Below are 53,598 nucleotides of genomic sequence, written 5' to 3'. Positions count from 1 at the left end.
TCAGGATAAGAACAGAAATTGGGCTCCAGCGGCTCTTAGAAATTGGGCTCTTAGCTAAAGTGGTGCTTTAGGTTAAGAACAGTTTCAGGTTAAGTACGGACCTCTGGAACAAATTAAGTACTTAACCTGAGGTACCACTGTATCTTGATATTCAAACTCTACTGCAAGGGACCTTGGAGTTTTGGTGTCATGTTTTGGTGTTTTGAAATAAACAGGTGTCTACAGCCGAAAGATAAATAGATGATATAACAACCAGTTTTATTGTTCTAGCATTCTCTGGACAATGCACAAGAATGATGCAGGGGAAACATTATTTTCTTCCTAAAATGGCATCATAGAGTTGGCATTTCTTTAGCTGAACCTCCTTGAAGCCAGCAGCACTGAAGAGCGCATTGTACTCTGAAGGGGTTCGCTCTTTTCCTTCGGTATGAAGCAACATCATCATGGATTGGAGGTGTGCTTCCAATGGCCCACTTCTGTCCTCGTTGAGAACTATTTCCACCACTAACACTCCACCACCTGTTTCAAAGTATATTTCATTAAGTTAGGGAAACGAAAGATAGACCATTACTTCATTTGAGACAGCATGTTCAAAGAGCTCGGCTTCATCTTTCCAAGCATCCTGGGATCAGAAGCTCAAGTCAAACGAAAAGCAGTTTAACCTTGAGTGGCCCTACTGTATAAAAATGGAAGATCTATGTGGCAACCAAAGCAGGCTGTGAATTATAATTCATAGAATATCCTTTTCCCCACCACTTTCGCTCCAGTAGCCTGCCTGAAATGTGCTCAGCATAGGTGCAGCATTTTCTATAGTCACTGAATTTTGATAATGCAAGTTGCTACAACTATTCACCTTGAGTTCCTAGCTTAGGAACACACGTGGGCAGGGGTGGCACAAATGAAACAGGAACCTTGTTACCGTGAGAAAAACCGACAACAACAGAACCTTAACAGCACAAACTTAATTCCCTGATACAGAAGTGACATTCTAGTCAGATTGTGATGGAGGTGCTCTTTTATAAGAGAAAGAATGCACTTATGCAGCAAATGCTAAGATTTGTAGTATGAGCTACAGAGGGAGACATGATGCCTCCCTATCATATATACACTCTCTCCAGAGTGGCTGGGGAAACCTAGCCAGATGGGCGGGGTATAAATAATAAAATCATCATCAACAACAACTACAAGTCCCAGATCTTACTGGTATTTTCTTATCCTGGGCAGGAGGAGCCAATGGACTATAGTGGCAGACTGGTAGCAGGATGGAGCGTCAAGCACCAGAAAATAATCAGAAGCATTGAGATCTCACTGTAGGTGCCAATGTGTCAACAGATGAGTTAATGATTGAGGCCTCTAGTCTCTGGACTGCTCAGAATAACTAGGACTTGAACGGGGCTATCTGTTCCAAGGCCCAAGCCATGACTGTGCACATACATGTTTCCCAACTTTGGGCCAAACTCTCTATATATTTTTGAAAACATTTCAGTCCCACTTTTTCTGTTCATCCAGGACACTCAAAGCACCTACAAATGAAACCTCAATCTTGACCCAATTCAAGACTTGTTTTAAAACCTTTCTGTAGGCAATGCATACAGTGAGCTCTGGCTCACTTACAGACCCTCCAAGTGTCCCTATTTTCCAGGGATGCCTCTGATTTAGAGAAGCTGTCCTGGTTTCTGATTTGATCCCAGAATGTCCCACTTTTCCTTAGGACGTCCCTATTTTCATTGGAGAAATGTTGGCAGGTATGGAGTTATCCAACCCCATAGCCATCGGAAGGCAATCCTGTATAGAGAAGGGGTTTTTATGTTTAATGTTTTATTATGTTATTATATATAGGGATGCAGGTGGTGCTGTGGGTTAAAGCCTCAGCGCCTAGGGCTTGCCGATCGAAAGGTCGGCGGTTCGAATCCCTGCGGCGGGGTGCGTTCCCGCTGCTCGGTCCCAGCGCCTGCCAACCTAGCAGTTCGAAAGCACCTCCGGGTGCAAGTAGATAAATAGGGACCGCTTACCAGCGGGAAGGTAAACGGCGTTTCCGTGTGCGGCTCTGGCTCTGGCTCTGGCTCTGGCCAGAGCAGCGATGTCACGCTGGCCACGTGACCCGGAAGTGTCTCCGGACAGCGCTGGCCCCTGGCCTCTTAAGTGAGATGGGCGCACAACCCCAGAGTCTGTCAAGACTGGCCCGTACGGGCAGGGGTACCTTTACCTTTACCTTTATGTTATTATATATATTCAAAGCTGCTCAGAGTGGCTTGGGCAACCCAGTAAGATGTGTGGGGTATAAATAGTAAAATTATCGTTATGGAATGGGACGTCCCAATTTTCATCAGAGAAATGTTGGAGGGTATGCACTTATTGCCCACCACAGCTCCAGTTTTGGCCAGTCCTGCCTTATAAGCACACGTACCAGGCTTGCAGGCCTTGTGGAGTCTGGTTAGCAGCTGCACACACTTCTCGTCGTCCCAGTCATGCAGGATCCTAGCCAAAATATAGAGGTCAGCTTCCGGAATTGGGTCTTTAAAAAAATCCCCTGTAATAAAATGGGTAGATGGTAAATTAAAGCAATGGGTTCAATTAAATAGTTGAGCTCTACCCTTCAAAAATACCCTGATTATAAAGCTGGTGCCAGCAGAATATGTCATTCTTGATTTCTAAGGCTTTTTACACACCATAACTTCAAGGCACGTTCAAAGGACATTCTTCCCCTCAAAGAGTTCTGGACGCCACAGTTTGCTAAGAGTGCTGGGAACTGTAGTTATGTAAGGTCAGCAGCCTGAACAAACCAAGAACTCTTTGACTGTTAGAGTGGTAAAGAGAGATTTAAATGTAAGGCATGGATATGACTATTATCTAACACAAAGGAATAAGCAGAATTATGAAGCAGAATTCACCGCTCAAAGCACAACCACACTTGGATTTTGTTCTGAATCCATTTTACTCTCTAGTAGGTGAATAATAAGGTATGGGATGTTTTATGTCTACCCATACCTCCTTTCCTTTCCAAGATGATCTAATGATCTGAGGCACCAACTTCTGAGGGAACAGGAGTGCCAGATTGGCCCTGTGACTGTGGGTGCCATGCAGTGTGCATGGCCCTGGCACTAAAATTTGTGGGTGCCCAGCCCCTTCATGGGTAATTTTGTGGGTGCTTGGGCACCCAAGGTCCCAGGGAGTTGGCACCTATGCGAGCGAGAATGGAGGGGCAATGTCCCAATGTTGCACGTGTGATGTCAAGACATTGGGAGGAGCCGGAAGGAGCCAAACATGGTGGCAGTGCAGCTTCAATGTCTGGGGGGGGGGGTCCTCCTCCTCTTCCTACCACCACGACTGGTTCTCTGCCCCCTCCTCTCCGCAACAGGCAGAGGAGGAGAAGGAATTAGTCACTGAAGTTGTGCAGTGCTTAGCCTCCTCCGCCTCCACCTCCTCCTCTATCTGAGCCAGTGTAGTGTAGTGGTTAAGAGTGGTAGACTCGTAATCTGGGGAACCAGGTTTGCGTCTCCGCTCTTCCACATGCAGCTGCTGGGTGACCTTGGGCTAGTCACACTTCTCTGAAGTCTCTCAGCCCCACGCACCCCACAGAGTGTTTGTTGTGGGGGAGGAAGGGAAAGGAGAATGTTAGCCGCTTTGAGACTCCTTCGGGTAGTGATAAAGCGGGATATCAAATCCAAACTCTTCTTCTTCTTTCCTTCCTCCTCCTCCTCCTCCTCCTCCTCCTTTGAACATGGGAGAATCCCGGCCCCCTCCCCAAAAATATGGGGAGGGGAGGGCTCAGCCCCTAGGACATGGTATTCCTGGTAATAACACATCAGAACAAACCACAGTTACCCTCATGGAAAGTAATCCGGTGTTCTTCTGGGGATACGAAATGCTTCTTTGCCATTTCCACTACGTTGGGTAAGTCGAAAATGGTCACCGTAGAGTTTGGATACAAGGCAATGCATTCTTTAGCCAAGCCGCAGCCACTTCCTTCAAGGGAGAACAAGGAAAAACAAAAATGAAAACCTCTGTGCATCTCAAAGCTTCTTTCAAACACTCCTGTGCAAAATATCAGGACATCACCTCAGGTGAATGCCTCTCCAACAGTTTCATGGGCAGGGACACACGTCACCACCTGAGTAGCTTCAGGGATTTGACAGGATTGAACTTGTGCCGCAGATTATTCAGGATATAAGGAGATCAAAATATGTGAACACAATACATTGGAGGAATACTTTATTATTTATTTATGGCATCCATATCCTCCCCCCACCGTAACATAATATCTTGGAGTAGCATAGAACAGAACATTTCAAAATTAAACTACAAGATTAGGATATTGCATTGGAAAGCAACACAATTCATTGCGTACAAGGAGGGCGGGGGGACAGACTGCAGGTAGAATAAGGATAGGCAGAAATGATTAGCAAGGATAACCCTTGATGTCAAGTTTGTGGAGGAGACAGAGCCAGTGTTTCCCAAACTCTGGTCACCAGCTGTTTTTGGACTACAATTCCCATCATCCCTGACCACTGGTCTTTCTAGCTAGGGATGATGGGAGTTGTAATCCAAAAACAGCTGGGGACCCAAGTTTGCGAAATACTAGGTTAGAATGAACAGATTCAAAACAAATAGTCAAGGAGAAGAATGCTGCAGGACAAGAGGATGAACTTGACCAAAAAAATTACTCAACATGTCCTGACATATGAAAACTAATAGAGGAAAACAGCTGGGAGGCAAATAGAGTAATACCACTGAAGGATGTTTTCAACAGGAGAACAGAAACAATATGTTCCTTCTTGTTATCACCCATCTTTGGAATTTTTGTGGTCTTGTTTTGAATCTTTTTGCTGTTAATGGCTAAACTGTACCAGAATAGGGCACACACGAGACACCCACATGACGTTGACAGGCAGAAAAAGAAAGACAGATGAGGCCTTTTCAGCTTGCTCCTGTCTGGAACTCACCTCCCAAATCGCAAATGAGTGGGAAGTGAGAAAGATCAAAGGCAGCCATCACATCTCTGCCCCACAAATGCCAATTGGAATTCATACTGTGAGAGAACCTCTTCAACTCGCCCTCTGACCTGTAGATTCAAAATGACTTTGGCAGGTAAGCGGAAACAATACCCACGTGCAGCCTGATTTGTAATTTAGGGCTTGACTCTCAATCACACAATCATGCTCTGGGCAAACACCACAAAGCCCCAATTGCTCTGTCATCTGCTGTGCTGGAAGGAATGATTTCAGGAAATTCTTTGCCTGAAGCGATATATGACTTATTGCCACCTCTAGACTGTCATTGTTTTACAGGAGGGACTGAAGAGCATACTGGGAAATTCAGTTTTAAGGAATTAAAACGAAATAAGACGCTCCAGTGCAACAGACCCACTTTAAAAAAACAACTGATTTTTTTTTTTGCAGTTTGGAAAAAGATGGGGAAATAAACTGAAATGTGTGGAAGGAATAACCTGATTATCTGGAAGGATGTATGAACAGCCTGCAAGAAAATCAGGAAGGATGCAGGAAGAATGTTCATTCTCAAATACTGTATTTTTCGCTCTATAAGACGCACCTAGTTTTTGGAGGAGGAAAACAAGAAAAAAAATATTCTGAATCTCAGAAGTCAAAACAGCGAGAGGGATTGCTGTGCAGCGAAAGCAGCGATCCCTCTCGCTGTTCTGGCTTCTGTTATAGCTGCGCAGTCTGCATTCACTCCATAAGATGCACACACATTTCCCCTTACTTTTTAGGAGGGAAAAAGTGAGTCTTATAGAGCAAAAAATACGGTAATCTCCCCACAACCAGACAAACAGGTATGCTCCTAACAACCGAAGTGCTCAATAAATAGGTCATCTGCAAGACCCACGGTATCTGGTCCCATGGTGTCTAGGTGACTGAAGTGCTCTAACCAGTTGTGATTGAAATCCAACCAGAATTGGCCCAGGATGTGCAAATCCCAGGCAAAGGCCACTGAAAACATTGTTCCCAGCATTGCTGGAGAAATACTAAAAATGCTACAAAGGGGGGCAATGGGGGACGTCCGGTACCCTTTCAAATGTCTGGATTGTATGCACATTCCCAGAGATGTTTCCTACAACTGCACAATTGTTCAGTCTGACAAGAATGACCATTCCCCACATCAAATGGCCACCTTTTGCGTGGTCATGCGCAGCCCCCCAGATCCCAGTGCGACTCCTAGTAGTTCAGGCTGGCTTCATCCTCCCCAGGCTGGATACCTGGAGGTCTCCGCCTACCTCAGCCAATCGTCCAATCCTGCCTGGGGAGGCGTTGCCAGGTGATCAGCCAGGTAAGGGGAGGGACCATCCTGCCCACACAACAGAAGGTGAACCCTACCTGTGAAGCGTCAGTTGGCTTCAGAGCTTCTCCCACCCTGCCCTCCCTCAGTTAAGTCTTCTTTTGCAGGTTAACCTCTTCTCCACAGGTACGCAGGCGCTGCTACGTCAGGGCCAGAAAGGAATTTTCCTGCACTGGCAGGTTTTGCCTTTCCCGTAGCAAAATGTCACAGCTTTGGCAGTTTCAGGCCTTGGGCAGAATCCTTTAGTCTATCTTCCTAAATGGGGGGGGGGGCATGAACCGATGACCCACGCCCCCCTTGTGGCAGTGATCCCAGGGTTCCCCATTGAAGGGGAGGCATTGGCCATATGCCGAGAGGTTGTCATTGCTCTCCCCTCCGGCAGCGAAACAGGGGGAGGGCTCTCTGCTTGAACTTATGTTCTCCAGAGCCAGCCCAATCCCCACACACTCTGGATAACCCTGATGTCTCCCAGATCCTTGGCTGGGGACGGGGAAGGATAAACGCCCAATGCCTGAGCCAAGGTCTCCCTACATCTGAAATTTAATAAAGTTGTGGCCAGTTTTAATCCCATAGCACGTTGTCTTGAGTCATTATTCCACTTGGGGGCTGTCTGGGGTTGGGGAGACTCCGCCTGTCCACACAAACACCCATTCCCTCAAAGGTAAGAACTCCCGCCTCTAAAAACAACGACCTGCTTTTACCTAAAAAGGACATCAAAAAAATTGCTAGATGAATCGCCATATATTTTCCCAACTGGGCTTTTTCCTTGCCTGAAACAGAAAATTTGTTTCAATTGGGTGAAAATTAGGTAGCATAATGACCAAAGTAAATTCCAGATGTTCCCCACCACCACTTGAAAACAGAATACATTGCACAAACAATTACATGTATTGTTTTAAACCAGTGTTTCTCAGACTTGGGTTGCCAGTTGTTTTGGGACTATAGTTCCCATCATCCCGGACCACTGGTCTTGCTAGCAAGGAAAGATGGGAGTTGGAGTCCAGAAACAGCCAGAGACCAGAGTCTGAGTAACACTTTTAAACTGTAGCTGTAAAATCACAGGGTTCTTTCCCAAACCAGCTTTTATCTGAATTGAGAAAAAGAACAACTTAGATGCATTTTAAGCTAAAAATGTCTACACAGTCTTAGCTTTATCACTTTCAACAGTTGACATCTTGACTTTCCTCATGGCAGTCATCTTCCAAAGGCAGTTCAGCATTTCATTGCAAAGAGCCATTTTCTACATGAGTACACAGAGCTAGATACACACCCCCCCTTACCTCACTGCATCTGTCAAGTAGTTCAAATTCCGAAATGTGATTTCAGAGAAGAACATCATATGATGATACTGAGACTTAGGGCTTGATTCAGCAAGGTAGAGATTGGAAAAATCTGTGCTTCCATAAAGAGCTGATAGAAGGGAACAAAGAAATCAATGTTTTCACACCTTTGTAGAAGGCAAGCTTTTCTCCTTAACTGCAACTGTGTGAACAAAATGTCTGAAGCAACAACTCACAAATTAATTATCTAAAGCCCTGAAAGTAGTAAGATGAAGCCAAGTGAACATCCCTTTCCTACACAAACTAGTAATTCTTCAGAAAAGAGCAAAGCATCAAGTTCATTAGCTATAATTGTGATGGCATTTATTTCCATTTCATTTCCTAATGGGTGAGCTCAAAAGCTTATTATTTAAGAAAATACAACTTAGATTTTAGCCGGAGAGTGCTTTGTGTTTCAAGGTGCTTCCAGGCAGAGCTTTAACAAACATCCTCCTGCTCCTGCATCCTCCACTGTCTTCTGCTACTCTAGGAGAGTCCCAGGTGGGGGTGCTCAACATTCTTGCCTCTGATAACAACAGTGATTAAGTAATCAAGCATCCTCAGCAATGGTGCTGCCTGCCAAGTGCTGAAGCATTAGAGCTACCTCTGCATTTTGTGCTCTAACTTTCTTCAGAAATGCCCAGTTTTCCTTTTTTAAAAAGTCTGGGGGCCCCTGCTGGCATGTGCACCCCTTTCACAAGCCCTCCTGGGAAAGACCCCATCTGAAACCCTGAAGAGCCATTGTCAGTCAGAGTGGAGACAATACTGAGCTAGATAGACCAATGTTAGTATCCTGCGTCTCTAGTTTCTTAGGTGTCTCCCTTATTTAGATGGCAATGTTCATGACTTCATTTGCTTCCAGTTATGGTAGACCTGCTCCATTTGGGCATCTGTCCTGAAGTTGCGTCCTGGTGGCACCATTGTACACTTTAGCAGATAAGATGGCTGAAAACAGTCATCTTCAGCTACAAGTGAGTCAGAATTTCGAAACAACTTGAGTTGCTTCCTCCTTCCAGTGTGGTTACCTTGGCTGTCCGTCCTCTCCACTCGCAGGAGCTTTAAGCCCACACAGGTATCCAACAGCCTCTCCATTCCAGTGAAGCTGGTGCCCAGACGTTCAGCAATAGTTGTTGATGGCATGAGTTTGCCTGATTCCAAAAGCAGGTCAAATACTCCCAACTCAGCAGCAGTAAACATAATCTGGAAATAAATGGGGGTGGGGATTACAAAAGTGAATCCAGGTCATTCACAGGAAGGATAGAGACCCTGTGGCCATCTACATAGTGGTGGTTAACCCATGGACCTCTGGAAGCTGTTGGGTTCCCCATCAGCCACAGTCTATATGTAGTCCAATATCTAGAGGGTCGTGGGCTTCCCATCCCTGATATACAACTATGAAGAAAGGATGTTGAAAGAAGATGTTTTTGAGACACAAAGGCTGTGTACACATTACCATTTATGCTGGCTCCAGCACGCTTCCACCTCTGGTGTTTAAAGTCAAGTACCCGTGACATGAGCCACAATCCATTTGTATCCTGTAGCTTTTTGAGAAACACTGTTGTCTGATGCATTTCCTTTCAAACCAGCTTGCGTCCGGTTTAAAACCGAAATACACAGTTAAGCGGTGGTGTGTACGTTTCAGTCTGCACTGCACATGCACAGTTGGGCAACCTCATTTGGAGCACACAGAGTCAAAATATAGAGCTTACTGGTTTCTACTGCATTGCATTACATCTGTTGTTAGCTACCTTGAATGTACAAGGAAAAGTGGAACCAAAGAACTTTTAAAAAAGGAATGTAGTAATTGCAGATCACCTGAATGAAGCTCACAGGCTGCTTGTGGTCTGCAGATCACAGTTTGGGAACCTCTGTCAATAGGGGATTGCTGTGTTAGTTTATGACTGAACACAAAAGCCTGAGACCTGACTATTGACATTGTGCAATTAAAATGTACCTGTCTGTTCTGAACATGTTTGCTTCCCCTTTTGGAATCTGGCCTGGTTTCGACACTGAAAATGTAAAGCCATTCTGTACAAAGTTCTCTAGGGCAAAAGCAACGAGAAAACAGACGAGTTGCTTGTATTTTTTATTCAGAGTGGCGCAAGGTGTTTGGGTGAAGCCAGGCATTTGTGACAGTCATCGGCTGCAATGTGTTTTGTCTAGCCTCTCCAAGTCTCATGCGTTCCAACAGAATAAATGGAGAATCTGGTATTTATTCCCTATTTCTATTTCCCGTGTACAAATCATGCAATAAGAGCAGGAAAACAGATCTTGATTGCTTCAGTGCTTCATATATTGGAAGCAGATTGTTAGCATTGCATCATTTAAACTGTGATTAAATGGCATTGCAGAAATTAAAATATTGAAATGTGGAATGTGGAATGGAGTTGACCAGGCAGTTGCCCCTTCCCTAAATCAAATAATAAAAAACCTTAACTAACTGAGGTTCTGCCCCCCCAACATAAAGCATGCCCCCCCAACGTAACTTTGCCCATGGAAAAACAGTCTTTTCAAACATGCCCTCAGTTAGTATGACCTAGTTGGAATGCACATTTAATAAAACATTTATAAAAATGTATTAAATTTTGTTATAATGAACGTGTTGTACCCACATTAACATTTTCTCAGGGTGCTTCCAGGTGATGTGTTAATTGAACATTCATTCCTATTGTTTTCAGAGAGATCAGATAGCACTATGTCAAAGAAAATGTTATCTAACCCTTTCCTATCACATATTCCTATGACTTTACTTATTGCAAAAAAACCATCCTTTGGGGGGAGCAGGATTGTTGCGCAAAACCTCCCAATGAATCAGCTGTAATTGTGTAACCTGCATTTGCTGGTATTTTACGTGAATCCCACCCCAAATTAGTAAGAGTCTGGAAGTGCCTTCACGTTATGTTACCACAAAGAGAAACATCAAAACTAGGCCAAGTTCCAAAGGGGAAGCAAACATGTTCAGAAAAGACAGGAATTTTAATTGCACTACCATTTATATGTAGAAAATCCTTGAGAGTTTCATTATTCATAGACATTACCCACAAATCATACCTTTGAGACTAGGCATCCGTACTTGTATTGAAGCAGGGGCTTAATACATTCAATATCTTCTGTAGAGTCCATCGGTCTTCAGTACTCTTGTCAGACACACGGAAGTCTTCCTCTGCTGTTTAGACCACTCTTCCTCAGTGCCACACCAATGCTTGCAATATTGCTGTGCTGTATTCACAAAACATATGAAGAGATCCTTAGCTGGAATCAAAACAGACTCTGCGGATACTTGATAAGTTTCCTTGGATGAATTAATTGCAACAACTGGATCATAAATACCAAAAGTTATTTTCTGTGGAACTGAACTTGTTTCTTTATTTAGGTATTTTTATACCACCCTTGATTCATGATCCCAGGGTGGTTTACAAAAAAAGAATAGCACAACAGAAATGTAAAACACAAACAGTACGTTTTGCTACACCCAGATATTGACAACATATGCCCTTGCTGAAATATATGCTTGCACCAGCCTCCAGGTAGTATAAAAACATTATGCTTTCCACAGAGCGATGCCTCTGTGAAGCTTAAGATATTGGCATGATAAAAAAAAAATCCTGTTGTTGTTATTAGATACATAACACTTCCACAGAGCAGCAAACATTTATAAGTACATGGATGTTTTCCAGGGGCAGGGAGAAGGGGGAACACAATAAAAATCACCACTCTTAACAGTATCAAAACTAATATATTTAAAAAGTAGTACAGTGGTACCTCGGGTTACATACGCTTCAGGTTACATACGCTTCATGTTACAGACTCCGCTAACCCAGAAATATTACCTCAGGTTAAGAACTTTGCTTCAGGATGAGAACAGAAATTGTGTGGTGGCGGCGCAACGGCAGCAGGAGGCCCCCTTAGCTAAAGTGGTGCTTCAGGTTAAGAACAGTTTCAGGTTAAGAACAGACCTCTGGAACAAATTAAGTACTTAACCCGAGGTACCACTGTATATTTTGGTGCATCCATATTGTAACATATGCAAGCTAAATGAAACAGCTCAACTAATAACCTCCCATAAACTTTGGTCTACAACAGGTAAGTCAGCCTTCACCTACTTAGAGACTGCAACTCCCATTAGCTCCAGTCACCATTGCTGCATTTTAGTGTATTTTTCATCTTTTTTGGAAGCCGCCCAGAGTGGCTTGGGAAACCCAGCCAGATGGGCGGGGTACAAATAATAAATTATTATTATTATTATTATGGGGCTGATGGGAGCTAGAGTCCAAAATACCCGGAGTGCACCAAGTTAGCAAAGGCTTCCTGTCAATTGCATGCAATATGCTAGCAAGGGACTACTTTTCCTGTGCCCTTTAATTTCTTCCCACTGCACTTTTCCTACTACCACTTTGCTGCTTTGCTATCACTATCCCATTTTACCTGTCAAAACAAAAAAAATTCCTTCCAGTAGCACCTTAAAGACCAACTAAGTTAGTTCTTGGTATGAGCTTTCGTGTGCATGCACACTTCTTCAGATACACAGTATCTGAAGAAGTGTGTATCTGAAGAAGTGTGCATGCACACGAAAGCTCATACCAAGAACTAACTTAGTTGGTCTTTAAGGTGCTACTGGAAGGAATTTTTTTTGTTTTGACTATGGCAGACCAACACGGCTACCTATCTGAAACTGGAACCATTTTACCTGTGGTGGGGCTCCAAGGAAGAAGTGGCAAAGCCTACATACATCACGGAGAGCAAGGCTTATAGCCTCTACACAGAGCAAAGTTCAACTAAATATCTAAACTCTTCATCTTCACGTGAGACAAAGTGGCCTTCCTTTCTGCTTTCCTTTTGATAATTTGACAGCAAGGGATTTTCCTTTGTTTTAAATCCTTTTTGCAAGCTGATTTATTGCTTGCTCTTAAACCCCCTCCACCCCCAAACAATCCATTGTTTTGCAATAAGCAAAAGACCCTCTCATTATGATGGCTCTCTCTGTGTGTACAGTACTCCATTGTGGGAGCTGGCCCTACCATTTGCAAGCCCATTTTGACAACATTGAAAGGAGAAGCAGTTAGCAAATTTAATTATTATTCACAGTGGTTTTAACTGCTAAGGAGAGGGAGTCTTCGGCTTCTGATGACAAAATAATTTGGGTAGCATGCACCTTAACCGGGGTGAAAGGAGACACACCATTTGCTGCTTCAGGCATTGAAATGTCTTGTCTGGTCCTGCACATTATCCTTGCCATGGAGACTTCAGAAACACCCCCTGGTGAAAAAATCCTATGTGAGCTAGGCTTAATATGGAAAGTGGATTGCCATTAGTGATACAGTTGGAAGAGGAATGAAGCCTGTCCTGTTACCTAGACATTCATGGGCATAGCCAGGATTTTTGTTGGTGGGGCAGGACTTTTGTTGGGGGGCAGGGCAGAACCAAAGTGAGTAGTCAGTTAGTTAAGTATTTCTATTGTTTTACTTGACTGGGGGGGGGAGCTGCCCGCCCCTTGGCTACGCCCATGTAGACACTGTAATTATAGATCGCATTTATGCAAAAGTAAGAGAAAATCCAGAACTTTTATTTTATCTTTTATTAGGTATGTATGTATGGCACAGTAGTGGGTTGCCATGGCACTTCAGCAATCAGCACATAGCCATATGTTGTATTCTTCAATCCCTGTTCAGAAAATTCTTCTCCAGAACGCCAACATATATACTCGGAACGCAATTGAACTGTATGCCTCCCAAGGTGGAAAGCAAATTACAATGGCAATTGGTGATCCTGCCTGAAAGCAGTAACCCAGCCCCCTGCAGAGCCTAGTAAAGCTAAAGGTAGCCCTGACCGTTAGGTCCAGTCGCGGACGACTCTTGGGTTGCGGCGCTCATCTCGCTCTATAGGCTGAGGGAGCTGGCGTTTGTCTACAGACAGCTTCCGGGTCATGTGGCCAGCATGACTAAGCCACTTCTGGCGAACCAGAGCAGCACACAGAAACACAGTTTACCTTCCCGCCGGAGCGGTACCTATTTATCTACTTGCACTTTGACAAGCTTTCGAATGGCTAGGTTGGCAGGAGCTGGGACCGAGCAACGGGAGCTCACCCCATCACGGGGATTCGAACTGCTGACCTTCTGATTAGCAAGCCCTGGGCTCTGTGGTTTAACCCACAACGCCACCCGCGTCCCTAGTATGATTCCTTAATTCCCATAGTGTATTTCCATAACTGAAGTAACAAAATGCACCTTCTTCTCAAGTTAAGTGTGCTGAGGGGCATGTAACCTGGCCCTATGCACATAACCACCCAATCCTATACATATACGTTTAGAAGTAAGCCCCAAGGAATTCAACCCAGCTCACTCCCAGGTAAGTGCTAATACTGGATTGCAGGCTAGATGCATTAGCATACCCAGTGCTTTTTTCTGGGGGTACACATACCCCTAAACATTTTGTGAATCTTTGTACTTCTGTCCATTTACTGTATTTATTTTTCCCGATTTGAACTATAAAATGGTGGTTTTCTTGAGTCAAAATGAGAGTACCCATAAACATTTCTTTTAGAAAAAAAGCAGTATACCATGGGATCAGGCTGTTACTTATACCCAGTGGGATTTAGTTCTGAGAAACGCTGTGGGTTAAACCACAGAGCCTAGGACTTGCCGATCAGAAGGTCGGCGGTTCAAATCTCCGCGACGGGGTGAGCTCCCGTTGGTCAGTCCCTGCTCCTGCCAACCTAGCAGTTCGAAAGCACATCAAAGTGCAAGTAGATAAATAGGTACCGCTATGGCGCGAAGGTAAATGGTGTTTCCATGCACTGCTCTGGTTCTCCAGAAGCAGCTTAGTCATGCTGGCCACATGATCCGGAAGCGAGATGAGCGTCACAACCCCAGAGTCAGTCACGACTGGACCTAATGGTCAGGGGTACCTTTACCTTTACTTTTACATATGCATCGGATCAACCAACAAGTTTATTCAAGTTGGCACCTCTGCCTCTATTAGATTTTAACTCTTGTTGGCTCCACAATTCCGGGGATAAGAAGATACTCATTATAGAATAACCCCGTCCAACTCACAATAATATTTTCTCCAGGGACAGGGCCCACAACCCAACCTTATACAAGCCCACTCAGAAGTCAGTCCCATTGAGCTCTGTGCAATTTACTACCCCCCAAACGGCGGCTGCTTTATTTATGAGCCACACAGCGGGTGGGAGCGAACGCAGCTTCTGCTTCGGGTGAATGCTGTGGCAACAAACGTGAGAAGCGGCGGCCGCGCCGCCCCGCCCCGCCCCCCCCCCAGCGCGGTTTGCTCGAGCGGCCCAATCAGCCGGCGCAGCGATTGATGGAAGGTTGCAACGCGCGGCTGCCGTCCAATCAGCGAGCGGCGCGGCTTTCCAAAGGCGGGCGCGAACGGGCGCTACGTCTAGAGCCCGGCTTCTAAAATAAACAGCGGAGGAACCAGCGGCGCGCGCGGAGCGGCTCGGGACGCCTGTGCGCAGCGGGATGGCCGAACATTTCCCCGGCGGCTGTAGTAACATATACCAGCCCATTACTCAGTGGTAGGTGGCCTCCGCACCACCACGACCTCATTTCCTGGAGGTGGAGGCGTCTCTTTATCAGCAGTCCTGCTGCTTTTTAGCCCCGCGAGCTGCGAGTGCTGCCTGCTTCTCACTGCAGCAGCAGCAGCAGCTGAAGGGAAAGCCGAGCTGCTTGGCTCTGGGGTGGGCGGACAGAAAGCGAGCGACCTGTCAGGAGGAGGAAATTGGGGAATAAGTTTGTTCCTCACCCATTGCCGGATTTACGTATAAGCTAAGCAAGCTACAGCTTAGGGCCCCACTTTCTTGGGGGCTCCAAAAAAAATTAAAGGGGAAAAAAACACAACTTCATGTACATTTTCAAAATATAAGTTAAATAAAATAAAACCAACATACAGCAACAGTGTTTTGTGTTGTATAGGCTCCTATGATGTAAGTAATGCCCCCCCCCCTGCTTTGCCTAAAATATCTCTGCTTTGCGCATTTCTGTATATAGGGGGCCTACATTCTGCATGGACTGGTTGCATGCATAAATTACCATTTAGCATATATTCAACACAAAAAACAACGATGTTGAGAGAGGACAGCTGGACATGTAAAGGGCCATATTACCTTCAGTAGCTTAGGGCCTCATCAAACCTAAATCTGGCCCTGCCCCACCCCACCCAAAAAATAAGTTTCAAGAGACTCTGCGCAGTGCAGTATTACAGCTGCCTCTAGACCATGGTATTGTGCAGCTCAGAATCTGCATGCTTTGATGAGGGGTAACATCTCTCTAAAGTCCTGGGCAAAAGTCTCTCTCCCAGCCCAACCTTGAGATGCTGTGCTCTGCCAATGAGCTTGTGGCCCTTCCCTCACAATACATTTGCAAACACGGATTTTGTCACAGTGTTTCCTGAAGGGGCATTTCGCTGCATTTAAAACAAAAAACAAAAACACCTAACACAATTTGCCATGTGGTTCAGTGTTTCCACCAGCTCCGGAAGTTGGAAATAATTGTGCTGTTTGTTTTGGTTGTTGAATAGATAGCCCTCAAATGGCATCCTTCAAACCTGTTTTTAATGACACCCATGCTATTGTGTAATACCTTTGATTGGGCATAAGCGGATGTCTGAGGAAACCAGCTTGTTAAACCAAAGTAGGTTTTGGTCTGGTCAGTGTCTGAATGGGAGATGCCACAAGTTCCATGATGGGGAAAAGGTGGGCTATATATATATATAATCGTTTATTTATTAAATAGGGTTTTTCTGTTTTTGGTATCAGGTATGGTTAGTCTGAATTGTGTGCAGATTACTGGGTAAGAAGCATAAGAAGAGAGAGCCATTCTGGATTAGCCCCGAATATAGCATTTTGCTCCCCCAATAGCTGGCCTGATGATCTAGCATGCATAAATATACTGTATTTTTCGCCCCATAGGACGCACCGCCCCATAGGACGCACCTAGTTTTTTTTTGGGGGGGGAAATAAAGAAAAAAAATTAATTTCCCCCCCCAGGTACGGGGCTGGCGTGAGCTTCCCCCGACCCCAGCCCCCAGAACAGCCTGCTATCCACAAGCCTAGGGAGCCGCACTGGTCTCCCCAGGCTTGCGGAGAGCTGTGCGAAGCCCAGGTGCGCTCTTCAGCGCACCCCAGGCTTCGGAATGCAGGCAGCTCCGCGCAACCTTTGGGAGCCTGGCGCGAAGCCGTGCCAGGCTCCAGAGGGTTGCACGGAGCTGCTCCGAGCCCCGGAGTGCAGGCAGCTCCGCGCAACCCTCGGGAGCCCGGCGCGGCTTCTCGCCGGGCTCCCAAGGGTTGCGCAGAGCTTCCTGAAGCCTGGAGAGCGAGAGGGGTCGGTGCGCACCGACCCCTCTCACTCTCCAGGCTTCAGCGAAAGCCTGTATTCGCCCCATAGGACACACACACATTTCCCCTTCATTTTTGGAAGGGAAAAAGTGCTTCCTATAGGGCGAAAAATACGGTATGTATTTACTACATTTTAATGCCACGTAACAACTGAAGTTCTGTAGGCAAAATGAAGGTTAAATGATTAAAACAGATTGAAATAAAATGAAATAATAAAATATAAAAGCGTTAAAATAGCTGCAGAATGCAACCAAAGTGAAACTCACAACCTTGAGATATGGAGACACTGTATTCAAACAATTAACAATTTTATGGAATTCAATTTTGTTTCACAAAACGCTTTGTAAACCCAGGAATTCCAAGTTATAATTTTATTTTACCTGCTGCAAACCTTCTGTCCTTCAAAGTAAACATAGCAACCCGCATCTTCTGAACATAAATAGGCATAACATTTGTTTCCTCTTGGTTCTTTTCCCCCCTCCAAGGATAGCAGACAATTTCTTTGTATGCGAAGGATGCAGTGTGCCACGTTGTCTGCTGTACGAAATGTATGTGGAGAACTGCAGACAGGAGGCCCAGACTCAAGTAAATCCAGCTACATTTGGAAAGGTATACACAGTGTGCTGCTGCTACCTTAAAATGCTATCGGTTTCGGATGGAACTGTACCAGTTTCTGCTCCATTAGAAGCTTTGGGCTCTGGGAGCTGATTTTAGTAGAACTGCTATTCATTTGTTATAGAGATGCAGTGGTGTTATATTTGTACATACTTATCAAACAAATCTTCCCTTCTGTTCAGTAATCACTTGGTATTGTATATCGTGTTGAGACATGTGCAGGACACTCCTATTCATAATTGCTCAGTACAGCTCATTTCAATGGGAATTAACTCCCTATTAAATCTGCATACAATGGCTGCCTTAGATTCAAATTAGACCCAGTGGGCGATTCAATATGGTGGTTTTAATATGTGTTCCACTCACAACTGCTGTGAGACGTACACAATGTATACTTGAGTAAACATTCGTATTTCTGGATATAAACTGTCAAGTGAAAAATGGCATGAGGCTGCTGTCCTAAACACACATTCCTGGGAGGTCTTAATGTGGCTTCCTTCTGAGTAGATGATGTGTACTGAGGAATGCACTATAAAACATGTAAAATATTCCAGATAGATTGACAGAATGTGGGAAATTACTAGCTGTTCAGTTCAGTAAATACCAGGTGAGTACATCACCTGGTGATGACTAGAAAATGGGTTGAAAATGTTCTGAGATGATACAGGAAGCACACAAATATTTTACCAGTGTGACTAACTTTTCTGTGCATTTCTTTTAAGCTTGTTCGGTTAGTGTTCCCAGACTTAGGAACCAGAAGACTGGGCACAAGGGGAAGTGCAAGGTACATTATCATTTCATTTGTATTAATTGGAGATTTAGAAGCTATCAGAAAAGTCTATAGTCAGCTGCTTATTTGTGCATTTAAGAGTTCACGGGTACTGTAATATGGAAGGTGAACTTTCATGCAGAACCATGGTAGCAGCATCTGTAAACAGTGAAATATATTCACAGTAAGGTAAAGGTAAAGGGACCCCTGACCATTAGGTCCAGTCGTGGCCGACTCTGGGGTTGCGGCGCTCATCTCGCTTTATTGGCCGAGGGAGCCGGCATACAGCTTCCGGGTCATGTGGCCAGCATGACTAAGCCGCTTCTGGCGAACTAGAGCAGCGCACGGAAATACCGTTTACCTTCCTGCCAGAGCGGTACCTATTTATCTACTTGCACTTTGACGTGCTTTCAAACTGCTAGGTTGGCAGGAGCAGGGACTGAGCAATGGGAGCTCACCCCGTCACGGAGATTTGAACCGCTGACCTTCTGATCGGCAAGTCCTAGGCTCTGTGGTTTAACCCACAGCGCCACCTGTGTCCCTTTATTCACAGAGAAATCTTCAACTCCCTCGCTCTTCTGTATCTCTTTCCTTTAAATGTTCTGTGGGTGTTAAATCATTTCCCCCGTCAATCCCCGAGTCTCTCTCTGCCTAGTTTATTGTACTCTTTTCTCCAATTTCTTCGCATCTAAGATCCCTGTCTCTGTTCCTCACTTCCCCAGCTGTTTTCACAGTCCTTGACCTCCTGGCTTCTTTTCCTTTCTGAAAACAGCACACCTGTTCTCTTCCCCTGCAGGCAGTGTGTGTGCATTCACACTAAATTCAATTTTTACTTTCCTTATAGGAGCTGCAGTTTGTTAATATTCTGCCGGTGGCAGTTGACTGCTGAATGGTGCTAATGTTCATAAATATTCTAAGATGGAACAGAAGGATCAGTCAATGCTTGTGGTTTTTAAACCACCCACCCTCATGTGACATTAGTCTATAGGCAGAATTAAATTTATCACTAATTGGCAGAGCTTCACATTGGAAAACATGGTGATCTTTAGAGCAGTTTTCATATGATTATCGGAGAGAAACTATTTGTTTTAAGTCAAATTGCAGCATATAAAAATCTGGCCTGTAGCTTAGTGCTTCTCAAGCATTTTGAAGTGGGACCCACCTTTAATTTTATTTTTCCTCCCTCTTCAAAACACATTGAAGAATATCTCATCAGGAGTCAACACTGCACAAGTTTATATTTTATATCCATTTTTAATGACGACATAGGTATATAGCCAATGTAGTGTCTTCCAGATGCTGTTGGTTACAACTCCCATTATCACTGACCATTGGACATGCTTTCTGGGGCTGTTTTGTTTATTTATTTCCACTTGTTAATTGCTTCCTATGAGACATCGCAAAATCATTTAACACTGGAAACCTCAACAGTGAAAACATATATAAAACACTTGACACAGTTCTGTATATAAAAACAATTTCAAATCCGAGACAGATGGGGACAAAAGTTTCCCTTAAAAGGCTTGCTGAAAGAGGAAGGCATCAAAACGACAATACAGTAGGTGGGAGGGTGGCTGTCTGATACAAAACCGAATAATAGATTACACCACTCTAGAAGCCCAGTTCCTATGTCCTGCAGAACAAGCCCTCCTCATGAGATGTTATCTGCAGTTGACATTCTCCTGCAGAGCACAGTGATCAGTCGGGTTACATAAGGAGTGATAGGGTCTTTTAGGTTTCCGGGTCCCAAACTGCATAGGGAATTGTGCACCACTACCAGCACTTTGAACTTAGCCCAGTAGGCAATTAGCTCCCAATGTAATTCTTTCAGCAGCAATGTAATATAATGGTGATCGTTTGCCCCAGTGAGCAGCCACATCTCTGCATTTCAAAGCTGCAGCTTCTGGGTCAACATCATGGGCTGCTCTACAACTGATGGGAGTTGTATTCTAAAACATCAGAGTACATACATTGGCCACCCATATTCTAGGCAGTATAGGAATAGAATAGAATTTAAGCTGTGACATAGAGCAACAATGGGGAAACTGTGCCCTCCAGATGTTGTTGGAATTCATCCCTCATCAACCCCAACCAGCATTGGCCAGCAGTCAGGGAGGTTCACAGTTGTAGTCCAATAACATCTGAAATGCCGCAGGTTCCCTACTCTTGTCATGAATGGAAGGAGCTTATTTATTAATGGGGTTGCCCAGTAGGAAGGGTGTGCTGTCTGCCTGATGAAGGAAGGAAGGAAGAACCTAAGTCCTGCGGAAATGGGGCAAGGGAGCATGTCATTCATTGTGCAACCCAGGCATAGGCAAACTCCAGCCCTCCAGATGTTTGGGGCTAAAATTCTCATAATCCCTAGCTAACAGGACCAGTGATCAGGGATGATGGAAATTGTAGTCCCAAACATCTGGAGGGCCAGAGTTTGCCTACGCCTGGTGCAACCCAACAGGACCACATCAGGACCCACAGTTTTGGTTGCACTGGCTTAGTTGATTATCAACAAGGTTGTACATAGCATATTAGGTGGTTAAAGGTGTCGCAGGAAGTATCCCATTTATTTATATACGTATTTTGAATCTTTGACAGATATTTACAGATTATGGCTGAGAGTTTGCCACGCAACTGGCCTCTTCATTAATCTCTTAAATTTGTCTGTTATTCTTCAGGTATCATTATGATGGAATACAGATAAAGAAGAGCTCACCCTTCTATGCCTACTATTGCTATCTTTTGGCTGAGAAAAGGGAGAACAGGTTTGGTTCTTAAATATGTTTCATGACAAAATGTGGGTACGGATAGCTGAAATTGTATTTCCAGTGAATTTACGCCAGTTGGTGGATAATGATAACCCTGGCACTTTGAGGATTGGGGGGTCCCAGTTTGCTGTGTAGTTGCAACAGAAGCTGTAAAACAGTATGGGATTAAGAGTCTCATGCTGTACCAACTGAGCTATCCCAGTGTGATCTTGTTATTCACAAAATGTCTTGGTTCAATCCCAGGTCTAATGGGTGACATTTAGTTTTACGGTCAACAAATAAGAAGAACCAAGCTTGCAAAGGTCAGCTGGTTTAACTGAGACCGTTTAATGAAGTCCCAGGCAAGAGGACTTCAGATAGCTTTCCAGTTACTGATTCAGCTATTTGAACAGCTGAGGGATCAGAGTGGGACCCCCTTTGCTAATTAACTCAAATTTTGGATGTGCATTGTTGAGCAAACAGAATATATTTGCAAGCTCTAGTTGTCAGTTACAACCTGTTTGAGCAAGATTCGGTTTGGCAGATTTTACTCTTAAATGTCAAAACTACTGCTGCCAAGTTCTGATTTAACTTAAAATCAGATTTGTCGCACATTGATCACACACACACACACACACACACACACCTGCTGCAATGAGCTACACGTCACAGTAGAAGGATGCAGATGCCTACAATAGTATATATGGATGAAGTGTGGGTTTAAAAAATTGCTTCAAAATGATCCACTTAACTGAGTTGTGCAGCATGGAGATTCTGTCTGGAGACTAAATCATATATTCTACATTCATATTACACAAGGGGGGTGGGGAGGAAACAAGTTACTTGTGAAAATTCGTGGGGTTGAATCCAAATGTGTGTTTCCACTAGCAAAAAGCAATTTCTGCTCTTGGAATGATTGTGTTTGAATTAGTGATAGATGAAAAAGGTGACCCCAAATCTGGAGGATGAGCAATGAATTTGAGGGAAATTGAACCTGGGACATACTGGGTATGGTTTTAAATTGGGGAAATAAACTAATTTAAGATGACTTTGTCCAGATGATTTGGAGGTAATGAATGGGGGATAATTTAAGGGGAGTTGAATTGCTTTGGAGGATAATGTACTGGGAAATTAATGGGGGATACATGAATTGAAGAGAAATTAGTTTGGTGTGAACTGCAGTGGAGTGCAAATTCATTAGAAAAATTTACCTGGGCTGATTAGGGTGGGAAATTAGTTGTCTTGCCTACTGTGATGTTTCTACATATAAATTAGCATAGGCAGATTTGTTCCTGTGGTCCTATGCAGCTTTAAGTATGTAGCCAGGCACCTGCAAGGTGTTTTACGAAAGTCAGCAAACGTATTAAAATACCAGTCTTAAGAATTTCATTTCATTTATTCATTAATTAAATTTCTATCTCGGCCTTCCTCCTAAAGGAGCCCGGGACAGCCGCAAAAACAGACAACAGCCATCACAATGAAATAATGCCATTAAAATGTAGCAAAATAAAAAATGAGCTGGAAAAAATGAGCATATAGTCTTGGGTAGCCTGTGGAAAAATAACTTTAACCATGATGGGGATGTGCAGTGTAACCTGACATGACTCACAGCTAGTTACTGGTTCCATCCATTTTCCTTGTTGGGGTAGGCATTGCTATATAACATCCACTCAATTTAGGGCCCCTCCATATGTCGTTTTTATTGTGAATTCATGATTATGCATGCTCATGGTGCTATCGGAGTGGTTATAAATGAGCCCACTTTCAGAAGTGTTTGTGCCTGCAAACATCTCAGGCTTCAGTTGACTTGCTACAGTGCAAGAGTCCCTTTCCGTATGGCAGTGATCACAGCGCAGTCACAGGCCGAAGCCATTCCTGCCTCACCACAGGCCGCATCCCTGGTTTGGAGAAAGAAATCCAGAAGGGATTTAAATGGGAAGACACAAATATGCATTGGGAAGCATCACAGGGCAACTAACAAAGGGTCCCTCCAGGCTGGTGGTTTATTGTCGCTGTATTCTGCAAGCTGTTCTTGACAAAATAATAAATGGAGCAAGGCATGCCATGTAAACAGCTCTGTCCAACAGAGAAGAACAGCAAGAGTTGCCACCCGCCAGCATCTGCCACCTGAGGCGGTTGCCTTACTTGGTGTTATGTACTGAGTCGAATAGGATCCAAACTGCAGCAGTCTGATTGGTCCTAGAACAATAGGATCCAAAAGGCAGCAGTCTGATTGGTCCTAAAACAATAGGATTCAGAATGCAGCAGTCTGATTGGTCCTAAGAACAATGCAGCAGTATGATTGGTTGGCAGGAACCACCCAATCATGCTCCAGATTGAAGTGAATCCACAACCTGATTGGCTTACAGTAGAATTCCGGAATTAGCCAATCATGTGCAGCCCATTGTGTAAATAATGTATATAAAGCAGATACTTTGAGGGGACTTTCATTCATTCCTCCTCACCACTATGAGCTGAATAAAGAGCATGAAATCACTTTGCGACTGAGTATATTTCACTTGGCCTGTGATAGGGTGGGCTTTGCCTGTTTCCAAAAGCCCCCAGTGTGGTATGGCGGAAGGTTGTGTGTGTGTGTGTGCTGACAGGGAAGGAGCAGCCAATGGGTCTTAGGGATGCATGTGAGGGAATGTGGGTGACGGAAGGCACTACTGGCACATGCCCTCACAGTGACTTCGGAGGTGAAGCGTGGTGTGAGCATGCTCCTCTAGCTTTCTAGCCTGAAGACTCAGGAGGAAACAAACGAAACACGTCACACAAATTTCCTCACACAAGGCAGCAGGGAGAGGCCATTGCAGGGTGATCACTGGGCTCAGAGGACATGCTCTCTGTGAGCCCTGCTCCCTCATCCCTGCTTGTCAAAGCGTGATCCTTTTTCCATCTCTTTAGTTCTCCCATTCGACTCAGACTGTAAGCACTCTGAGGCAAAAAAAAAAAAATGGTTTGTTTTGTTCAGTTCTCTAGGATATTCTGAGCACCGTCGGGATGGATGTTTGCTAGTGTTCTGTGACTACATATGGCAAGCTTCAAGCAGGTGCTCATGTTTAGGGTGCTGACATCACTGAACACTGCTTCCCTGTTTCTAGGCAGCAGCTGCAGCCACGAGACCATGCGTACAGCTCAATTGGCTCTTGAGGAGGAGCAGGATGGCGGCCCGAGTGCTGACAAGCTATGCCAGCCAGCCTATTGAGAGAGAGCACTATCCATGCGTGTTGCTATAGTAGCAACAGTCGATTGGGTGGAGTGCTCTTCCCAGAGAAGCAGGGGCTGGGAATTCTCAGGAAATGTATTACTACACTCCCGGCAGTTTATCCTAGAATTCGAGTTGAACTGCTCTAAGGCCTTATTAGAAAGAAAGAAAGAAAGAAAGCAAAGTCTCAGTCTTGAAAACCTGGTTTTTCAAGAAGTGTTGCCCGCAAAGCAACTTATACCCAGCTTGCCAGGTGTGCCAACTTGAATAAAATATTGAGGGGGGGCAGGTAAGCCCCACCTTGCGTAATGGATCACAAGAGGCGGCACACGCACACCATTTGAATGTCAATGCCCATCAACATGGGGGAGCGGTGGCCCCTCAAATATTTTATTGAGGGGGTCCGAAGGAACCTTAGCCCCTATGTGTTGACTCCTATGCAGCTTGTACAACCTATTATCCAGCCCTATTTTTCTAGAACAAGAGGTGCCAGAACTGACCATGAACAACTCCCTTGTTCTCGTATAATGGCAATGGCGCCTACCTGAGAGGTGCCAGAACTGAATTCTGGTGAGCTCCAGCTGCAAAAAAAAGCTGTGCTATTATCCACCAAGCTGAATACAGCCTGCTGGTTATGTACGGAACCCCAATGGAAGAAGCTGTTTGCTGGCACTGCAAAAACAGGATAGTGGTTAAAAACTTGGCAGGCTGTAATAGAGGAGTACTGGAGTGCCTTTGTCACCAGTTGTGTGGGCCTTCTTTAAGACTGATTGATTGCGGCCAAATTTGTTTTCTTTTTTGTTTCTTGCTTAAATAATTCTTGTTGTATCGAATGCTACTTGTGGGCCAAGCATAATAAATCTTAACAGCTCTGGCATTTGCCACTCTTTAGAACTGCGCCCTCAAGTTCTTAGAAGTTCACAGTTAGCCAGGGATCAGAAACCTGTGACCCTTGAGCTGTGCTTAGAGTCCCAACTCCCACCAGCCCCAGACAGGATGGCTTCTTAATGGTCAGGGATGCTGGGAATTGTAGCAGCAAGCCGAAAAAGCTCGTGCACTCCCAACGTTTCACCAAATACATACATACATACATACATACACACACGTTTGTGTCTGTTTTCATAACATGGATCACTCACTTCCACTGTGCATTTCTACATGTTGCAGCAACATTCATTTGATTTGTAGCAGTCCCGTCCTCTGCTAGCTTAAAAGCCAAGTGGGCGACTTTTCTTTTTGTTAACGTTGAACAATGAAACCATAACCCTCGTGCTACAATGCTAACTTGCTTCGGGAGCTGCGGTGTGTGAAATGGTAGGCTGCATTTAGTGCCATGGTATCCAACTAAACAGTTCTGCTAGCACAAACACTTTGGGTTGTACAGTGACACTCACTCTCCTCTCTCTATGTGCCCCCATGTACCCCCTAAGTAAATTCTGGACGTTCCCTCAACTCAGACATAGGGGACACACAAAGAGAAGAGAGGGAGGTAAAGTTCTGTTGCTCACTCCAAAGTCTTGATGTTACTGGAACTGTTTGGTTGGCTATCACCCTGTGCTTATGCCATTTATATGAATGTGCTCCAGACAAGATGAACTACCATCCCACAGAGCTTTGAGTTATAAATAGCTGAATCCTGAAGGATGACAGCTCTAGCACGCTAACAAAATGTTAACAAGGCGTTTCCCCAAAGGCAAAAATAGGAAGAGGAATTATCATTTGATAGGAACTAGAAAACAGAGGCTGTCCCTGGTCAGTAGACACGCTGGGCCAAGGTTGACCTGGCAAAATCCATGCATGAAGCTCAGAGGGTAGGTGCCACCACTTCTGTGGTGCTTTTTAGATGCTTTAAATTGTTTTAAAGTATTTTAAAATACGTCTTTATTTCATTTTTAATTGCCTTGTTTTATCAGGGATAATAATAATAATAATTTATTATTTATACCCCGCCCATCTGGCTGGGTTTCCCCAGGGATGTGTTTGCCATGTGGGGAAGAACAGCAAAGCATAAATTTAATAGACAATAAATTAAATAATATGTCACCAGCAAGCTCTTGAATCTGGTGAGCTAGCAAAGAGGCAGCCAGTTCAATTCTTTCAGCATGGATGAAATAGCTAAGTGCTCCTCTCAGCATCCTAGCTGCTGAATTCTGCCCTAGTTGCAGTTTCTGGGCCAGGTGCAAAGGCAGCCCCACAGACAGTACATGCCAGCCATCTAATTGTGAGGTTGCCAATGGCCAAGCTAGCCTTGTTAAGGAAAGAACATAGCTGTCGTACCAACTGAAGATGGTAATAGGCACTCCTTGCCACCGAGATCTCCTTGGCCTCTAGTGGCAAAGATGATTCCAGGAGCGCCCTCCGAATTATGTACCTGTTACTTCATAAGGAGTGCAGCCCTGCCCCACACAGGCAAACAAACTAATTCCTGAACCCAGGAACCACTTGCTGCCAAGGATTCAGAGAGATTATTAGCCCATCACAACACCCAGGCATTGGTTCATACACTTGCAACCTGTCCTGATTCGGACATTGTAGAGAAATAGTTAACCAAACAGAGCTATTTCAAAGTAGGTTTTGTTGTTGTCTGTCCTACCACAGCGGGGAGGTTTGCAGTTCTGAGAATGCGGCAAGTTATCAGAGCAGTGGCTGCAGAAAAGAGACAGTGAGTATTTGTTCAGCACAGATTTAATACGAGGTGGCTACGAGCCAAGGACTGTTAAAACATCCGTCTGTGATGGATCAGTGAAATGCAACCTGCCGAGAACGCTTTTTAAAAAGCATTTTTCTTCCTGGCTATGATTCTGCTGTAGGAAGTTGGCAGGAGCCATGGCACTGAATCAGCAAGCGCATAATTAAACCCTGTATGCAAGAGACTTTAAGTGTGGTGACCCATTTCTTTGCTTGCTTCCTGGTAGGATCATTATTGTACCTCAGTCCATGTACTCTGCTGTGTTAGTCGATCTCAGGGGAGATTCTGCTGCTACCTTTAAGTACACAGCTGCATCACTTGTGAAACATAGACCCATAGAATCATAGAACCAAATACAAGAGTGTGACTTGCTGCTCATACCTTTTTAAAGGTGAAGTCAGGCGTAACAATTACAGTCGATCAGGTATATGAAGACAAGCAGCAAAGTCAGTCCTCAGGGAATGTGCAGGCGACCTTGGAACGGACAGCTCACGGAAGAACCCCAACCAAACCTAAGAGGAGGCGTGTAGTGGTGATAGGGGATTCCCTACTGAGGGGAACAGAAGCAGTGATCTGTGGGCCTGACAAGATGTCTCGAGAAGTGTGCTGTCTCCCCGGGGCTAAGATCCAAGATGTAACTGAACGACTGCAAGGAATCATAAAACCCACTGACAAATACCCCTTCCTCTTGGTTCATGTGGGAACCAATGACACTGCAAGCAATAGCCTCCAGAAGATCAAAAGAGACTATGAGGCTCTGGGCAGGAAATTGAAGCAATTAAATGCACAAAGTGTCATCTCATCTGTCCTCCCAGTTGTACGACGTGGCCCAGGGAGAGAGGGAAAAATAGTGGAAGTGAACAGCTGGCTTCGCAAATGGTGTAAACAGGAACGGTTTGGATTCTTAGATCACGGACTGCAATTTCTTGAAGATGGACTTCTGGCAAGCGATGGGCTGCACCTCACAACGGTTGGGAGGAATGTTTTTGCCAAAAATCTCAGAAACCTCATCAGGAGGGCTTTAAACTGACTAATGTGGGGGAGGGAAACAGTGCTCCTGAAGGTAGGAGTCTATCAATTGATGAAGATGATCATCCAAATGTCATAGACCAAATGGAGCAAACAGCACGCAGACCTAGTGGTGGGAGGAAAAAATCCTTAAATAAGAGACACGGGGGAATGATTAATGGACTTCAATGTCTGTACACTAATGCGCAAAGCATGGGAAATAAACAAGATGAGCTTGAGCTCCTGGTACAGCAAACTAAATATGACATAATAGGCATCACTGAAACCTGGTGGGATAAGTCCCACGATTGGAATGTAATAATGGAGGGATACAATCTATTTCAGAGAAACAGACCAGACAAGAAAGGAGGAGGAGTGGCATTATATGTCAGGGATGTGTATACCTGTGAAGAGATCCAAGATTTAGAACCTCAAAGCCAAAGTGAGAGCATTTGGGTCAAAATTAAGGGAGAGAAGAATAACAGTGACCTCATTGTGGGAGTTTACTATAGATCCCCAAGCCAAACGGAGGACATAGATGATGCCTTCCTGGAACAGATGGCCAAGCATGCAAAAGGAAGGGAGATAGTAGTAATGGGGGACTTCAATTACCCCGATATTTGTTGGATGTCAAACTCAGCCAAGAGCATAAGGTCAAACAGATTCCTCACTGGCCTTGCAGACAACTTCATTGTCCATAAAGTGGGAGAAGCAACAAGAGGAACAGCCATTTTAGATCTGGTCCTAACCAATGTTGATGACCTGGTTAGTGGGGTAGAAGTGGAAGGATCATTAGGCGCGAGTGATCATGCTCTTCTGAAGTTTACTATACAGCGGAAAGGAGCAGCCAAGCATACTAGGACTCAATTTCTTGACTTTAAGAAAGCTGACTTCATAAAACTTAGGGAAGTGCTGGGTGAGATCCCATGGACAGTAATACTAAAAGGAAAGGGAGTTCATGATGGCTGGGAGTTTGTTAAGAGGGAGATAGTAAAAGCACAACTTCAGGCAATACCAATGAGACGGAAACATGGAAGGTGCCTAAAGAAGCCAGGGTGGCTATCTAAAGAACTTTTAACTGAGTTAAGATTAAAAAAGGATGTGTACAAAAAATGGAAAAGGGGGGAAACCACCAAAGAGGAATTCAAACAAATAGCCAGCACGTGTAGACACAAATTCAGAAAAGCTAAAGCACAGAATGAACTCAGGCTTGCTAGAGAGGTTAAAAGCAACAAAAAAGGCTTTTATGGGTATGTTCGTAGCAAAAGGAAGAACAAAGAAACAGTGGGGTCACTCAGAGGAGAAGCTGGTGAAATGCAAACAGGGGACACAGAAAGGGCTGAACTCCTCAATGCCTTCTTTGCCTCAGTCTTCTCCGATAAAGAAAACAATGCCCGACCTGAAGAATTTGGAGCAAATGATTCAGCAGAGGAAACACAGCCCAGAATAACTAAGGAGATAGTACAAGAATACTTGGCTAGTTTAGATGTATTCAAGTCTCCAGGGCCAGATGAACTGCATCCAAGAGTATTAAAAGAACCGGCAGATGTGATCTCAGAACCACTGGCAGTCATCTTTGAGAATTCCTGGAGAACAGGTGAAGTCCCGGCAGACTGGAGGAGGGCAAATGTTGTCCCTATTTTCAAAAAGGGGAAAAGAGAGGACCCAAATAATTACCGCTCAGTCAGTCTGACATCAATACCAGGGAAGATTCTGGAGCAGATCATTAAGCAAACAGTCTGTGAGCACCTAGAAAGGAATGCTGTGATCACCAATAGTCAGCATGGATTTCTGAAAAATAAGTCATGTCAGACTAACCTGATCTCGTTTTTTGACAGAATTACAAGCCTGGTAGATGAAGGGAACACAGTGGATGTAGCCTACCTTGATTTCAGCAAGGCATTTGACAAGGTGCCCCATGATATTCTTGTAAAGAAGCTGGTAAAATGCGGTCTTGACTATGCTACCACTCAGTGGATTTGTAACTGGCTGACTGACCGAACCCAAATGGTGCTCATCAATGGTTCCTTTTCATCCTGGAGAAGAGTGACTAGTGGGGTGCCACAGGGTTCTGTCTTGGGCCCGGTCTTATTCAACATCTTTATCAACAACTTGGATGATGGACTCAAGAGCATCCTGATCAAATTTGCAGATGACACCAAACTGGGAGGGGTGGCTAACACCCCAGAGGACAGGATCACACTTCAAAACGACCTTGACAGATTAGAGAACTGGGCAAAAACAAACAAGATGAATTTTAACAGGGAGAAATATAAAGTATTGCACTTGGGCAAAAAAAATGAGAGGCACAAATACAAGATGGGTGACACCTGGCTTGAGAGCAGTACATGTGAAAAGGATCTAGGAGTCTTGGTTAACCACAAACTTGACATGAGCCAACAGTGTGACGTGGCAGCTAAAAAAGCCAATGCAATTCTGGGCTGCATCAATAGGAGTATAGTATCTAGATTAAGGGAAGTAATAGTGCCACAGTATTCTGCTCTGGTCAGACCTCACCTGGAGTACTGTGTCCAGTTCTGGGCACCACAGTTCAAGAAGGACACTGACAAACTGGAACGTGTCCAGAGGAGGGCAACCAAAATGGTCAAAGGCCTGGAAATGATGCCTTATGAGGAACGGCTAAGGGAGCTGGGCATGTTTAGCCTGGAGAAGAGGAGGTTAAGGGGTGATATGATGTTGTTGTTTAGTCGTTTAGTCGTGTCCGACTCTTCGTGACCCCATGGACCAGAGAACGCCAGGCACTCCTGTCCTCCACTGCCCCCCGCAGCTTGGTCAGACTCATGCTGGTAACCTCGAAAACACTATCCAACCATCTCGTCCTCTGTCGCCCCCTTCTCCTTGTGCCCTCCATCTTTCCCAACATCAGGGTCTTCTCCAGGGAGTCTTCTCTTCTCATGAGGTGGCCAAAGTACTGGAGCCTCAGCTTCACAATCTGTCCTTCCAGTGAGCACTCAGGGCTGATTTCCTTCAGAATGGAGAGGTTTGATCTTCTTGCAGTCCATGGGACTCTCAAGAGTCTCCTCCAGCACCATAATTCAAAAGCATCAATTCTTCGGCGATCAGCCTTCTTTATGGTCCAGCTCTCACTTCCATACATCACTACTGGGAAAACCATAGCTTTAACTATACGGACCTTTGTTGGCAAGGTGATGTCTCTACTTCTCAAGATGCTGTCTAGGCCTGTCATTGCCCTTCTCCCAAGAAGCAGGCGTCTTTTAATTTCGTGGCTGCTGTCACCATCTGCAGTGATCATGGAGCCCAAGAAAGTAAAATCTCTCACTGCCTCCATTTCTTCCCCTTCTATTTGCCAGGAGGTGATGGGACCAGTAGCCATGATCTTCGTTTTTTTGATGTTGAGCTTCAGACCATATTTTGCACTCTCCTCTTTCACCCTCAATAAAAGGTTCTTTAATTCCTCCTCACTTTCTGCCATCAAGGTTGTGTCATCTGCATATCTGAGGTTGTTGATATTTCTTCCGGCAATCTTAATTCCGGCTAGGGATTCATCCAGCCCAGCCTTTCGCATGATGAATTCTGCATATAAGTTAAATAAGCAGGGAGACAAAATGCAGCCTTGTCGTACTCCTTTCCCAATTTTGAACCAGTCAGTTGTTCCATATCCAGTTCTAACTGTAGCTTCTTGTCCCACATAGAGATTTCTCAGGAGACAGATGAGGTGATCAGGCACTCCTCATATCAGGGTGATATGATAGCCATGTTCAAATATATAAAAGGATGTCACATAGAGGAGGGAGAAAGGTTGTTTTCTGCTGCTCCAGAGAAGCGGACACGGAGCAATGGTTCCAAACTACAAGAAAGAAGATTCCACCTAAACATTAGGAAGAACTTCCTGACAATAAGAGCTGTTCGACAGTGGAATTTGCTGCCAAGGAGTGTGGTGGAGTCTCCTTCTTTGGAGGTCTTTAAGCAGAGGCTTGACAACCATATGTCAGGAGTGCTCTGATGGTGTTTCCTGCTTGGCAGAGGGTTGGACTCGATGGCCCTTGTGGTCTCTTCCAACTCTATGATTCTATGATTCTATGAATTTTAGAGCTGTAGGTTCACTCTGAAACTGCCTCTTCTGTGTTCAGTCTAGTTGTCTCTTTTCCACTCCATGGTGGAATTCGGAGTGGGGTGGGGGGATAGATTTGCAAGTTTGAAACAGAAGCTGGCTATGTGCAGTGCTGATTGACTGCCCCACATCATGTTCCCAAGAAAGCTTTCTGTTCGAGCCCTGGAGCAGTTTAGCAAAGGAACAAGCAGGAGCTGGCCATACATGGGTGTGCACTGCTCAACTGACAGTGATGCCCGTGTATTTTGTGTAAGAGTATCAAACCAAGTGTGAGAATCCTTTGATCAGGCTAATGGGAATGTGAGTTGGATTACTGGATAGGAGTGGCTCTGGAAATACTCTGTAAAAGCACAGTGACAGTCCAATCCATCCAAAAAAATCCTTCATGTCAAGTTTGCCCCAGATCGATGTGGCTGTTGCAAATACACACCAATGCCAAAGGACCCCACTCTGTTGTTTCCCAATGTTGTTCCACCCAGTAGTAATAAACATAGTTGTAAGTGTGTGTTGTAAACTTAATAAACTGTTGTCGTTTTGCAGAAGGACCAAGAAGCAGTTGGATATCCACTTCCTGAATTCAGAAGATTTTCTTCATGGGAGCAGGAGCTAGAAAAGAAATATTCCTGTAAAATGGTATGTTTGATGGCATAGCAATCCTTCCAGAGTTGAGATCAAATCAAGTGATGAGACCCTGTTGTGGCTACTGCCACCAAGGACAGCAAGGTTGTAAGAAGCAGTGACTTCTTGGTGGTAGCCCCCATATTGTGGAAATTATCCCAAAGGGAAACCTACACCCTTGTCCCTTTAAGGTTGACAAGTAAGATCTTCTATTTTTATTAACCCAAACCTCTGAGTTGCAATAGTCCACTTTTGATTATTAAATAGATTTTTGTATGATAGGGTTGACCTGTTTGGGCCTGTTTTGGTTGTAGATTGTTGCATGGTGCTTTGAGGACTGAATGAATGGAGCAATTATGAATTCTTGACCATGGTGCTTTCATATTGCCTCGTTTTGTATCTATTCCAGGTTTCTTTATTTGCTGATGCGTATTGCACCCACTGCCAGGAAGTGTTGCAGAATGTAAAAAACAAGGATCTTGACCAGGTCAGTGTGATGTTTGTGTTAGGTCTCTGCATAAGCCTTCCTTCCATGTTTATTTGATAGGAAGTTCCACATCATTTCTCTGGCTGTATTTAGACCAAAGGTGATGTGAAGTTAATGTCTTTGCCATTGCCACATAGGTTTGTTTTAGTTTTTAAAATGCAAATATCAGATGATGAGAGAGACTGATAATTATTAGGATTGCAGGAGGCAGGGAGGAGGAATTCAACTCTTTCTTTCCGTGCTGTGGTCCTGAAGAAAACACCTCATCTGAAAGAGGCTTGGGCCACTCTGGCTACTGTGGGAGCAGAATGCTGGAATAGGTGGGTCTTTGGTCTGATCCAGTAGGGCTCTCATGTTCTTAAGATGCTATATGCTTTGAGGGGGCAGGGAATGCCTTTGCTCCCAAGGAAACATGCATATATATAAGACTGTAGCCATTAATGGAATGTCCTCCTTCCCGTAAATCTCATTACTCCAACTACTTTATCCTAAATCTCTGCTTGATTATGATGATATACAAGCAGGCAAAATAAACAGTCCCGTAACCTCTGTTTTTTCTAGATTTCATTGCTAATATTACATGCTTTAGACACCCGAGACTTTTATTTTGCCTTCTTTTTGGAAACAATGGGGATCACTACCAATATTTTACTTCCGTCTTCTAGGCCTGTTGGATTAAATTTTTTTAAGCCAAACATGAGTAGAGCAAGTCTTCTTCTACCCCCCCCCCCCAGCCCACCACCATTATGTGGAGATGCATGTTCAGGAGCAGTGTAGCCGTTGCGTTAGGGGAAGGAAGCATTCCAGGGGATTCCCAACATCTGGGAAGGCAGCAGAAGCACATGGTGGGTTCTGGGCTGAGCAAATGTCCTTAAGCTTCTTTTCCCAACAATAAATGACTTCAATGTTGCAGTGAAAATTCATTAAGTATGTGCTCCTTTAGGTGGAAGAGCTCTTCACTTCTTTCTGGAAGTCTCTGAAGCCTGACGCAATAATGTTTGTGTCCCAGGCAGATGTTTGCCAGCTGTTTCAATGCTATGACAGGCAGCTCTTCCAGGTACCACTTTTCATATATTAGACCAGAGGTTCCCAAACTTTGAATCAGACCTTCTTTGGGAGAAGTGGGGCAAAATGTGCCGATAAAAGTGAAGCTCTTCAACCAGATGGGCATTTCCTTGCTTCTGCAGCTAATACATGTATGGCTTCAATGGCCCCTGGTTGACAGAGAAACCTTGTATATTCATACAGGATTTGTGGGGATGGCTGCCTTCCTAGTCCTTCATCATCTCAACCTCACTTGAGGAGAAAGAAACCCCAGAAGGGCTGCTCTCATATTCCAATGATTGGTGCTCATTTGTGATTTTCAGAAGGTGGTGTACATGGTTTTCCTCCCCATTTCAACCTCACAACAACCCTGTGAGGTAGGTTAGGCTAAGAACAGACAGTGAGTGGCCTGAGGTCACCCAGTGAGCTTCATGGCTGAGTGGAAATTTGAATCCTGGCCTCTCAGGACCTAGTCTAGCACCCTAACCACAACGCCACACTGGCACTGAGATTTTCTGAGGAGATCTTATGAGGAGACCTTATTATGAGCCCCTTTGCTGCTTAGTGTGGCCATGTGTCCTACTTTACAGTGCAGAGTTTGAAGGAGTCCTCTATTTGAAAGCCCCTGCAAGCAGTTTCAGGTTTAACATCAAGGGCTCTGTAGTTGCCCGTAATCAGTTAGCACCAAGACAGCAGACTATACAGGCACGCAGGTTACCTAATCCCTGTCTTCTCCATCATGGTGAGATATGTTACTTGCATTTCTATTTAAATTGTAGTCATCATTTCTAATTTTGCATCTGTACATATAAATTTGTAAGTGCAAATTTTAATCAGCTGCTTGTTGCCTTCTATATCCTCATGAAAATTCATCAGCATTTTAGTGAGAATTTCTCCTAATGACTAACACACATATTTTTGTATGTTATTGAACAATATGTGTTTTGTAGGTTATTTTCACTAACATATTTATTAATAATACATGCATATATATTTTTGGTAAACATGGTGTGGTTGGAGAACTTCATTGCAAAATTCGGGTAAGTGCAGATTTCTAAGGAAAGATGTGTGTTTCAGAAGGTACTGATTTGATAGATTCAGCTTTAAATGCAAAATGGATTCTCGTCCAACCCTAGTTACAGCAAGAAACCACGCTTCTCCAAGTTTGTAATGCAGAACTGTTTGTAATGTAATGCGGAATTGTGGCTTCCACTAAAGTGAAAGCAGAAGCTTTCATTTTTCTCTTGCACATTAAAAGGGAGAGGGGGCTCACTGTGGTCATTCCTAATCTCGTAAACCTAAACCATGGTTTAAGTAATTGTCTGAACTGGGTCGCTGTATTTAATCCTCAAGAGGAAAGTAATTTCTAGTCACTTCAGTGGTTTGGAACAATCTGTTGGGAAACAATCTGTTTTCATGTTGTGTTCATTGCATTTGCTTTTGGGTAAGAACTATCCAATACTTTTAGGAAATGGAGAAGATTCTGCTTCATGATTTTCTGGAAGATGTCTCTATACAGTACCTCAAACTGGTCAGATTATTCAGCAAAAATATTAAAAGCTGGCTGCTCGCAACTATGGAAGACCTCCCACCATTATTGGGCACCTCTAAAATCAAAGGTATGTTCAGGTATTGAGGACTTGAAAAGCACGGTCAATATTGGAAAATGTGAACTTGAAAAGCAGGGTCAATATTCATAGATACGAGCTGTTCAAACTGTTTAGTAATGCAGGCTGTAACACAAGTCGTTTAGAATTAAAGTGGTGGTGAATCGTGATCATTTGTTTCTTCCTTTCCTCTCAGAGGTGACTTTGTTTATAAAAAGACTTCGGCGGAAGACTTACCTTGCTAACATGGCAAAGGTATGTATCCCAAAGGTGAAAGCTGAAGTCAGCTGCAATTAATTAATTGACAAAAACGTTCTGTAGGATAGATCAGTCACAGGCCTACGTTTACAGTTGTGTTGTGTTGCTGGACATAGTGCAGTTATGAGATGCTGCCTCCTTCTGGACAGAATGTGGGATGGGTGGAGGACTTGGGCAGGTTGGTGGGGAAATAAGCTGTAATACAGATCTTTGGAGCAGTACGAAAATCATTTCCCCTGTGTTCATTGCTGAGAACCAAAGTGAAATATACTCGGAGTCGAGTGTGGATTTCATGCTCTTTATTCAGCTCATAGTAGTGAGGAATGTAAGTTCCCCCGAAATGTCTGCTTTATATACATTATTTATACAATTGGCCCCACATGATTGGCTAATTCCGGGATTCTCCTGTAGGCAAATCAGGCTGCAGATTAATTTCCACCTGGAGTTGGATTGGGTGGCTCCTGCAGACCAATCAGACTGCTGCATCATGGATCCTATTGTTCTAGGACCAATCAGACTGCTGCATTGTGAATCCTATTGTTCTAGGACCAATCAGACTGCTGCATTTTGGGTCCTATTCAACTCAGTACATAACACAAAGCATCATCCCCGCTGCCACCGCAGAACCCCTCCAAGCCCCATTTCTGGTTCAATGCTAATAATAATAGTGACTGTATTACCAGTTATTAACTGATCATGATAATGGTGATGATATTGTGTGTTATGAGGAGGTGAGAGGGATCATCAGCAATCTGATAAGCCTGGGTTGTATCCAGTGTTAGCTATATACTGAGATTAAACCCTTTGAAAGTGAGTGGGGTTATTGGTTTTGTCTTTGCTTTTCCCAAGACATAAATCACGTGCACTTTTTCTCTCTTCATTTACAGACCATGAGAATAGTCTTGAACAACAGCAGGAGGGTCAATGTTTTGAAATCAGACATGAACGCAATCATTACCCAGGGGTTTTCGGACATTCCTGGAAGCTCGCTGCAAATTGCATTTAGAAATGTGGATGAAATTGAAAGTGGCACAGAGCTGAAATGTAGCAGCACAGGCTCTTACTATTTTCCTATTTGATGGAGTAATTTGTTCACTTTTTCTGCTAGAATTTGATAGAGAACCTCTCCCTCTTTCCTTGATACAAAATGTTTTCCTTATGTGGCTATCACATAAGGATTATTTCACAGTTTGTTCTTAGTTTCAAATGTGGATGTCCTTCTTCCAAATTCTTTTGTGACATTTGGTTTGGTTTGGACCTCTTGTTGAAGTTTTATATGATTAATAAGGTTTCTCTTCATATTAATTACAGTGGGCATGGCTGTGATGAAAGGAAGTTAGCACTTGGGAGAACATCCTGTGCAAATTAGGGCAATTTGCATCAGAAAGTTTTCAGTTTGCTCTGGAAAGTTTTCTCACGCCCTAGAAAATGCTCATGTTCATTTTACCTGTATTTAGTGATTTTTTTTGAAACTGACAAGCTTGCCCTAATACAGTGTTTGCGTTGTTGCTAAGGAACTGACGAAATAGGAAAATTTTCATGCCACATCACTGTTGAAATTATATGTTGCTACTTGAACTAACACCCTTTGTTGTACACTAATGTCAGAAGACCTAATTGATCAAAGTAGATATTATACATGGCAAAGCTTCTTGCTTGCATGTGAATGGGGAAGTCACAATTTTATCAACGGACACAAGACGTGTGTCTTGAATAACTGTAACCTTAGTACAGAGATGCAGTCCTACACATCAAAGTATCATATGATGCAGTCCTTTGCATCAAAGAATAACATTTTCATTGACTAAGCTTTCATGGTTTCCCTGCCTTACATTTTCATGTGACAACAACAGTTGACATGGTCCAGCCCAAGCTGGATTCAGTAGGAACACTAAGTTGATTCTTAATCTCATTCAAATGAATTGAACATAAAAAATGTTGAATTTCGGCTGCTCTGTGCACAGTATTTTTCACATATAAGAACAAACACAGATTGATTGACTAAAGCCCTAGCTCTTCTTAGAGGTTGCAGTGAAATTTGGAATCAACAGGCCGTAAAAACAAGATCCTATTTAACTAGAAGCTAATAAGAAAACATATTGTCTTCATATAGTTGTTTTTAATATGTTTTGTCTCTGTTAAGTATAAAGAGATTTAAACTAAGGAACAGCCTTGAGCCATCTATGAGCCAGTGCATATTCACTTGTTTTATAGGCTTGAATAATCTGATGTCTTCACTGGACACTTCAACAGATATTAGGGTTTTGCTAAATTGTTTGTCCTCGGACCTTGAGGCTTTCGTGATTCAGGTACAAAATTAGGCGGTCTTAGAGATACTGTGTTTATTTCACGAGAGAGACAGTGCTGCTCCTGAAATGAAGCTGGTGTGTGTGCATCTATATGAGAGAAAGGTGAAGGAGGGAGAATAGGGTGACCCTGCTCACTACCAGCTCTGGACTTGTCCACTTTGCCCTCCCAGTGTCAATTTGGCTCTGCCCACTGCGGGCATGAGGTTCCTGGCAAGTTGATTAGCAGAAATATAGCCCTTGGTCTGGGGAAGGTCATCCCATCCCCACTGCGTACTTTGTACAATGATCCACACACACTCTCTCTCTCTCATATGTATATCTATGAGAAGTTTCTACACTAGTTGAAAATAGTTGAACTGAAATATTTGTGTGCTTGGAGTGTGGGTGAGGATCAATGCTAAAATAGAGGGACCTTCCAGTATGATCTCAAACACATAAATGCAGTATCTGAAGAAGTGTAAAGGTAAAGGGACCCCTGACCATTAGGTTCAGTCGTGGCCGACTCTGGGGTTGCGGCGCTCATCTCGCTTTATTGGCCGAGGGAGCCGGCGTACAGCTTCCGGGTCATGTGGCCAGCATGACTAAGCCGCTTCTGGCGAACCAGAGCAGCACACGGAAATGCCATTTACCTTCCCGCCGGGGCGGTCCCTATTTATCTACTTGCACTTTGACATGCTTTCAGACTGCTAGGTTGGCAGGAGCAGGGACCGAGCAACGGGAGCTCACCCCTTCGCGGGGATTCAAACCGCTGACCTTCTGATCGGCAAGTCCTAGGCTCTGTGGTTTAACCCACAGCTCCACCCGCGTCCCACTTGAAGAAGTGTGCATGCACACGAAAGCTCATACCAATAACAAACTTAGTTGGTCTCTAAGGTGCTACTGGAAGGAATTTTTAAATTTTGTTTCGACTACGGCAGACCAACACAGCTACCTACCTGTAACATAAATGCAGGTATACGTTCAACCCTGTTCCCAAAGTCTCATTCACTAAAGCAGCTCCTATTTCTTTATAAGCACATCCTGATGGTATGCCAGAAACCACTAGACAGCTGTCCCATGTCTGAAGAAATTTATCCATAGTGGAAGAAAAGTACTACATTTATATCCCAACTTTCTTCCACCGGCAGAGTTCCCAAACTCCTAATCATATCAAAAATGAGCTCACTGGAATTTAGTGGGACTTAACTCTCAGGGAGGCTGGTATAGGTTTGAAGCATTTGCCTATGCAGTCTTTGGGGCCATGTTACAATGAAATGTCTTTGTGTGACTCTTTGCAGCCGAGCAAGAATCAAGAAGAGTTCAGAAAGCTCGCTGCTAATTTCCAGCTGAGGTGGAACTTCCTCTTGACATCTGTCAGCAAGGCAATGACCCTCTGCCACACTGAGAGCTTTGGTCAGTGATGTCCTGAGATGGTCTTTTGTAGGTCGTATTCTGCTGTAAAACATATTTGGTGGTCAAGAACTTGGGATCTTGAACAAGGAGCCTTACGCCATGAGGGCAGGACTCTCATCTAAGGAGCCACCTGCCTCAGTGTGTGCTTATGACTTGTGCGCTTGAGGCCCATGATGGAAGAGGAGTCTGCTTTCAGGTGGGGAGGGGGCCTTCATATTGCAAAAGGGCTGTGGAGATATTGCAAACAGATTGTTGAGGGGTTTTTTTTTGGGGGGGGGCGATCGTATTCCCCCCAGAAAGTGTAAATCCAGATTAAATAAGGAGGGTTGGCATTTGGATGGCAGCTATGTCACGTGGAGGCTTCAAAAAAAAAGCTTGCATGCATCATAAGCACGGATCCCACAACAAATACCCCCTCTTTATGCTATGCAATTAAGAACAATATGGATTGCTCAGAGTCAGGCATGGCATAAATCAGCCTGTCATACTTAGAACCTCAATTTCTGCCCTTAATGCTGGCCCTACTACCAGTAATAGCCCTTCCCATCCTTCTCAGACATTGTGTTGGCAGCAGTGATACTTGTTTGTTGCTGGCCTGGGCAACCAGTGTGGTGTAGTGGTTAAGAGCAGTGGACTCGTAATCTGGTGAACCGGGTTCGCTTCCCTGCTCCTCCACATGCAGCTGCTGGGTGACCTTGGGTCAGTCACACTTCTTTGAAGTCTCTCAGCCCCACTCACCTCACAGAGTGTTTGTTGTGGGGGAGGAAGGGAAAGGAGAATGTTAGCGCTTTGAGACTCCTTCAGGTAGTGATAAAGCGGGATATCAAATCCAAACTCTTCCTCTTCTTCTTGTTCCTGCCTAACCACGTTTCCCCAAAAGTAAAATAGATGCACTGTTGGGAAAGTCTAGTAACTGAACAAAGAGAGGCAGGCAACCCAGGCCATTTAATCCAGCAGGCGCTGTACATTGCTCTGTGCATATGACGGATGGTGCACATATTGTAAATGCCTGAAAGACCACCTGCTTCCCTACAGACCCTTTTGGGTGCCAAGACTGGCAGAGGGGGTAGCTCCTTTGCCCTCAGAAGCTTGGGGTGGCAGCCTCTAAGTTGTGGGAATTCTTCCCCACAGAGGTGTGCCTGGCATCTTCATTATGCAACTTTCTGTGAAGGCTGAAGATGTACCTCTTGTGAACTTCCAGATGTTGTTGGACTCCCAAGTCCCTTCCCTGGCTATTAGCCATGCTGACTGGGGCTGCTGAGAGTTGATGTTCAACTACGTACATCTGGAGGGCGTCAGATTCCACATTCTTGTTGTAAACAGTAAGGCAAGAGGGAAATGAAATGCAGGAAGTACAGACAGTGATAGCTGTGTTACAGACAGTGACCACAAAACAGCTTTGATGGTAACGCATTCTGGCACTGGTAAACTGATTGACACATGTAGTGTGATTCAAAAACAAAACAAAGCACTTGATAAAAGATACAGATTTAGAATCTTTTAAAGAAGACTGGAAACCATTCCTAGTCTATATGTAAAATTATTTCTCATATGCAAAGACCACAGCGGGGTTTGAAGTGTAAGAAAACAGCAGAATACATTAAGAAACACATTAGAGAGTATGAAATTAGATAAGATGGAAACCTTAAAATGCAATTGTTCATGATTTGAGTTATAAACGTTGATGTTGGGTGAGCGGGAAGTCACTAGTTTTGTTGAATTGGAATATAATTGTTGAGCAACAAATTACTTTCTCTATGGGAAAAAGAATAAAATATTATTACAAAACAAAAAACAAAAACAAAAACCCCAACCACTTTGTCCCGGTGCAAACTTGTGCAGTTTTCATTTGAAGTTTCTTTGCTTCATGATGACCACTTTAAAATCAGTTAAAGTCAGTCTTGGTGCATCTAGACAGAGATGTTTGTAGGTGTTGGGGTACTTCGAATCCATGCAACAGTCACCTGCAAAACAAAGGGAGGTTTGTTGCCAGTTCCTTTACTGCCCTCTGGAAATACAAATAGAGTCAGCAACTCCTTGCCTGTTACAATGGCGCTGATAAGTAGGTTTTCTGAGATGTACTTCCTCTCTTAACTACATCTTGATTTCATCCAGAGCTCTGGGACTCACCCAACAGCTCCTCACCAGGGAGCAGCTAAGAGGGAAAAGGCCCTGTTGTTGTGCAAACTACGCAGTTGTAACTCCTTCCTTTGCAAGACCTGCTTGGGGAAGTTCAAAGCAGTGGGAGAAATGGCTCTGTAGTTCTGTCCTCTGCAACTATGCAAAAGTGTCCATGTACTTTTGTATGCAAAGGACAACACAAATACCCTCTGAGTGTGAGGTCACTGGCTGATTTTTAGAGCTGAGTGCCTTCTCCCCATTCCTATCTCAATGCTAGCCAATGCACCCCTTTTGCCTTTTCATCTGACTAGGAAGGTCTAATAGATGGCTCCACAATTTATCCCATCTGTTTTTGGTGTGTTTTTTTTAAACCTAGGCTCCTGGCATTTGTTCAATCTGCTTCTGCTTGAATATGTTATTCACATACTTCAAACCCATGTGGAGGAGGAAGGAGATGGGGCTCCGTTGACGATGCCGCAGGATACCTTGGCTCTTCAACCAGTCTGTCTTCTGGACGATTTTGCTGCTGAACAGCCTGATGGCCGGGAGGCAGCACCAACTCGAATCATTCTGACCCAGAGTCAAAGCAACATTAACTTAAGTAGCATTATTCTGAAGGTCCTCAGCTGCCTAGTAGATGCTGACACAGGCAACAAGGTAAAACCCAGTTCTTCATATTTGTTTCTGAATGAGAAGTGGAAAATCAGATTGTTGGAAATGGATGCATGCTTGAGGCGTGTACACAGGGCTCTATCTGTGCTTGTGATATCTGTGAACAACATCAAAAGGTATTCCCAGCAGCTATGATCAAGAGTAGGTGAATTTCATTTCAGCTTTCAAGTAGGCCACCCTGGTGGGCTTTATACCAGACCATGAGGAACTTCTGGTGTTCCATCATCCCTGGTCATTGGCCATGCTGGCTGGGGATGTTGGGAGTTGATGTCCAGAAAACATCTGGAGTGCCACAGGTTCCCCTGGTTTCAAGTATTCAGATTACTACTTTCAGCCAATAAATCCTCCTATCTGCTACAGTCCTTTGGAGGCTTCTGACTATGTGAAAGCTCTGGAAGTTCCCCAGCTTTTATAAGCAGCAAAAAGGCTGGTTTTAGGAGAACTAAGACATACTGCCCCACTGCTCTTGGGTGTTATCTGCCTTGCTTTTGCTCTGGACACTTCCATTTCAAAGTTTTTTAGAGGAGAAAGAGAGAGAATAAACAGAATTGTGTTTTTGGGCTCCTCGTCCAGACTTCCTTTTGTGCTGCGTTTCTAGGCACAGGTCTGTGCTTTAAAACTCAGTGTCTAAGCTGTGGAAAACAGAATTGCTTTTTTTTCTGATTCAGCATGAATGAATGGAAAGTGCCACTAGGGAATGTGGCAGAGTGAAAAAAGACGTGCTTGGATGCAGAGCTTTAAAACACTGACCTGTGCCTACTGTGAGCACGAGGGAAAGGTAAGTGATAGTAAGCCCTGAGTCAATCCTGTCTTCCCACAGCAATGATAGTAATATTGCATCTTTCTTCCTTTCTTCCTTTCTTTTTTAATGTGCAGCTTATCCAGGTAGTTCTGGAAGACAAAGCATCTAAATGTTCGGTTAAAGTGAATCTTCCTGTTGGACAGGAAGCACTTGTTACTCTAAAAGATGGGCAGAAATTTATCATTCACACCTCTGACCTGCAAGAAGACTGCAGCAGTGCTTGGGAGGAAACAAAGCAGATCTGAAAGACTGTTTGACGACCATCTGCAAAAAAAAAAAAAAAAAAGAGTTTTGTACATAGTTGATTTGAACATAGATTTTGCACAGCCTCGGTGTATATTCTGTTGAAGTAAGTAGTTTTTATGAAGAGCATGCATACATTTTTAAAATTGTGTCATTTTTCTGAAGTATTTTAGCTGCCTAGCATGCATAGTTAATGAAATTTCCCCCTCCTTACGTTCTATAGCTGTTGTAGGAAGTAACACTAACAATTTTGTTAAATGTAGTAAATAAATTTCAGGTGACATTCCCGCTTCAGTTGCAATTGTAATGCTGAAAGATGCAAACCAGTGACAATATGTATTGGTTGAGCCCTATAATATTAATACATACAGCACCTTGACTGTACATGACATTTTACAGTATAAACGATTCTTCCCACCCACTCCCACAAGAAACCCTGTTCCATTGCAATCTAAAGTTTTAATAGCAAGGAAAGGCATTTTGCCAATACAGATAGTCCCAGAATTATGCCGTCTGTACCTAAGGCTACCAAGTGTGGTTCATGTCCCTGCAGGAGTCTGAATTTTGAGAAGTCCTACTACAAATCCTGTATATGTAGAATGTTCCAAAGCCCAGCAGTCTAGGGACAGCATTTTAATCTGAGAGAACTGTTTCCTCAAGGTGGCAGTCAGGACTTAATTTGAACCAGAAAGCCCAGGTACTTTTTAAAGCCCTGGTGCAGGTAAAGAAGTAATAAACCAGATGTCTGTGCAGAGTTCACTGCAGAGTAGCCACACATCAGGGATTAAAAAACAGGGGTCTCAAAATCAAAGCATGTGTGGCTTCCAAGCAGATTCAAGTCCTGGTATTATTATTATTATTATTATTATTATTATTATTATTATTAGATGTCAACTGCTGCCTGCAGTCCTCAGATCAATACCTGTAGGGCAGGCATAGGCAAACTCAGCCCTCCAGATGTTTTGGGACTACAACTCCCATCATCCCTAGCTAACAGGACCAGTGGTCAGAGATGATGGGAACTGTAGTCTCAAAACATCTGGAGGGCCGAGTTTGCCTAGGCCTGCTGTAGGGTTAGAAGGGTAGTTCCTTTGACATCAGTGATGCCATTCCAAAGTGAATGGGTTGGAGATTTGCTTAGGTAGCTAGTTTACATAAAATCTTACTATGAAAGCTGTATGTGTGTAGATGTACAAGTTTCTTAACCAGACTTCTCTGGGGATGTCCAAATGTATTCAGTCCAATATACCCCATGTGCTTCTGACGCAACATCTTCAAACTTCTACAAACATCTGACTCAACATCTTCAAACTTTCAGGGGGAGGGAGGAATGTTCAGTGTAACCCTTGCCCCAAATTGTTACTCAATTTTTCATCCTGGAAGTAGCTATTTGATAAGTGTTTTCTAACACGGATTAGTCCCAAGGCACCTAAAAGAGATGGTGGTAATACCACTTCTGAATAAACCTACCCTGGACCCAGAGGATCTTAATAATTTTCGACTTAAAGTAAATGTCCACTTCATGCACAAGGTTTTTGAGTGAGTGGTTGCCAACCAGATCCAGCAGTCTTGGATGAAACTGGTTTTCTGGATCAATTTCAGTCAGGATTCAGAGCTTGGCTTGACACAGAAGCTGCCTTGGTCTCCCTTTATGATTACCTGTGTCAGGTAATCTCAGCAGCTTTTGATACTATTGGCCATGGTACCATTCTGGGAGAGACTGTGTGAGTTTGGTGTAGGGGGCCCTGCTTTGAAGTGGTTCCATGCCTACTTGGACCAGAAGGTAGTGCATAGGGAATATTGCTCTGTCCCGTGGGTTCTCCAGTATGTTTGGTCTTGCCTCCTCATGCTATTTTAAATCTACAGTACATGAGACTGCCGTGTAGGGTCATGCAGAGTTTTGGAACACATTGTCATCAGTGTGCCCTGAGGAAGGGCAGGGTATAAGACTATTGAATCAATCAGTCAAATTACTTTGACATCAGCATTATGCATTATGCATTTTGAGAGTTAAAAAGGCTTCACAAGGATAGCTCGGTCAGTAGAGTGTGAATCTCTTAACCTCATGATTGTGGGTTCGAGTCCCACGCTGTGCAAACAATTCCTGCATTGAAGGGGCATTGGAAAAGACTATCCTTGTGGTCCCTTTGAACTCTGTGATTCTATCTCAATAATCTTTACACCAGCTGTTTTATTGTTAATATTAGTTGTAGACTAATATCAGAAGACCTAATTGATCAAAGTAGATAATATTCATGGCAAAGCTTCTTGCTTGTATGTGAATGGGGAGGTCATAATTTTATCAACGGACACAAGGCGTGTGTGTCTTGAATCACTGTAACCTTAGTACAGAGATGCAGTCCTACATATCAAAGTATTATATGATGCAGTCCTTTGCATCAGAGAATAATTTTAATTGACTAAGCTTTCATGGTTTCCCTGCCTTACATTTTCATGTGACAACAACAGTTGACATGGGCCAGCCCAAGCTGGATTGAGTAGGAACACTAAGTTGATTCTTAATCTCATTCAAATGAATTGAACATAAAAAATATTGAATTTCAGCTGTTCTGTACACAGTATTTTTCACATATAAGAACAAACACACATTGATTGACTAAAGCCCTAGCTCTCCGTAGAGGTTGCAGTGAAGTTTGGAATCAACAGGCCGTATTTAACTAGAAGTGAATAAGAAAACATATTGTCTTCATATTATTAATAGTTGTTTTTAATATGTTTTGTCTCTGTTAAGTATAACGAGATTTAAGCTAAGGAACAGCCTTGAGCCATCTACCAGCCAGTGCATATTCACTTGTTTTATAGGCTTGCAATGCAGGAATCTTTTTGCCCAACGTGAGGTTTCGAACCCATGACGCTGCGATTAAGGGCTCTTAAAAATGTAATAAATAGTAACGCGGAGGATGCTTAAGGGCGGGATGCCGAGTCATAACAAACAAGAGAATACCGATGATCCCCTGCTGCTGGCGATTTGCCAGCTTAGGCATTTTTCTTAGGCCAGCCGCTCTCCTCCGCCTCCAGGGGCCGCTGCTCTCGCAGCCAAAAGCTCCCTCCAGACGGTTGGGCTTCTGCGCGTTCCGGGCTGCGGAGCTGGGCGCACGCAGCTCGGGGAGGCTTGGCTCCAAAATGCCCGCGTGCTCGCCGGTGCCCAGGGCCGCCGCGTGCCCCGGCTGGCTCTCGTGGGCGCTGCTGTGGTGCAGCGTGGCCTTGGCCCCGGCCGGCGGCTACGTGATCGTGAACTCGGTGTCGTGGTCCGTCACCAACGAGGTGGAGGAAGAGCTGCACAGCTCCTCCAACGAGGAGGTTCTCCCCGCGCTCCTGGAAGACACCACGGGCATCTGGAAGCAGAGCTACCCGGCCTCGGTGTACAAAGAGGAAGAGGAGGAAGAGGAGGAGATGAGGTCCAGGCCGGGGGCGGCGAGGCCGAAGCAGAACTCGTCCCCTTCCCGCATGTTTTCCTATCGGAGAGCGAGTGCCAAAGGGGGCACGGAGAGCCTCGCGCCCCACGAGCAAGCGGCCAGGGCGGCCCGGTTCCTGATCCATTCCAGCAGCTGGGGATTCCTGGCCACGAGATCCGCTCAAGAAAAGGTACCACGCCTCTGCTAGAAACCATATATATATATATATACCGTTTTCACAACAAAATACAAACTGCAGCATCATAAAATGAGGCTATATATATAAAATATATATCATAAAAATGAGTATATATATATATATAGCCTCATTTTATGATGCTGCAGTTTTGTATTTTGTTGTGAATGTCCTCCACCATCCTAAGAACTCTTGTTGAAGGGTGGTCTGCTAAACGGGAATAATGATGATAGCACAGGAATGCTGTTTGGGAAGGGATGTTTCAGTCCAGGCTTCTGTGCACTCCCTCCCAACAGCATCTTGTCACTAGGATAAGCGATTATTCTTGCTCCGTGACAAACCTTCCGATACTAGCTATATAAATGGAACAGCTTTTAATGGATCGTTGCTGTCTCACTGGAGAAATTGCAGAGGGGGGGGGTTGTTGTTGTTTTACATCTTTAGGAGCCATTTGCAAGGGGCATCATCTGACTGTAAATGCAGAGGAGAAGTTTGCATATTTTAACTAAGGATATGCAACAGAGGAATTCTGGTATTGCAAGTCGAGTATTTTTAAAACGATGTGTAAGGTAGTTGAAATGTGGACCAAATTACTAAAAGGTGTACACTGTGAAATATTAGTTTACTACAGTGACACTACAGTCTAGTGTAGTGATAAATTTTGAAGCACAGGAGCTTATCGCGACAGTCCCTACAGCCACACCCCCAAGGAATGTCCGAAAATGCAAATAGCTGAGTTGATCTATCATTACAGACACAGGAACATACGTAGCATAATGCCAAATTTATCAGAATGCCTGCAATCCAATGCATATTTTCCTGGGAGCAAGCTCCTATGTTTTACTGCATGGATCTAATTTGTAAAACACCCTGAGCCTTAACAAAAGATCTCCAGCCATCTTAAATGCATTCTTTATTTTTCAACTAGGCACGCACAACCTTACAAAGAAGTGCTAACATTTAATCTGCTAGCGTGTCTCTTCTTGATTGTTTTCCTCATTCTCTGAACCCTCCATGCAAACAAACTTGAAAGCCTCACGATAACCTCAGTCACTTGCCAGAATAAGAAGGCTCTGCCCACCACCCTGATGCTCTAGCAATGCTCCCTTGCATACTGCCTTTTACTGTACCAGCATGGGCGTAGCTGGGGGAGGGGGCAGCTGCTCTCCCCTAGATCCACAAATATTACTGAAAAGCATTAAAAGTACTCAATTATCTGAGTACAAGTCATCTGTCCAAGTCATCTGTCAAGAGAGCTATTTGCCGGCCTGGCTAGGACGCCGGCCTGTTACACCTTCTGGGCTTGATGTGGCATGTGACCCTCACCTTTCCTGAATGCCTGTTCCAGCTGAGGAATCACACACCTCCTACCCAAGGTAGCCAGCCCCACCTGGGCTGTGGGTCCTTGCTTGCCTTCCCTCAGAACTGACAGCTGTAAGTGCTGGAATCCTGAGTTCAGGGGTAGTACATCCCATTTTGCCACTTGAGGCAAAACAGGAAGTGCCACACCACCACAACCCATGGGACACTGCCCACCGCTGCGCCACCTGCCGGTGGCACTGCAGCTGTGCCACCAGCTGTGTCACCACTGCCGCTTGTTGAGCAGCAGTGCCGGCATGGGCTCCAATGCCCTGAAAGAGCTTGCCAAGATCTCACCCAGATCTCATAAGATCCTTTGCTCTCCTTGACGTCTCGCAAGACTTTGATAAGATCTCGCAAGATCTTGCAGGAAGTCCGCACCTATCCTGGCACCGCTTCTCTGGCAGAGGTGAGGAGGGCATGGCAGGAGGTGCTCATGAGGGTCCTGCCTCTGGGGCACCCGCTGTCTGAGATAGCTACTTCATGGGTGGGCTGGCCTTACCGGAGGTCATTACGGGCATGCACACTGGTATCTGTTTATCTGTAAGCACACACCTTTATTTATTTTAATACAAGTTTCTCAGTCTCCCAGATTTGCACAAAACAGCAGCCGTTTGTGTGTGTTGCTCCAAGCCAGGAAACCTGAGATCCGTGGGTATTTGTTTACATGTGCACATACACCTCTTGTGATCTACCATGCTTGCACAAAAGAGTAGTCCAAAAATAAGTGATGCCTCACTCCAAAGGAGGTAAGGATTTGGAGATGTTTACATGAAAGGCTGGCTGTCGCTTCATTTCCTCCCCATCTCCTGTACCCAAATATTTTCAATATTATTGAAAAGCATTGAAAGTACTCAATTATCTGAGGTTCTGCCTCCCCCAGCCGAAGCCTGCCCCCCACAATGCCCGTGATTCCCCAAGAAAAGCTCAGCAGCTTTGATTTCCTAAAAAGAACTCAACAGCTCTCCATTGCATGAAGGACACAGATTTTCCTAGTGAGCTGTGATCTTTCAGGTAGTCTGTGGCACATCTATAAGAATACAAATAAACATTGTACAGCATTTAGCACGGAGCACTGCAAATTGCCACAGTAGGCAGAAAAATAATTGAGTGATCCAATGAGACCATCAGCCATTTTCAAGTAGTCTATGAGGAAAAAAGTTTGGAAACCACTGTTCTAAACCACTGAGCCTTTGTGGATAGGAATGGTGAACTGTTTCTAGCTGTGCGCTAAATGCGGCTGCAAAAAATAGAAAAAGTTGTATGTGGACCATGTTGCGCTGAGGCTTCTCCATCAAATTTTAAAGCATTTAAAACAGATATTTGTGGAATGCTGCTTCAGTTATGATAGATGTGACTTCCAATAAAACATTCTTCCTAAACTTGGGGGTGAGGGAAGGTTCCCCACAGCACCTAAAAACTGAAATCTTGCTACTGAACTAGGGGTGGTTAGCCTATGACAGACTTCTTCAACCTCGGCCCTCCAGATGTTTTGAGACTACAATTCGCATCATCCCTGACCACTGGTCCTGCTAGCTAGGGATCATGGGAGTTGTAGGCCAAAAACATCTGGAGGGCCGAGGTTGAGGAAGCCTGACCTATGACCTTCCAGATGTTGTTGGAGACCAGCCACCATCAGCCCCAGATGCATGGTCAATATTCAGGGGTGATGGGAGTTGCCATACAGCAATATTTGGAAGGCTGCCAGTTAGCCGCCCTATGATAATACATTATGTACAAACATTATTTGTAACAGCAGGACATCAAGGTTTTATTTTCATGGGGTATATTTTAAAGCTCTTGCTTTTGAAATACATTGGTTTACACAAGTAGTTAATGTGAATATTTTCAGTGTCACCGCAGAGAAGGATTTTATATGTAAAAAACAAAATATGCTCTTCTTATTTTTCTCCCCCTACTTCCCAGCTTTATTCTCCCAGATAAAATTAAACATTATGTTGGATGCAGTGGAAAGGTTTAGTGTGTGCTTTAAATGTCCCCATTGATGTCAATGGCATTTAATTTGCTTAACTGTGGCTCCATCGTGCTGGTGTTTTCTTTTTTAAAAGGAAATGTGTATATAAGCATCAGCCTTAGCAGTCTCTAGAAGGCGCTGTTAATGCAACCTTCTTTCTGTGTGGCAGTGAAATGCAGCGGGTTAGTTGGTAACAAAAGGTCATTAATGAAATATTAATAAAATAAAATATTCCCCATTGTACAATAGAAGTCTGTGCAGCAGAGGTCTGTAATACCATCTTAGGTCTCCGATAACATTATTGGACTATAAAGCCTCAGGTATTATCATTTGTTTTCTTGCAAGGTCTTTCAGTAGAAGTGCAGACTTGATGTTAGATGAACGGTTGCCTGCAATTATAATACATAGCTCCGGGGGGGGGGGCAGAAAAAACTTTGGACTTGTGCCCTTTAAAACTGGAGTTTTTCTTGCCTCAGAGTGAACCTAAAGCAGTTCTTTGAAACTAGATGTAAGTTAAAAGCATAATTTGCCATCAGATTTCTAAATAATGGGTTAACACGTTTGCTATGAATTGCATTTTTTAAAAATGAGCATTGACGATGTAAGATTATTAATATATCTCTGAGCAACTGTCAGATTTTTTAAATTATTGATTGCAGTGCATTACTAATCTGAAATGTTTCCTCTTCATTGCTTATGTGGAAGACAAATTGCATTTAGATATATAAGAAGTAGCACGTTATGTATGAGATGCACACACAGAGGAGTATTTGTTTGCACTGCAAATTTCTATTTTCTACTAAATTGTTTTGAAGTATTTGTGGGTGGCGGGGTTGTGAGCTGCCTTAGGCATTGCACAGTGGAAAAGCAGGATAAAAATCTTCTTTTATTTATTTATTTTTTTAACTGACATTCATTACTTTCCCAAGTGAATCATGTGAAATATAGTTAGGTGAGAATGCTCAGAATTCTGTGTTAGAAATCTCCAGGTCATCTTCACAGAATTACAGTCCTCAAAGCAATATGAATCTTTACGGTATATATATATTCAGTTTTATAAAATCACCACAAGCCTTAGTGATTCATGGAGAAACATCATTTTTTTATTTTTAAAGAGGGTGTATTATTATTTGCAGTACAAACACACCTTTTTAACAAAATAAAAAAAAATCCTTCCAGTAGCACCTTAGAAACCAACTAAGTTTGTTACTGGTATGAGCTTTCATGTGCATGCACACTTCTTCAGATACCTGATGCATGCACAGAAAAGCTCACACCAATAACAAACTTAGTTGGTTTCTAAGGTGCTACTGGGAGCATTTTTTTTTTATTTTGTTTCCACTACGGCAGACGAACACGGCTACCTACCTATATCTACACCTTTTAAAATTATTTTTGTAAAATGCCTGTTGTTTTTTATTGAGTCTGGTTTAACCTGAAAAGGTGAGAAAGCAGGTGAACGATCTATCTGAGCGAGGTTCTAGATTCAGGTAGGTAGCTGTGTTGGTCTGACGCAGTCGAAATATATATTTTTTAAAAATTTAAAATTGTCCAGTAGCACCTTAGATACCAATTAAGTTTTGTGTGCATGCACACAAAAGCTTATACCAATAACAAAATTAGTTGGTCTCTAAGGTGCTACTGGACATTTTTTTTTAATATATTTCTACCTGCGCAAGTGAGAGAGATATACTCTGTGTGTGTGTATGTTATCAATTCTGAACAACAAATCTAATGAAGTACAAACCAGTGGCAGTCAGGGAAGTAGAACTGAATATACTACATTGGTTCTTTTAATTTCTGGCAAGCATCTTTGTAGAAGACATTTGCAACGCTTTCTAAGCACAACTTACTTGGAATTTTTCAGATCCGGGGAGCACCGTTTGGGAATTGCTTATCTATTAGCGATGGCCCCGCAGACAATAGCACTGGAATTCCTTTTTTTTATGTCACTCCAAAGGACAACACAGTAGCTGATCTGATGAAAAATTCCGTTGCTTCCCTGACATTGCCAGAGGCAGAAGGCGATATCTGCAGGTACAATGATTATGAGAGCATTAGGTGGTTGTGTTACATAACATGAAGGCTCTTTTCAGCTTAAATCACAACAAATATGGTGCTGTTTACTCATTTGCTGTGGGAGATTTACATTTTCTTATAGCGTGTGGATGTTGGACTTTCCCAGTGCTCAAGCTGAAATGAGTTGTATTGCTGTTGTTTGCTGAGAAAAGGTGTTTTCCAACTCCCGAGTTTGTATATTCTAAGTGTAACCTATCAGATGGTGTCTGGGATGTCACTGATGTTGACAAGTACCAAGACATGCACATCCATACTTATGCCATTTTGTTAACAGTTACGAAAGTTGTTTGCATTTGAAGCAGAGCACTTCACGGCTGTCATATTTAAGTGAAGATGCTCTGGTCTAGCCCCAGAGGGACTATATGTTTGATCTCACAGCAGATAAAATATACACATGGAGCACCCCGGGGTTGTGTGTGCTGTCATCAGCACAGATTGGGTCAATGCAGCCACCTGTCTGGTTTTGTGGCCTGGAGGCAAAGCAAGCTCTGACAAGTCCCCAGAACCAGAAGGCAAGAAGCCAAACATATTCTGAGAGCAGCTTGACCATGACCAATTGCTCAGCCTGGGTTTTATAGGACCAGATGGGCCTTAACTCACCCATTCCGTCATGCGACAAGTGCTGAGCAGCTTGGGGGACAAGTGATCGTAAAGGGAAGGGCTGTCTTGACCCTTTCTCCACCTGCAGTTTTCCTTCCCCACGTCATTTCCTCAGCTGCTCTCACCAGACAGTGTGCCAGAGGCATGCTTTCAAGAGCAAACGCACATCTAAAATGCTGTGAGGGCAAGGTGAAAAAGTAGTTGGGCACGTCAACAGCAGCCAATGGGAAAGTAATGGAGCACTCCCTGCTCAAACCCCTCCTTTCCCAAAGCTGGATTTCTTTAGAAAAAACGTCCAGGTTATAGTTGGTTCCATGTGCCTGGATCTA

At 43.9% G+C, this 53,598-nt stretch overlaps 2 protein-coding genes across 5 annotated transcripts; one reads left to right on the top strand and one right to left on the bottom strand.

Moving 5' to 3' along the window:
* Positions 1 to 273: 273 nt before the first annotated feature.
* On the bottom strand, positions 274 to 10,890 carry LOC307214232 (acetylserotonin O-methyltransferase-like). The gene is made up of 8 exons (XM_079972976.1): positions 10,665 to 10,890; positions 8,639 to 8,813; positions 7,575 to 7,704; positions 6,996 to 7,064; positions 4,944 to 5,062; positions 3,826 to 3,966; positions 2,408 to 2,530; positions 274 to 519 (listed from the first exon to the last, which is right to left on the bottom strand). Exons 1-8 carry the CDS (start codon positions 10,734 to 10,736, stop codon positions 311 to 313), a joined length of 1,038 nt encoding a protein of 345 aa, XP_079829102.1. The 5' UTR covers positions 10,737 to 10,890; the 3' UTR covers positions 274 to 310.
* Positions 4,962 to 52,627, top strand: RFX8 (regulatory factor X8). Of its 4 annotated transcripts, none has more exons than XM_079972768.1 (16): positions 4,962 to 5,088; positions 17,454 to 17,577; positions 18,306 to 18,367; positions 21,025 to 21,111; positions 26,900 to 26,963; positions 32,632 to 32,724; positions 33,119 to 33,196; positions 34,140 to 34,253; positions 35,709 to 35,859; positions 36,044 to 36,102; positions 36,993 to 37,149; positions 38,320 to 38,414; positions 39,692 to 39,806; positions 42,304 to 42,584; positions 43,476 to 43,750; positions 52,458 to 52,627. In XM_079972768.1, the coding sequence occupies exons 2-15, from the start codon at positions 17,515 to 17,517 to the stop codon at positions 43,644 to 43,646; spliced, it is 1,590 nt and encodes a 529-aa protein (XP_079828894.1). In that variant the 5' UTR covers positions 4,962 to 5,088; positions 17,454 to 17,514; the 3' UTR covers positions 43,647 to 43,750; positions 52,458 to 52,627. The 4 variants fall into 4 exon arrangements, with proteins under 4 accessions (XP_079828894.1, XP_079828893.1, XP_079828896.1 ...); XM_079972767.1 differs by lacking the exon at positions 4,962 to 5,088 and adding an exon at positions 15,020 to 15,150; XM_079972769.1 differs by lacking the exon at positions 4,962 to 5,088 and adding an exon at positions 15,069 to 15,150 and having other exon boundaries at positions 17,459 to 17,577.
* The last annotated feature ends 971 nt before the right edge of the window (positions 52,628 to 53,598 follow it).

This window comes from Podarcis cretensis (genome assembly GCF_951804945.1).
Source record: "Podarcis cretensis genome assembly, chromosome: 4".
In the NCBI taxonomy this organism is placed as follows: Eukaryota; Metazoa; Chordata; class Lepidosauria; order Squamata; family Lacertidae; genus Podarcis; species Podarcis cretensis.
The sequence above is the reverse complement of the archived record's forward strand: the minus strand, read 5'-3'. Positions and strand labels throughout refer to the sequence as shown.

Coding starts and splice junctions, on each gene's coding strand:
- RFX8 (XM_079972767.1), top strand. CDS start 15,095: ATGGCCGAACATTTCCCCGGCGGCTGTAGTAACATATACCAGCCCATT. Junction 26,964..32,631: donor GTGGCTGCAGAAAAGAGACA/GTGAGTATTTGT, acceptor GTCGTTTTGCAG/AAGGACCAAGAAGCAGTTGG. Junction 34,254..35,708: donor ATGACAGGCAGCTCTTCCAG/GTACCACTTTTC, acceptor CAATACTTTTAG/GAAATGGAGAAGATTCTGCT.
- LOC307214232 (XM_079972976.1), bottom strand. CDS start 10,736: ATGGACTCTACAGAAGATATTGAATGTATTAAGCCCCTGCTTCAATAC. Junction 7,705..8,638: donor GGAGAGGACGGACAGCCAAG/GTAACCACACTG, acceptor CCCTTCTATCAG/CTCTTTATGGAAGCACAGAT. Junction 7,065..7,574: donor TACTTGACAGATGCAGTGAG/GTAAGGGGGGGT, acceptor TTTCTGTTTCAG/GCAAGGAAAAAGCCCAGTTG.